This window comes from Prionailurus viverrinus, chromosome B2, assembly GCF_022837055.1.
Source record: "Prionailurus viverrinus isolate Anna chromosome B2, UM_Priviv_1.0, whole genome shotgun sequence".
Taxonomy (NCBI): Eukaryota; Metazoa; Chordata; class Mammalia; order Carnivora; family Felidae; genus Prionailurus; species Prionailurus viverrinus.
In genome coordinates this window covers 35,531,667-35,600,127 of record NC_062565.1, presented here as the reverse complement: position 1 = coordinate 35,600,127, position 68,461 = coordinate 35,531,667, and the positions used below count along the sequence as shown (strand labels likewise).

Below are 68,461 nucleotides of genomic sequence, written 5' to 3'. Positions count from 1 at the left end.
AAGGCTGCCAGTCAGACAGCGCTGACTATGTCCCGGCCACTGAGCTCAGGGCTTCTCCACACCTGTTCCCTTTTTATTCGCACAACTGCTGAACCCACTGATCCACCCTAGCACTTAGCCTCTACACGCCTCTCGAGGACAGCGACAGGCAGCGAGAGTCTTGCATAGCTGAATCTGGTCAGGCCTCTAGGCTCTCTGCCAGTTTACAGGAAATATGGGGGACCGCGGGACACGTTGATGACACCACAGGGGTGCAGTCGGCAAAATCCAGACTGCGCAAAACGCTCCCAGGGAAGGAGCTGGTTTCTTCAATTAACAAAGGAGAGAAAAGAGGAAAGGGATGTGTAATGGATTAGAAGTGATGTAAGAAACATATCACAAACGATTCAAACAGATCGGCTGTGAGAAGACATTTATGAGACAGTCAAGGGAAACCAAAGGATCTTAATATTATTAAATAATTATTATTCATTTGCCAGATGTGATAACAGTACCGTTGTCACCTTTTATGGCAAAAAAAAAAAAAAAAAGACAGTCCTTTCTCTTTCAGACACGTACTGTGCTTATAGGTGAAATGATTATGCATCTGAGATTTGCTCTTAAATAATCCAGTGGAAAGCGGATTAGGAAGGAGACTCCTGAGGAAACAAGGCTGGTTTGGGGTTGACAACTGTGGAAACCGGGTGATGAGCGTACAGGGGTTCATTGTACTACTTTCTTGGCTCAAAAATGCCTGTAATAGGAACTCCCAGAGTCTTACAAGCCACTCCCAGAGTCTTACAAGCACAGACCTCTTCCAAGGCAGTGTGGAGAGAGAGAGTCACAAAGGGAAACTAAGACATAGACAGGAGCCCTAGTGTGGCAGAACTTTGTTGTTCCACTGACACTTGAGACTCTCTGCTGGCTCCCTGCCATGTGGTGACCAGGCTTTTGCCCACTTTCAGGGTGGCCCGCCGCATCCCGGAGAACAGTGACCCTGGGTACATCCTGCCCCACGTTAGGTCTCCTTCACCTTCAGGCCCACAGAATCAGTCTGTTCCCTCTAGGAGGGGCCTGATGTGGTTTGGACTCAAACTCTTGGCAATGGGGAGGCTCCGAGGGTTTATACCTGGAGCAGCGGTTGGAGAGGTGTCGGAGAAAGCCCCTCCCGCAGCTGTGTGCAAGGGGACGAGGGGCCGGCCTACACCTGGGAAGAGAGAACGTTTCTCCCTGGGGGACAATATCGGGAAATCGGGCAAGACTCCATGACTAATGGAGAGAGAGGGGAGAGGGGGAAAAAAAGAGAAATCTAAGGTTTGGGATCCAGAGCTAAAAAGAAATATGATGCTTTTAGTAGAAAAAGGGGAACCGAGGGGAGCTCCTGGCCTGAGACTCCAGGATCCCCTCTGCAGAGGGGCAGGATGGAAGCTTCTGGAAGCCAGTTCCCAGGCTCTGCTGTGTCCAGTGTCAACCACTCCCCAGGTCTGGGCCGGTTCAGGCCCCTGCTAACCCCTACGGTGCCTTTGTGCTAATTAGAAAAAGACACCCCTTCTTCAAAACGCTTTACTGACATCTGTTGGCAAACTGGCATAATGTTGAGGTTTTGTTGGAACAAGTCGCTTGACTGCCATCTGCCGGACAATAAGAATTGTAACTAAAGGGGCACCAGAGTGGCTCGGTCAGTTGAGCCCCAGACTCTCGATTTCGGCTCAGGTTATGATCTTGAGGTTTGTGAGATGGAGCTCTGCGCTGGCAGCGTTTGGCCTGCTTAGGATTTTCTCTCTCTCTCCCTCTATCTCTGTCACCCCCCCCCCCATCTCTCTCTCAAAAATAAATAAATAAAAACTTAGAAGTAAGAACTGTAAATAGACAATCCAGATGAGATTTGCTCATCTTAGGGGAGGCATGCTGGTGCAGTGCCCAACCTGCACAGTTGTACATGGAGACTCTGGGTATGTGTGTGCCTTTATCCCTTCCTTCTCCCCAGGCTGGCCTCGTGCAGGACAGCACAACATTAGGACCAACTCAGACCTTGGGGAGAATCAGCTGGTGAGAACTAGGCCTCCCCAATATCCAGAAGGGAGGAGGCGAGGGGGTCATAGACTGGTGGGAACCATCATGGTGATCAAAGGCCAGAACTGCCTTAGACTTCAGACTCAGAAAATGGTTCCTGCACAGAAGTGGACAGGCGGATAGCTCTGTGCCCGCCCTGCCTGAACCATTCAAGAGAAGGTGCTGTGTGGCCAATGGAACATCAGACACGCTGTGCAGGGAACGTACTCGGTGGGACTGGTAGGCACCAGGAACCCGGCACATACTGACCCCTCAACACATTCTCTAAGGGTCTGATGCTGTCAGTCCTCTCTCCGTGTATATTCTCTTTATGACTCTGTTTTGGCCTCTCTATTTCTTGGCTTTTCTCTCTGTCAATCTCTGCCTCTCTTTTTCTATGCCTGGGTCTCTGCCAGCCCTGAGACAAGGCCGCCTGTCTCCACTTCTGTCTTGTCTGTTATTCTCCTTAAACATGCCTTTCTCAGTCTCCCTCACCAAGGCTCCCAGACATACAAGCCTGCACACACACCCCGGCCTCTGGGACATTCTGAAGACTGAGGAAGGGAAGCTGGATGTCCCAGGGTGAGGGGCTGCATTCATAAAAGACCTCAGTCAACTCAGGCACAGGGAGTGCGCTGGAATGCCCACAGGCTGCCCAGGTCCCTCTACTGGCTTTCATTACCCTCTTAGGCTGTACTCATTTCCAGGCCCCTTGACTGGGCCCCAAATGCCAGGCAAGCCTAGTCGGGAGCAAGGGCAAGGCCCTCCTGCTGAGGGCTCTCTGAGGCCCAGGGGTTCTCCAGAGGACGGAGGGTCCTGGCTCAACTCCTACCTGAACCTCCCTCCTAGGACAGGTCCTGGGAGAGGACAGGGAGGTGGTGATAGGGCTAAGAGATGGAGAAATGGAAGGGTACCAGGACAGGCCGGACCTGACCTCTGCTTCTCCCAGCCCCAGCCCTCAGGGCACTCCGGGACTCAGGAGTGATCAGAGAGGAGTTGTCAAGAAGGTTCCCCCCCACTTACTCCACTATGCCTGCGATTCAGCGTAAGTTTGCCCCTCTGAGTTGAAGCCTTAACAGGAGGCAGTCCAGTACGGTGATTAGGTACAGGGGCTCTGGCCGCGGCTATACCTGGTTTGATCGCTCAGACCAGGATTTGCTGTGTGACCCCCAAGCAAAATATAACCTTTCTGGGCCTTGGTTTTCTTTTCAAAGGCTTTTAATTTTTTTTTAGAGCAGTGGTAGGTTCACAGCAAAATTGAGAGAAAGATACAGAGATTTCCCGTATACCCCCTGCGCCCCCACACACAGAGCCCCTCCATTATCAACACCCCCACCAGAGCGGCACATGTGTTAGAACTGATGAACCTACGTTGACACAGCACTGTCACCCAAAGCCCATAGTTTCCATTAGGATTTACTCTTGGTGTAGTCCCTTCTGTGGGTTTGGACAAATATGTAGTGGCATGTATCATATTGTATCATACAAAGTAGTTTTTCACTGCCCTTAAAATCCTCTGTGCTCCACCTACTTATCCTTTCCTTTCCACCCCTGGAAACCACTGATCTTTTGTCTTTTCCAGAATGTCACGTAGCCTTTTTTTTTTTTTTAATTTTTTTTTTTTTAATTTTTTTTTCAACGTTTTTATTTTATTTTTGGGACAGAGAGAGACAGAGCATGAACGGGCGAGGGGCAGAGAGAGGGGGAGACACAAGAGTCGGAAGCAGGCTCCAGGCTCCGAGCCATCAGCCCAGAGCCCGACGCAGGGCTCGAACTCACTGACCGCGAGATCGTGACCTGGCTGAAGTCGGACGTTTAACCGACTGCGCCACCCAGGCGCCCCTCACGTAGCCTTTTCAAACTGGCTTCTTTCACTTGGCAAAATGCATTTCAGCTTCTTGCACGTCTTTTCATGGCCTGAGAGCTTATTTCTTTTTATCACTGAATAATATTCCATTGTCTAGATGGACCATGGTTTATTCCTTAATTTTTTTTAAATGGGATTAACTACAGATATACTCACATGCAGTCTCGTACGTAGTTAATTCATTGGTAGGGATTCACCGAAAACGATCTAAAGGTCCCTCAGCGGTGGGTTGGCTGAACCAACAAATTCCAGTACTTTCCACACACTGGGATACTCTGTGGCTACACGGAGGGTAGGAAGCTGGTATCTTACTCACGTGCAGCAATCACCAGAGTTAGCAGTTAGTTAAAAAAGCAAAGTACAGGGGATGCCTGGGTGGCTCAGTCGGTTGAGCGTCCGACTTCGGCTCAGGTCAAGATCTCTCGGTCAGTGAGTTCGAGCCCCGCGTCGGGCTCTGTGCCGACAGCTCAGAGCCCGGAGTCTGCTTTGGATTCTGTCTCCCTCTCTCTCTGCCCCTGCCCCTCCCCTGCTCATGCTCCGTTCTCTCTGTCTCTTAAAAATGAACAAATGTTAAAAAAAAAAAAAAAGCGAAGTGCAGGATGGTGTCTATGAAAAACAGTTTCACTGGTTATGCGAAACAAAAGTGAAAAAGCAGTAATAAACATGTTATTAGTTTGTGTAGGTAACAACTGCCTCTGGGAGGCCTCATAAGAAGCAAAGGCTATCTAGGGGCGCCTGGGCGGCTCAGTCGGTTAAGCGTCCGACTCTTGATTTCGGCTCGGGTCATGATCTCACGGTTCCAGAGATAGAGCCCTGTGTCAGGCTGTGTGCTGACAGCATACAGCCTGCTTAGGATTCTCTCTCCCTCTGTCTCCCCCTCCCCCACTCGTGCCCACACACACTCTCCCTCTCCCAATAAATAAACATTAAAACATTTTTATATAAAATTTTTAGATAAAAAAAAGAAGGAAAGACTGTCTCTAGGAAGGGGGACTAGAGGATGGAGTGGGGAGGAGACTTTTCACTGTATATATTTTTTATATTTGATTTTGGAATATGTATTATCTTTTTAAAAAAAATTTTTTTAATGTTTATTTTATTGTTGAGAGAAAGAGACAGCATGAGTAGGGGAGGGGCAGAGAGAGGGAGGCACAGAATCTGAAGCAGGCTCCAGGCTCTGACCTGTCAGCATAGAGCCCGACACGGGGCTCGAACTCACGAGCTGTGAGATCACGACCTGAGCTGAAATCGGACACTCAACTGAGTGAGCCACCCAGATACCCCTGTATTATCTTTAAAAAAAAAAAAATTTTTTAACGATCTTTTTTTTTTTTTTTTTTTTTGAGATGGGGGGAGGAGCAGAGGGAAAGGGAGAGCGAAAAGCTCAAGCAGGCTCCATGCCCAGCGCTGAGCCCGACACGGAGTCCGGCACTTAACCAACTGAGCCACCCGGGGGCCCCTGGAATGTGTGTCATCTATATTTTTAAGTAACAAAAGTGTGATTTTTAAAAGGAAAAATCAAAATTGCAAGGGAAAATAACAGTCCCTACACTGCAGGGATCCCGGGAGAATCTGATGGGATGATGCAGCGCCCAATCCATGGGGCCATGTTATGGGCTGCCCTCCTCGCTCATTTGTGGCCACCTCTGGATGGGGACATGACACGATCCAGCAGCTGAGCTGACAGTGTAGACCCTTACAATTCCAAATCTGGCCTGCGGACGTGCAGCAGAAGCATCACCCGGGGGTGATGCCGAATCTTGGGCTCCGCCCCGGACCTACTAAATCCGGACCTGCATTTTAACAACACTCCCAGGGGACTCATGCATGTATTAAAGTTTTCAAAGCACTGTTGTAGAGGGTAGGGAAAGCAGAGCGAGGCCAGGACGGGGTGGGGGGCACTGCCCCAAAGAGTGGGCCAGGCCTACGGGAGCCCACAGGGGAGACCTCCAACCCCAAACTTTCCCACCTCCACGGTGGCCCAGGACCTACCAGATTAGGGTTCCTGGGTTGAGAACGCAGCGTGGTCCCTCCTGCTACTCCCCATACTCAATCCACCTCTAGGATGAAGCCTGACGGTGGTTGGGGTGCCTCTCACTCACCTTCATCCCGGCCACGTCGATGCGGGTCCTCACCTGGAAGTGGGCGCCCACCTGGATGACCTTGGGCACACAGTACAGCAGCATGTTGTTGAACTGCAGGAGAAACAAACGGTGAGCGCGTGCGCAGTGGCGGGGCAGGAAGGGTGGTAGGGCGGGGCTTCCCTGGCGGTGGGCGGGGCACCACTGTGTCTCCCTCTCCTCTCGCCACACTCTGGGCTACTCACGGGAGTCACAGGTGTGATGATGAAGGGGTGGTCTGGCCCCTAATCCACCTAGGACTGTCACTGAAGGGCCGCCATATCTGTGGGCATCAAACTCACAAGGACTTTCTAATGGGGGCTCAGGGTGGCGAGGGCTCCCTCCTCCAGACCTCCGGGCAGGACCAGTTTCCAGATTTCCAGGAGACCCCCTGGCTTCTTCAGTGCAAATCTGGGCAGTTCTTAACAGTAACCTAATTCCTTCCTGCTATGCATTCCCTAGAGCACAGATTAACACCTCAGAGTTGGGAGCCAAACAGTCTGGGTTCAAAATCTGACTCTGTTGCTTCCCAGGGCCTGTCTGGGAAACCCCTCAGTCAGAAATCCCTGAGGCCTAGAGGCAGCAAGGGACCTGTCCCAAATCACCTGGATGCCAAATCAGGGAAGGACAGAGAGGCGGGCTCTTCCCTGTTTCTCCTGAGGTGCCAGGTAGACACCAGGCAGGCAGGACCTGGGGCAGTGTGGCCCTCGGACTTCCCTCCCCATGCGGGATGGGCCCCCCAGCATCCCCTACCAAGAAAAGGTAGCGCTCCATGGGGTCGCTGCGGCGAAAGGAGATCTTGAGGACAGGGCCTTCACGGAGCAACGTGTTGGAGGGGTCTACTATGTCGTCCTCGAGGCCCAGGCGCTGGTACACTTCCCACAGGTCCTGTAGCCGCTCCTGGGACAGGGGGTGCACCCTCAGCCAAAGCCGGGCAGGGCCCACCTGCTTCTGGAAGGTTTGCCTTGTGTGGACAGGGACGGGATGGGAAGGGGAGGACAGCAGCGGGCCAGGTGTCATGGGGTAGGATCAGGGGATGAGCAGATAGAGACCTGGGTGGGCTGGGGGAGGCTGAGAGCTGCAGGGAGGAGGTACAGGGCCCCCGCGGAGGCCTGCGGTACAGGGCCCCACGCCCACCCCCGCCCAAGAGGGCCGGCAGCTCACCATCTCAGTGATGGCTGAGTTGGAGTGCTGAGCGGCTGAGAAGATCATGTCGAGCGCTTCTGAAGGGGGATGCAGGGCCAGCATTATCTCCTGAAAATCTGGGGCTGGGGGCTGAGGCAGGAAGTCCTTGAGGCTTACCAAAGTGGCCTAGGGGGGCTGCCATGAGTAACCATAGGAGCAGCCTTGACTGTGTAGCCTGGCACATGAGATGTTTGGATCATGGGGGCCATTTCCCACCGAGAGTAGAGAGAGTGGACGCCACTGAAGACAGGGCTTAGGCGTCTGTGACTCTCATTGCTGGCCAAACCAAGCCAGACCCAGAGGGTGCTTTGGAAAGACCATGGGTTTTGGCATAATACAGGCATAGCTTCAGATGCCACCCCCTGGGGGCGCCTGGGTGACTCAGTCGGTTGAGCGTCCAACTTTGGCTCAGGTCATGATCTCACGGTTTGTGGGTTTGGGCCCCGTGTTGGGCTCTGTGCTGATGGCTTGGAGCCTGGAGCCTGCTTTGGATTCTGTGTCTTGCTCTCTCTCTCTGCCCCACCCCTGCTTGTGCTCTTTCTCTCTCTGTCTCAAAAATAAATAAAAAACATTAAAAAATTAAAAAAAAAAATGCCACCCCTGCCCCTTTCTGGCTGTGTGACCTTGGGCAAGTCACTGGATCTCTCTTGGCCTGATGTCTACCAAAAAAAGGTTAGTGGTAGAGATAGTGTCTAAGAAGTGCCTGATAGCTGATAGTCATTCCAAGCATGTTAGCAGGTGTTCAATAAATAAATGGGAGTCGCTCAGGCCTCCCCAGCTCCCTGGATTTCTGGGGGGGAGGGGTGTCCTCACTCTGAGCATCTGCCCGGTCTGGGGCTTGGGCTGGCAGCTTCTGGATGTATTCCTTGAGCAGCAGCTCGTAGCGTGGGATTCTCTGCACAGGTTCCAGCATGTGGTGCTGCAGAGTGAGGCTGCCGGAGGCCTCGCTGCTCTTGGGGAAGAGATGGGGAGAGGAAGATTGGAGGCGAGAACGGAGGAGGGGGGGGGCAGGCTGCCCCAAGGGCCACGGGCATGGGCAGGGCAGGCTGATGCCGGAGCATGTGCACACAGCTGAGCCTGGAGGTGGCCAGAGTCACTCAGGGAGACTGAGCCCGTGCACACTGGGGGTGGCAATGCAGGCTCTGTCCCGCCCCTCACCCAACCTCACCTGGATGCGGGTGATCACCTCCTGGAAGGGTGCAGACTTGTCAGTCCAGGTGGCCAGAAGCTCGGCGGCTCGCTCAAAGTTCTTGACATACTCACTGTACATCTTCAGGAACGGGGCCAGTTTCTGGATCACGTCGCCGATGCGGGGGGTGGCTGTCCTGCAAGAGGGCCACCTAGGTACTGCCTTCAGCCTGAGGACCTCCTCTCTTGACTTCAGGCAGGGTCAGGTTAGGCCAGGCTCTCTGAACTCCCCATAACAGTCTTTCCCCTGCACCTCTGGGTGTAGGCATTCGCCCAAATGTGTACGGTCCAACCTCCCTTAGACCTTGAGCCCTGGAGGGCAGATGCTATTCTCTTCCACCCCAAAGACCCAGCGTAGTGTTGGGCCCACAACACGTATCCAGTAACCACTCAAGGCCCCCAACGTGACAGCAGCGAGGGCCACGTGCTAAGCACTGCTCAAAACATGCCACATGTCTCATCTCATTTAACTCTGCAAGAGATGGTCACTGGTCCATCTTAGAGATGAGGAAATTGAGGCTCAGGAGATAAGAACGGATCCAGGGTCATCCTGTGGTAAGGCCCGAAGGTCAGCCCAGGGACCGTTACAGCAGAGCAGTGAGGGGCCGCGATCTGGAGCTGGCCTCCCTGAGTTTGATTCCTAACCGTTCCATTTACTTTAGCTGTGTGTTCTTGGACAGGCCACCTACCCTCACTGTGCCTTCCTTTTCCCACTGGAAAAAAATGGGAATGATGCTAGGCATAGGGTTGTCTTTAAAAACAAAAAAACCCCACAGGGGCTCCTGGGTGGCTCAGTAGGTTAAGCGTCTGACTTCGGCTCAGGTCATAATCTCGCGGTTTGTGGATTTGGGCCCCGCATCAGGCCCTGTGCTGACAGCTCAGAGCCTGGAGCCTGCTTCGGATTCTAGGTCTCTCTCTCTCTCTCTCTCTCTCTCAAAAATAAAATAAACATTAAAAAAAAATAAAAAAAACCACACACAAACCAACATTTTACTGTGAAAAAAAAAAAAAAAAAAAAAAAAACGTCAAGCAACCATAAACTAAAAAGAACATAATAATGAACCCCTATGTATCCATCACTGGATTTAACAGTTACGGACATTCCTCTCTGTTGAAGAATTTTATTTTTAAAAAAAATTTTTTTTAAACGTTTTATTTATTTTTGAGACAGAGAGAGACAGAGCATGAACGGGGCAGGGGCAGAGAGAGAGGGAGACACAGAATCGGAAGCAGGCTCCAGGCTCTGAGCCATCAGCCCAGAGCCCGACGCGGGGCTCGAACTCGAGGACCGCGAGATCGTGACCTGAGCTGAGGTCGGACGCTTAACCGACTGAGCCACCCAGGTGCCCCTCTGCTGAAGAATTTTAAAAGACATGCCGGACGTCATGGCATTGCTTCGGCAAAATGTATACAGCGAGTAATTTCATCACCAAACGCTACAGTGGTCACCTCTGAAAACGAAGACAGTTTCTTGCGTAACCATGATCACGTAGCGGGCTGATTTGCAAATTAGAGGAGTGATAGTAACATTAATAGGTGTGAAGCCCAGGGCCGGGCATGTAGGAAGCCCTCAGTCAGCGAGGGCTATTTCCACTGCCTCCTAAGTCACTCAGCCTAGCAAGGACCTGATCTATCCCCTTCCCCAGAACACACACACACACACACACATACACACACACACAGCCCCTCAGCACTCATCTGTCCAAGCCCCTTACTCTGAGGACAGACACAGACCGAGCCCAGAGGAGGAGACTGCCATGGCCACGCAGCAAGGCCTCGCAGCAATGCACCCTGACCTGGCTGGGGCAGCGGTCAGGGGGCCTCAGGGCTCCGTGGGGGACCTCACCAGTCGTCCAGCCGCCACTGTAGCTCCGGGAGGAAGAACTGCGCATGGAACTGGTAGATGGAGGAGATGTTGGAGAAGATGAGCCTCACCACGTCCTCGGGGAAGGCCTTGCTGCTGCGGGCCTCCCTCAGCAGCTCCTGGAAGAACACCTGGAACGGCCACTGCGGTCACTGGGCCTGTGGCAGAGAAGAGCCACCCACACAGCAGCCCAGGGGGAGACAAGCACAGCCCAGGGGCTTTAGCCCCCCCCCCCCCCCCCCCCCCCCCGCCTAGGTTACTGAATGCTTTCACCTCTTCAGTCTCCCATCATCCTCGAAACAACCTCAGGAAGAGATAGGGAGGGTTGTATTCTGGCCATTTTACAGATGGGCAAATGAAGGCCTCCAGACTCAGACACACTTGGTCAGAGAGGCTGGCAGCTGGTGAGTGTCAGAGATGGGTCCATCTTGCATCTGTCAAGGTCTTGAACTTCGCCACGCTAAAGATCCTGCTCCTGGGGCGCCTGGGTAGCTCAGTCAGTCAGTCGAGCATCTGACTCTTGACTTCAGCTGAGGTCACGGTCTCACGGTTCGTGAGCTTGAGCCCCACATCCGGCTCTGCGCTGATAGCACGGAGCCTGCCTGGGATCCTTTCTCCTCCCCCCTCTTTCTACCCCTCCCCCCCTTGCCCTCTATCTCTCTCAAAATAAGTTAAAAAAAAAAAAAAAAAGATCCTCCTCCTGATTTCCAAATATTTAACCCTGTTAAGAAAGGGTGAAGGGGGGCGCCTGGGTGGCTCAGTCGGTTAAGCGTCCGACTTCGGCTCAGGTCACGATCTCACAGTTGGTGAGTTCGAGCCCCGCGTCGGGCTCTGTGCTGACCGCTCAGAGCCTGGAGCCTGCTTCACATTCCGTGTCTCCCTCTCTCTCTCTGCCCCTTCCCTGCTCATGCTGTGTCTCTCTCCGTCTCAAAAATAAATAAACATTAAAAAAAAAAAAAAAAAAAAAAAAAGAAAGGGTGAAGGGATAATAACGGTGAGGGTGTCGAGCATTGGGGTGACAGATGAGGCATGGGGACTGGAAGGATGTGTGCACTCTGCTACACGTGAGGCCAGCCCCAGCGCTGGGGGTGAAATGGCAAGTGGCATTAATGCTACTTCCTGACTTCTGCCCTAACTTCGGCCAACGGGGACTGAACGCCCTAGAATCAAATCCCAGGCCCTACCTCTCAGCTCTGGTGAGGTGCACAGAAGGCAGAGCGGGGGCGGGGTGAGGAGACCTGGGTGCTGGAGCTCAGGGCAGGATGAGGTGGTATTCTGGCCACTGACCTGGTCTAGCAGATGGAGGCGTGCCACATAGGCCTTCTCTGTCTCCAGTAGTTCCTGGACGATTCTCTTTTCCTCTGGCATCTGTGGGGGAGGGGAGGCCGGGGGGGGGAGGTTTGAACAGGAGGAGAAGGAGAGACACAGTTCTTGGTTTCCTCTGTTGGGGACCCCAACGTAGTCTCCAAAGATGCCCCAGTGAGCGCCCACCTCCCGACACTCATGGCCTCCCACAATGCATCTGGGCCGGCGCTGGGGTCGCTTTAACAAAGGATGGGGCAGGAGTGAGGTTGTGCCAATTCTGGGTCTAAGGCTTAAGAGGCCTGGAAGCTTCTTGGGAGCCATGAACCACCACTTCTGGAGGTCTGGCTGATAGAGAGGCCACGTTGAGGCCCAGAGACTACATAGAGAGAGCCAAAGGCCCAGCAATGCCAGCACCGCAGCTGAATCCAGCCTTCCACTGTCCCTGCCCAGGCACCAGGCTTGAGAGTTGAGCTACCTTGGGCATTCCAGCCCCGGCCACCATCAGACCACAGCCACGTGAGAGACCCTCTTATGGACTGAATTGTGCTCCCCTCCCTAAATCCATATGTTGAAGCCATAACTGCTAATATGACTGTATTTGGAGATAAGGCCTTTGAGGAGATAATCATGGTTAAATAAAGTCATAAGGGTGAGGTCCTAATCCAATTGGATTAGGTGTCCTTATAAGAGGAGGGACAGACACTAGGAGACTATGTGCATGAGGACACAGTGAGAAGATGGCCATCTATAAGCCAAGGCGAGAGGCTTTGCCAGAAACCAACCCTGCCAGCACCTTGGTTTGGGACTTCCGGTCTCCAGAATCGCAAGGAAATATATTTCTGTTAAGTCACCCAGTCTGTGGTATTTTGTCGGCCCAACCTGACTAAGACAAACCCCAAGTGAGACCAATAGAAAAACCATCCATACGTTCTGGTCAATCCACAAAACTGTGAGAAATAATAAATCGTATTCGGCCACCACATTTTGGGGTGCTTGTTACGCAGCAACTGGTAACCGCAACATACTACTGTGATCGCCATTCCTATTTTATAAAGGAGGAAACAGGCACAAAGAAGCTACAGTGCTTTGCCCAAGGTCACACAGGAAGCAGAAGAGCTGGGGTGTGATCACTGGCAGTCTGGCTCCCGGGGGACACAGTACCACGCAGCCTAGCCCTTGAACTCCACAGACAAGGAAGCTGAAATGCAGAAAAGGGAGGTGACCTGTCCAGGATCAGTCTAAGGGTAGGATCAGCACTAATCTCTATCTCTAGTTTGGGATTATTGCCTCTTGTGGTGGGTAAACTGAGGCCACTCCAGGGAAGGATGCCAGGTTCACAGAAGCTGTGTGGCCTTGGACAAGTCTTTAAGCTGTCTGAGTTTTATGGGGTTATTTGTTTTTTTCTTTTAGAGACAGAGTTGGGGGGGGGGGTAGAGAGAGAGAGAATCTTAAGCAGGTTCTACTATGCTCAGCTTGGAGCCCGATGCAGGGCTCGATCCCACGACGCTGGGACATGACCTGAGCCAAAGTCAAGAATTGGATGCTCATCTGACTGAGCCACCCAGGCACCCCTAAGCCACCTGAGTTTCAATGTCTTTGCCTAAAAAACTCCTACGGTGAAGGGAATGTGAAACAATGGAACAATGGGGTGAACTGTAGGCATGTAATCAAAGGCTGTTAAGGGAGTAGAATCTAGCTTTCAACTGATTTCTGGTGACATAAGACGCCTGCTTGGAGAAGTGCTGGTTTGGGCTGGGAGAGAATTTGCAGGGAGGTCCGTGGAGGGGTCCCCCAGCTCCCCACATCCGCTCCAGCCCTCAGGCACCTGCGTCCCTGGCCCAGGGTGGATCTCGGGCTGGCAAGATTTCCTCCAGGCTCCACTGGACAGCTTGTTCTTCAGGGAGTTCAGGTACCTCCTGCTGACTGTCCTGGGCTCAGACCCCAGGCTCTCCCCAACGTGGGACTCCTTCCATGGTTCTGCAGACGGGGTAAGGCTGTACCCGGGGAGGTGACGTTCAGCCTCCAGTTTGGAGACTTTGATTGCTGCTCCTGGAGTCCTGAAATGAACAGAACAGATCTGAGAGTTTCCTGTCTGCAAAGTAGGAAGAAGACTAGCACTTCCCTGGTCAGGGATTTAGGAGTGATCAATGCACATCACAGGTGTGAAGAGGCCCCTGAGTGCCTGGCACTCAGGAGGAGTTTGCTAAGTAAAACATCCACTTCCTTTCCACCGTCTTCTTGGAGGGAACTCCAGTTTACAAAATGAGTCAGCGTAGACTCGTTTTGTTTTCTGGGAAACTACATACTTCCCTGTTTAAAATGCCAGGAGGAACCCCTCTTTCTGCATATAGTGTTTTTTAGGTGGCCACAGGTCACCCTCACTTGTACACCTCGTGTCTGTTTTAATGTTAAGTCTCTGCAGCAGGAAAGGCCCTAAAATCTTAGGAGAGAAGGAGGGAGCCATGGAACACTCTAAGGGGAGGGCAGGACTGCTAAAGCTGGGACTTTGCAATGGGAGCCGTGCCTTCCACACCTCTAGTGGGTGGGTGGAGGGTGGGGGGAAGCCAGTCTGGCAGCAATTCCCTGTTCCTCCCGGGATGGGCCTTTGAAGGGTATCTTTGAGTGCAGGGTCTACAGGCCAGCTAAAGTATTTAGTAACCTTCACTGAGTTATAGCCCACGGTTTGGGTTGTGCTCATTCCCTTTAGTATGGAAAGGCTTGCGATGAGACAGCTAGTCTGGGCAATGGAGGACCGGACAGGTACAAAATCTCCAAAACTCTGAGACAGGTTTTCATTACTCCAGCTTTGCAGCTAAGGAAACTGAGGTACAGAGAGTAACTTGCAGCACAAGTAACTTGCAGCGAGGGGGTGGCAAAGGTGGAGTTCAGATCAGGCATCTGATCCCTAAACTGCCCCTCCCCATCTGGGTCGAGAAGAAACAGGTCCAGCGGGTCAACATGTCTGCCCCAAGTCACTCAGCTAGCTGGTGGCAGAGAGGATTGGAACCCGGTCCCCAGTGGCTCCTCATGGGCTCCTCCACCCTTCTCTGGCACCTCAGGGCCTGGTTCCTCAAGCGGAAACAGCTGGGCCTCAGGCTTTCTGTTCTACATTTGGTTTCAGCTTTTTCATTTCCCTTGCATTTCAGCACTTGCATTTCCCTCCAAGTGCGCCAGGCCAGCTTCTGTTTCCTCTTCCCCCCCTCAGTTTCAGATCAGCTAAGGGGCTGGAAGACCTCACAAGAAAGCCAAAGCCAAGGCTGCTGGCACAGGGCCTCTCACATGATAAGAGGTGACTCTCACCCTGCAGACAAGGCCTCCTCTGACCCCATTCTGGTCTGAGAGCTGCCTCCTCTTGCCTGGTGTGGCCTGGGCACAACACACCTGCTGAGGGTCTCCACTGAGCGTGCCCGGCATGTTGAGGGAGGTGGTGCTCTCTCCCCACACAGAAGGGAGCAGGGGGTGGGGGTGGGGGTCCAGGAAGGTGGTGCCTGGAGCTGTCCTTGGTGCTGAACAGAACGTGCTTGGCAAAGGACTCTGGGAGAGTCAGGGTAAGGTCCCTGGCTCAGGAAGCTGAATTGCCCTCCTAGGTCCACATCTATGCCACATCCACCTTGAAGGCCACAGAAGTCTTCGTCTGCTCTGAGTGCCGTCAGCACTCAGAATCTAGGCTTCACTCAGGATATCTATTGTCTATGACTTGGCATCATAGTAATTTCATGAGCTTGGCATCCAACGACGAAAATCATCCCAGCAGGGATCAGTCTTTCGGCTCCCGTGTCTGCTACAGTTCCTGTGTGATGCTGTGTTGTACCAACCACAGCCCCTTCAGGACTGAGGAGCTCTTCTCCCCAGTTGTTGGTGGTATGGTGGCCGACTGCGAATTGCCCTCCCTAGAAGACAACTGCCTCATCTCAGGTCAAGTCCACATCCAATGACTAGCCCATGTGGAGGTATAAAGACCCATCCCTTTGCCTCACTTAAAACGACTTGAGGGACATCTCAGCTTCAGAGCAACTTGGAACAGCCTGAGGCCTCTATTTCAAGTGCACACAGTTCAACTTCTCCCTATGCTGTATCCCTCGCCCCAACAGGTGTTGTTCCCAAAACTATCCCCAGAAGCAAATTTCTATCTTAGAGTCTATTTCCAGAGGGACCTAAAACAATCCCTCGCACAGTCCTGGGCTTAAGGATTGCCGGCAGAGTAGACTAATGTCACACACAGACACACTCACAGACACACACACCATCACCACCACCGCTGCCAGGGCCTCCAATGACCTCCACACATCTGGCCCAGTTTTTTTTTTTTTTTTTCCCTTCAAATGGAAGCCCCTACCCACGAACTTAAAGCTTTTTAAGCCCGCTCGCCTCTCTGTGCACCCATTGTCTCATCTATAAGATGGGAATAGAAACAGAACTACTCTCAGGAGGCTGTTAGATAATTAAATGAATTAAGTAACAAAAATCACATAGAAAAATGCCCCAAAGGTAGGCTGATGATACATCCTGGTTTGCCTGATACAGGCTCAGCTTTTCCTATTGCCCTCTCCCTTCTGCCAAAAAAATTGAATGGCATCCACTTTCAGTTTTAATTGTACCCTGAGTTGAATGATAAATTATATGGTTGTCCTACTTATAAGGAGTAAGTGCTTGATAAGTATTAGCTAGTATTTCCAATGGGTGGAGTCCTGCAGCCCAAACACTGTTTGGTCCGCCCACGCTCGCTCATAACTACACACATCTGGACTCTCCCCAACGTATCAATATACGCACTCTTGGGGCGCCTGGGTGGCTCAGTTGGATAAGCACTCGACTCTTGGTTTCGGCTCAGATCATGATCTCACAGTTCGTGAGATCAAGCCCCGGGTCAGTCTTGGTGCTCACAGCACAGAGCCTGCTTGGGATTCTCTCTGTCTCTCTATTTCTGCCCCTACCCCATTTGCATGCACGTGTGCTCTCCCTCTCTCTCTCTGTCTCAAAATAAGTAAATAAACATTAAAAAATATACACACACACTCTCACTGCTGCCCAGTTCCTAGTGCCCAATGACACTGCCTGATGCTGTGACGAACCCAGGCACTGCCCAGACAGGAGGAGGTGTCCAGGAAGGGCCCAGAGAGAGAACTGCTTGCTGTGAGGCCCCACGGCAGTCCTGGCCCTGATCCTCAGCCTGAAGACTGGCAGAACATGTGCTCCAGGGCCTGGTAGTGGGCAGAGGGGGGCCCAGGGTGGGCAGAGGAGCTAAAGGGAGGCCACCAGTCCACCCTGGCGACCCTTCCCACCCCCCTCCACCCCATACCTGCTGTTCTCAAACACAGTCACCAGACTGGACACAGATGCCAGCTTCTCCTTACTCTCTTGCTCCATTCTGCAGACCTCCAGGGTGGTCCTCAACTACCCCTGAAGCAGAGAAGGTGGCCTCCAACGGCACCCTCAGCCACCCCCACCCGGGGTCACAGATGGGCTAAGGCATCCTGGAATGTGCTCCAGAGGGCTCAGGAGGCCTGCTCCCAGCTTCAGAGTAAGAAGGAGGAAGTGGTCCCAGAGCCACAGCCCCAAAGGGGAAAGGCCCTTGCTTCCTCTAGAGGGAGGAGCCCACTCAGGCCCCGCCCACCCACCCAGGGTCTGACCTTTCACTCCTGTAGACCCCATTCCAGAGGCCACCCCCAGGGGGCAGTGGGGTCCAGAGGTAGTTTCTGGAGCCAGCCCTTGGCTGAGCTTGGCCAACCACACTTTCTCATAAGGCCCAATGGATTTTACTTGGGGCTTTCTCAGCAGCTTCTTTTCTGCATCTGACCTGCTCACTGCTGTGAGGAAACAGCTTTTTTTTTTTTTTTTTTTTAAATTAAAAATAGATCACAAACCTGTTAAGGGCTAGCAGGGAGGGGTACAGTGCTGTTCTCACCTCTCTACTGGGTCTCAGTCTTTTAATGACCGCTGTCTCCACCTCCTTGCCCCAGGGGAGCGTGGCTTCCTCCCTGAAACTCAGATAATAACAGCTAACTCAGGCACTCTTTTTAGTGCTGTACAAGTATTTTCTCATTTAATCCCACAATAGCCTTGTGAGGTAGGTCCTATTACTATCCCTATTGTACAGAAAACAAAGACAAAAACAAAAAACAAACCCTGAGGATCAGAGAGATTAAGTAACTTGCCCAAAGTCACCAGTAAGAACGCAAAAGAAGTCAGATTTCCAGAGCAAAGATGAGTGGCCTACAATTCCAGCAAAGATTTGGTTGAGAACCCGGATGATCGCGTTCTTGCCGTGTCCTCCTCAGACTTCCCTGTCTTAGCATGCTGGGTCGTTTCTGCCTGATGCCTCGTCTACCATCTGGGCTCCCAGCCCTTCCACAACAAATGCCCATCGCCTGCATTCCCCTTCTTCAAGCCTTACTGGCCCTCCAAGCCTCTCCCACCGGGTTCTAGTCTCGCTGGTCCCGAACCAGGGCTCTCCATCAAGACTTGTCTTTGTCTTGGAGTGTGGGGACAGAGCCTCACTCATCTTGATATCTGAAGTGACTGGCACACCTTCACGCTCCAGCACCTGTAAACCCCTGGGGCCTCACACACCCAACTGCTTCACTAGCTCAGAGCAATTTCTTCTAGCAATTTCTTTGGCTCCTTCCTAACTTCGATAACTCTCTTCGCTTTTTGTGTTTACTTTTTATTATGGAGAATTTAGAACACATACAAAAGTAGACAAATATAATGCATTCCCAAAACCCATAACCCAGACCCAACAACCATCATCAACTCATGGCTAATACTGCTTCATCTATGGCCACATTCACTACCCCTTATCATTTTGAAACAAATCCCAGAGGTCAGATGATTGCACCCATAAATATTTTGGTGTGCATCTAAAAGGTAAGGAGATTTTATATACGTATATGTGTGTATGTGTGTGTGTGAGTGTGTGTATATTTTATATATATGAATATATATAAAACATTTATATATATAAATTATATACTCACATATGGTAATATTATTCTACATATGCATACATACATATATATGTTATATACATGTACATGTATATATATATATTATATAAAATAATGTTACTTTTATCATACCCCGAGAGATATTTACTAATAATTCTCCAATATAACCAAATACCTAGTCAACATTCAAAGTGCCAATTCTTCATAAATGTCATCTGCTACAGACTGAATTGTGTCCCCCCCTAAAATTCATCTATTAAGCCTTAGCCCAGCATGTGTCTGTATAGGGGATATAGGGCTTTTAGGAAGTAATTAAGCTTAAATGAGGTCAGAAAAGTAAGGTCCTTATAAGGATTGGTCGCCTGGGGCGCCAGGATGGCTCAGTCACTTGAGCCTGCAGCTCTTGATCTCAGCTCAGGTCATGATCCCAGGATTGTGGGATTGAGTCCGGAGTCGGGTTCCATGCTGAGAATGGAGCCTGCTTGGGATTCTCTCTCTCTCTCTCTCTCTCTCTCTCTCTCTCTCCCTCTGCCCCTCTCCCCAGCTCACTTTCTCTTTCTAAAATAAAATTAAAAAAATTAAAAAAAATAAGGGGTGCCTGGGTGGCTCAGTTGGTTAAGCGTCCGACTTCAGCTCAGGTCATGATCTCACGGTCCGTGAGTTCGAGCCCCGCATCGGACTCTGTGCTGACAGCTTGGAGCCTGGAGCCTGCTTCAGATTCTGTGTCTCCCTCTCTCTCTGTCCCTCCCCCATTCTTGCTCTGTCTCTCTGTCAAAAATAAACATTAAAAGGGGTGCCTGGGTGGCTCAGTTGGTTGGGTGTCCGACTTTAGCTCAGGTCATGATCTCGCGGTCTGTGAGTTCGAGCCCCACGTGGGGCTCTGTGCTGACACCTCAGAGCCTGGAGCCTGCTTGGGATTCTGTGTCTCTTTCTCTCTCTGCCCCTTCCCTGATCGCGTGCGCTCTTTCTCTCTTGCTCTCAAAAATAAATAAACATTAAAAAAAAAGATAAAAAAAATAAACATTAAAAAAAAAACTTGACTGTTTAAAAAAAAAAAAAAAAGGATGGGTGGCCTTAGAAGAAGAATAGGAACAATCTCTTCATACCCACCTCTCCCCCCACCCCACATTCCCTCTGAGGGGAGGCCACGTGGAGATAAGTGGCCAGCTGCAAACCAGGAAAAGAGACCTCATTGGAAAAGGAAACCTGCCAGTGCCTTGATCTGGGATTTCCAACCTCCAGAACTGTGAGAAATAAATTTGTATTGTTTTTAAGCCTCTCTGGCTGGCGTATCTTGTTACGGCAGCCTGCGTAGACTGATCCATCAGCATTTTTTTTTAATTAGAATCCAGGGGGCGCCTGGGTGGCTCAGTCGGTTAAGCGTCCGACTTCGGCTCAGGTCACGATCTTGCGGTCCGTGAGTTCGAGCCCCGCGTCGCACTCTGTGCTGACAGCTCAGAGCCTGGAGCCTGCTTCGGATTCTGTGTCTCCCTCTCTCTCTGACCCTCCCTCATTCATGCTCTGTCTCTCTCTGTCTCAAAAATAAGTAAACGTTAAAAAAAAAATTTTTTTAATTAGAATCCAGGGGCACCTGGCTGGCTCAGTCGGTAGAGCATGTGACTTTTGATCTCAGGGGGCATGAGTTTGAGCCCCGTGTTGGGGGTAGAGATTACTTAAAAAAATAAAAAGAAAAATCAGGATCCAAATAACGTCCACACGTTACAATTATTAACTCTCCACCCACAGGTTTGTTCCGTTCTTTTTGTGTTCCCACACAATACAGTTAAGAGGACACTGAGTTGCTGGCCCAACAGGTCCCGTGGTCAGGACTTTGCCAATTGCAGGGCTGATTTCCTGGATTTCCTGTCCATGGTTGTTAGAGCTGGGGACTTGATCAGATTCATCCTTGAATGCCACTTTTCCTGGATGTCCTCCCAGGTCTGGGGAGGCTTCTCTCCTTGATGCTCCTCTCCCCTCAACTGCCCGGTGCCCAGCTTCCTCCCCTGCCTCCCACCAGACTATACACTGGCTCCCTGCAGGCAGGGCCCGGGGACACGCACTGCCTGTCTGGTCTCCAGCCCAGCCGGGTGTCCAGAACATAGTGGGGCCTCAGAAGCCATATGGAATGGACAAATGTTACACCCTGAGCCCAGAGGCTTATCTCAGCCCTCAGCTGCCAGTGCCTTGGGCTTCTAGAGCAGAGTCTAGACCCAAACAGCAAGATGTGCCCCTCACACGGCCAGGAGAGGGCACAGGGGCACCTGCAGGAGGCCACCTAGTAGCTCAACTCTGAACATGGCACAGGTACCCTCAGAGCTGCATCAGCCCAGGAAGGAGAGCCAAGACGCCCACGCCCAAAATAATCTTCCGGGGCCCTGCCTCCTCGGTCCCCCCCACTTCAGCCCCTCACTGTGCTGCCAGCCTTTCTGCCTGACTTGCTTCTCGCCTGCAGGCATCCCCCCGAGGCTCAGCACACACCTCCTCCACCAGTTCAGTGGGCTTGCCACAGACCACCAGCTGGTCTAGCTCCTGGGACAGGTGTGTGGTTGGCTCCGGGACAAAGGGGGCCTGCTGCTTCTGCAGGTCACCTGTGTCATGGAGGTTGGTGGCTTGGAGGTGGCTGCCTGTTCATCCTGCTGAGCCCCAGCCCTTCTTTGCGGATTCAGTCCCTTTTTGTTCCCCCCACATTACACCCATCTTCCCTTCCCCACTGCCTGCTTTGATGATCTTGGACTCAGAAGCATCGATATTTTAAGTAGCTTCCGCGTCATAAAAGGTCAAACCCCACATCCTCCGCCACTCCTGGGGGCTCTGCTTCTTCTTCTTCTTCTTTTTTTTTTTAATGTTTTTATGTTTTTGAGAGAGACAGAGCACAAGTGGGGGAGGGGCAGAGAGAGAAGGAGACACAGAATCCGAAGCAGGTTCCAGGCTCCGAGCCATCAGCACAGAGCCATCAGCACAGAGCCATCAGCACAGAGCCCGATGCGGGGCTCGAACTCGTGAACTGCGAGATCATGACCTGAGCGGAGGTTGGACGCTCAACCCACTGAGCCACCCAGGTGCCCCTCTACTTTTCATCAAATCCAACCTATCTGCTTTGGGCCAGTAACTGAGCTTCACTCTCCTCGTGTGAAATGGGGATCGTTAGAGCGCCACCCTCCCGTGGTGGTTGGAAAGATAAAATGGGACCGTGCCATGTGTAAGGGCTCAGAGTGAGACCTGGGAGAGAGTAGACACTCAGGGAACTTTGGGTACACACATTCTTGATCCTGATGGAAGACCTTTGCTATGGTTACCCCATTGCCTTAACCAATCAGTTCCTTTTGCCTGGAATGTCTCCACAGTTCACTTCCTCCAGGAAGCCTTCCTTGATATCGACCACTGGAATTGCTTTCTCTCCTCAGAGACCTGGTGTTCCTCTCTGCTTACTTTGATCTCTTCTGCCCCATTATTAAGTCATGCATGCAGTTAACAAGTATTTCTTAAGCACTTACTATGTGTCAGCATTAGGATAGAAGCTATAGATTAAACACAGTCCCTTACCCCTTAGCTCGTAGTTTAATGAGGAAGATGGGCCTGTTAACCACTAAACTATGATGTGGGAAATGCTTTGAACAAGGGATCGAGAGAAGGGGCATCAAAGTCTGCAGAGAATAGTAGGTGCTATTAAGGAAGCCTTCCTAGCAGAGGCAACCTGAAGGGTGAAGGATGAGTTAACTCTCCAGGTGGACAAGGTGGAAAAGGCATTCAAAACAGAAGGAACAGCATGTGCAGAGGGGCATTAGGCTTGAGACACCAAGGGTTGACTGGGGAGAAGAGCAGACAGTCCAGCACATCTGGGTGTCCAGGGGCTGGGGAATGATGGGACATAGGCTGAGAAGACTCCAAGGGTCTGGCCCTGGCAGGCTCTGTCTGCCGAGTGGATGTGCTTGTGAGCTAAGGGGAGTGGGTACAGAGTTTTAAGCAGAGGAGCCCCTGATCTGATGGGCATGAACACATCTCCTTCTACGTGGGGAGATCCCTATTTCAGGGCTCTTGGGGTCCTTGGCATGAATAAGTCTCGTGCTTTCTCCCTTCTGCTTTCAAAGCCATAAAGGAAGCTGGAAGAACTCAGTTCCCTGCAGCCCAGAGAGGTGGAAAGAGGGAGGGACAGAGGCTGGGAGGGATGCCTCACCAGGAACCGCAGGGCTGGGTCATGTGGCTGGCTGTCAAGAGAACTCTGCCCTGGGATGCAAAGAGGGCTTTGTGTGCAGACTAGGGGCATCCAAAGGGCCTCTCACTGGTGGGCCTGGGGCAGCAGGGGGCATCTGGGGGCCAGCAGGGAAGAAGTGTCAGAATTTAGGACCTGGATGCTATGGGTGTGTGTGTGTGTGTGTGTGTGTGTGTGCACAGGAAATCTCCAGGGGCTTGTGAGGGCATAGCTTTGTCGAGGGGGAATGAAGATTCCCAAGAGGAGCATTTATCTCTAGTGAGCCAAGGCCCGGGAGGAAACAGGCTGGTGTGTTCTCAGGGCTCCCCCTTGTCCCCAACCCCGCCCCCAGCGTCAGTCAAGCACAGCACCTGCTGAGAGCTTAATGGCCTGTGACAGACATCAAGTGGGATGACGCAGCTCCAGGGAAGGTGCAGGCAGCCAGCTGAAACCTGTTCCTGCCCGCCAGCCCATGCCTGCCACATCGCAGCCCCCTTCCCCCTCCGAGGCCTGAATCCTCTACCCCACTACTGGTCTTTGGGAGGCCCTGGCTGGGAGTTCTGGGTGGTCATGTGAGGGCAGAGGCCACACCACCAGTGCTGACGGGAGGGGTGGGCCCTATGGCCAGTCCCTGACTCGGGGGAGGAAGATGAGCGAGCTAACAACATCCCTCGTAGATTGGGCTCCCCCGTCCTTCTCCAAACAGCCAGACTTTTTCCACTCGTCCCTCTGCCGGAAATCCCACCAAAGCTGTCTTCTAGAAGGACTTGGTCTGGCTCCTGCCCCCTCAGCAGGGGTGGGTGCCAGGCCTCAGGCGCCCGTCTGCCTTCCTGCCGGTCACCTTTCCAGAAAGCCTCCCATATTCGGCTGCTGTACCCCTGCCCCTTTGTGGCCCCGGGGGTCCGAAATTTTTTCCATCTGAGTGGCGTCATTATTCAGAGCCCTTTAGCTCTGGGAGGAACACGGGGAGGCCACACCACACTCCCTCAGTACGTGCCAGCCAAGGGCCGGCTGCCCAGGCGGAGGGTCGGTTCTCAGGGTGCAAAGAGGGCTGAAGTGGACAAGACAGCAAATGTGTGTCAGTCCTGACGTGGGTGGCCGGGAGGACGTCAGTGAAGAACAGAAACAGCTCTTTCTTCTTCAGCGTGCGAACGATCAAGTTTCAAAGTTGGCATTCTCAGGGATTGGGCAACGTTTGTGCCTGCCAGGCCCTGGCACCCACCCTACTATTCAGGAAGGACTCAAGGTCACCAGAGGCAGGCATCAGGTGGGGCCGAGGGAGGTGTCCTGGGAAACCGGGAATGAAGAGGGAAGGGTGGTGTGTGTGAAATCGTAGCCGGGGCTGGGCTGACGGCGACTGTGCAGGAGGCATGAGATATGCCCCTGGGAGGCTGGGAGGGGGCAGAGGGAGGGATTGTGTTTCTGGGGGAGGCGAGGGGGCCCCCACAGAGCTAGGCCCCGGGCCTGGGCAGGGAGGCGCCAGAAGGGAGCCAGCCAGGCAAGGCCACAGCCCAGGAACGGTGCCAGGCCGTGCCTGAGAAGACGCCCAGAGTGCGAGCACACGGCCAGCGTGTGGGGCCTCACGCTCCGGGTCACTCTTTTATATCCAAACAGCTGTGGGCCTTTCTCAGGGACTGCTGGGTCCTCCACAGCAGCCCCGTGCAGAAACATAAGCACCTTGGAGAGAACCGACAGGTTTCCAAGCGGAAAAAGAGAACAAACGGTTCCTGCACAGCCAGCTGCCCTGCCCACTGGCGACCTTTCTTCCACGACCCACTTCCCAGCCTGAGCCACCTCTTCCCATCTTCCCGCACAACAGCGGGGCCTCTTCTCTGCCTGCGAGCCCACACTGACGCACCTGCTCTGTGACTCAGCTCCCCTCTTTCCATGCTTCTGGGAGTGCTGCTCTGTTACCAACCACGCAAAGCCCACTCAGATCCGTCTCTCCCACCAAAGAGCCGCACAATTGCCTCCTCTCTTCCCACCAGCTTTCTCCCTTCCTTCTTTCCTTTCAACAGAGAGCCCCTGTCCCAGGACCTTGGGGAACTATGACAAATGACCCTCTCAAATCTTGCCTGAGGCTTTCCTCCTTACAAAACCCTGAGAGAGAGAGAGAGAGAGCAGGACCCTGGCTTATTTCTCTCTGTGTTCCCAGAAGTGAGCATGGGGCCTGCCATGGAGTAGGCCCTCCCCAAATTTTTCCTGGGAACAGGACATTCTGAGCATGTAGGAAGGGGTCATGGGAGAGTGCAGGGTTCTCCCTCCTCAATCTTCTGCCCTCTCTTGAGTTTGGCTTTTGGTCCCACACCGCCCGCCACCCCCCCCCCCACCCCCCAGCCTCATTGTCTACCTTGACCAGGTTCCTCAAGCCCTAACCCTGTCCTCCCTCCTCCCCCAGGCCTTGTGTACATTTCTCAGTTTTCCACCCAGCTCAGGGCTCAGTGCTCCAGTGTGAGCAAGCTAGCCCCCTCCCCAGTGTCCCCAGAGAAAATGTGAAAGAAACTGCCAGAATGTCCACTACTCTAGCCTCAGTTTTCCAATCTTTTCAAAGGCTACCTTCCACTGGGCTATATTAGGGATATACCTAGCTTATGCCTCACTGCGTGTCATAGTCAAGTCCATAGCCAATGGCCTACAAGGCCCAACTCCCTGCCCTGATTTCCACCCCTGTTCCCTTTCTTGCTCTGCTTGAGCATTTGGCCTCCTCTCTGCCTTCCAACCTGCCACATGCTGACTGACCTCGTGGCCTTTGCACTTGCCATTCCTTCTACCTAGAACTCTCTTCTGCCAGGTAGATACCTGCATGGCTCACCCTCTCACCTCCTTCAAATCTTGCTTTAGGGGCACCTGGGGAGCTCAGTCGGTGAAGCGTCTGACTCTTGATTTTGGCTCAGGTCATGACCTTGTCTGTGGTTTGTGAGATCGAGTTCCGTGTCGGGCTCCGTTGATGACAGTGCAGAGGCAGCCTGGGATTCTCCCCCTCTCGGCCCTTTCTCCACTTGTGCTTTCCTTCTCCCTCCCTCAAATTAAATAAACTTCAAAAAAAGATCTTTGCTTTAACATCACCTTCTCACCAGGGCCTTTCCTCTTTCCCACAAACTCCCCAAATTGCACCACTACTGCACATTCCCAGTCCTCCTTCCCTGCTTTATGTTTCTCACTTCTCACTTGCTGATACACTAACTTTGGGGGGTTATGTTTAGTGTCTATCTCCATCACTGGAATGTCAGTGCAGGAAGGCAGGTGTTTATGTCTATTTTGCTTACTGCTATATCCCCAGCATCTACAACAGTAGATAGTAGGTGCTCAATAAATATTGGTCGAAGGCATCAAGGGGGATTTTTACTTTCTGTCCCTCCTAAGCTCTCGCAGGGCAGAAACTCCAGGGTACGCAGCTGCACTCACTGTGAGCCAAAGCTCATTCTGCCTCTGGTGCCTGATGGCACCCCAGCACTCCCGCCCCCTAACTGCCCCCCCCCCCCCCAGTCTTCTGGACAAAATGCAGCTTGCACCCGTCTCCAGCAGGGGGCGGGGTGAGTAAACCTCACCTCCTTCACTGCCCCACCCCTTTATTACAAGCTGGAATGGGAATTACAACCTGAGGAGGGAAGAGATCGCTGGCCTCTGCATGTGACCTTTCCCTTAGTGCAAGGAAAAGGCACCCTAAATAGCACTTCCTGAAAAAAAAAAGGAAAGGCGCACAGAGGAATCGCCCGTACTGCTTTTTCAAAACAGTTTCTTTTTTTTTTTTTTAATTTTTTTTAACGTTTATTTATTTTTGAGACAGAGAGAGACAGAGCATGAACAGGGGAGGGTCAGAGAGAGGGAGACACAGAATCTGAAACAGGTTCCAGGCTTTGAGCTGTCAGCACAGAGCCCAACGCGGGGCTCGAACTCACGGACCGCAAGATCATGACCTGAGCCGAAGTCGGCCGCTTAACCGACTGAGCCACCCAGGCGCCCCCAAAACAGTTTCATTTCCAGACTCCATCCCCGGAGATTCTTAGTCATTTGTTTGGGCTGAGAACTGGTTTTTTTTTTTTTTTCCTCCCCAACTCTTCTAGTGATTCTAATGTTGAACCAGGGTAGGGAATCAGGGCAATTGCCTGGGAAGCCAGGCAATACCCTGGCTGGGTTCTGGTATCCCCTGATGTCCCAAGTCTTGCCGAGCACCCAGAGTGAGCACAGGTGCCCAAGATGCCAAATCTTGGCAATTCACTGGGGGAATGGTGGGTGTGAATGGATATTCCTCAGCTCATCTCACAGGTAGCTGTTCGTGAGCGCACACACGCACACACACACACACACACACACACACACACACGCTGTGCTACCAAAGACCAAACAAATTCTCAGTCAGGGCACAGCCTCAACTAGGATTTACAAACTCCAATGCCCACTAGAACCACGCAGGGAACACAACTGGCTGTGGCAAGTGTGTGGTTGAGATTTGGAGAGCCACGGACTTCTCGTGAGGGCAGCTTTTGTTTTACTCTGTTATGGCCTGTTGTCAGGAGTGGATGCAGGCCTCGTGGTGCCAGATTTTGTTCTTTGTCTTCCTCAAGAGAAATTAAAATTCAGGAATTAAAAAAAATTTTTTTCTTAGTGTTTTTATTTATTTTTGAGAGGGAGAGAGAGAGCCAGAGTGCGAGCAGGGGAGGGGCAGAGAGAGACGGAGACACAGAATCTGCAGCAGGCTCCAGGCTCTGAGCTGTCGGCACGAACCCCATGTGGGACTCGAGCTCGTGAACCAAGAGATTATGACCTTTAACTGACTGACCCTTAACTGACTGAGCCACCCAGGCACCCCTAAAATTCAGGAATTTAAAATGAAATAGCCCATACTATCATGTAAAAATCCCGAGGCTGCCAAATGCGTTGCTAACCCCAGTTATGAGGTTGTTGGAAGTCCATTATTTTGCAAGGCTGACCCCTCTTACAACAGGCTTGGGATTTCACGTGATTGCTTTGGGGCAGGGTCCACCCTCCTTCACATTCAAGCTGGCAGGAGATGGCTGCTGGCTCCCGAACCACAAGACACACGACACATGACGACGCTTAACGGCTGCTCCCTCAGCTCTGCCAGGACTCCCCTGGAGTTTTATAATGAAGGCTTGTAGCGGCAGTGTGCTGGGGTCAGTTCCCACCGGCTCGCCAAAGTCAATTGTGCCCATCTCTCTCTTTTTTTTTTAATGTTTATTTATTTTTGACAGAGAGAGAGAGGCAGAGAATGAGCAGGGGAGGGGAGGAGAGAGAGAGAGGGAGACACAGAATCTGAAGCGGGCTCCAGGCTCTGAGCTGTCAGCACAGAGCCCGACATGGGGCTCGAACTCACAGACCGCGAGATCATGACCTGAGCCCAAGTCGGACGCTCAACCGACTGAGCCACCCAGGCGCCCCCAATTGTGCCCATCTCTTCCCAACTCCACGCCCAGTGACATGTCACATTAGCAGCTTAAAATCAGTCACAGTGAGAGTATTTCCACCTCATGCATTCGGCAAGTGCTACAAAACAGAATGTTTTTCTTCCTAGAGGACCAGTTATTAAACTTACCAGCACAGGATTACACACGAGGATTCAGATTCTGCCAAGGGCTGGTAGGGAACAGTGGAGAAGGGAGTCGTTTTGTTTTCTACTTACACAAGAATTTGTGTGAGTATGTGCAGTAGACATTTTGACGTCACCTTCCCCTGGATACCTACTACGAGGAAACAACAATCTGAGTCCTGAATATGTTTTCCTCAATTAAGAAATAATGGTCACACAATAAAATGCCCGGGTTTTAAGAGTACAGCTTGTGAGATTTTCCTAGCGTAGCCACGTGTGTGATCGCCATCCCAACAAAGATAATGCATTCCTACGCCCCCAGAAAATTCTTCATGCCTCTGTCCAGCCATTCCTCCCCCAAAGGTAATCACTGTTCTGATTTTTATCTCCAGAGATTGATTTTGCCTGCTTAAGGACTTTATATAAATGGAACCATACAGCAGGTGCTCCTTTTTTTTTTTAATGTTTATTATTATTATTTTTTTTGAGAGAGACAGAGAGTAAGCAGGGAAGGGGCAGAGAGAGAGGGAGATACAGAATCAGAAGCAGGCTCCAGGCTCCGAGCTGTCAGCACAGAGCCCGATGTGGGGCTTAAAGTCATGAACCATGAGATCATGACCTAAGCCAAAGTCAGACACCCAACCGACTGAGCCACCCGGGTGCCCCAATGCTTATTTATTTTTGAGAGAGAGAGAAAGTGCGCATGTGAGTGATGGGGGGAGGGGCACAGGGAGAGGGAGACAGAATCAGAGGCAGGCTCCATGCTGTCAGCACAAAGCCCGAAGTGGGGCTGGCCTGACATGGGGCTTGAACCCATAAACCGTGTGATCATGACCTGAGCGGAAGTCAGATGCTTAACCGACTGAGCCACCCAGGCGCCCCTCCTTACTGCCAGTTCTTATTGCGGACCTGGGGAAGCCGAGGTTCAGAGAGGCCATCAGGGCCACACAGCTGTAAGCGACAATGACAGGATTCAGAGCCAGACATTTGACTCCAGACTGCATGCTTCCTATACCAGGTAGGCTCTTTCTAGAGAAGTCAGCAACTGTGGAGCTCCAAGGCTGGAGATGGCCCGCAGAGAGGGCAATCCCAGGGGTAGAGTGATGACCCTTTAAGGAGGGGCTGTCTCTACACCAGGCATGAATAAATAAAGAAGGAGGACAGGAGTGAGGCTGGCACCAGCCTGTGAACCCCTCTGGTTCACATGGGCATGGTGACTACCTCGGTGTCGTTAGGAGCTGTGAGCTGCCAGCGTGTGTGTGGCGAGTGCTGAATGCTTGCTCTCTCCTCGGACCATGGATCCGGAAGGCCTTCACGCCAGCAACACCCTTGAAGTGACCGGCCTGCCGGGGGCAGCCTCTGGAGGCCCAGGGTCATCACTCTGGACACCTGTCCATTTTCTGCGTTTGACCTCTGTTTAAGAGCGTGTGGTAGCAGACTTAGGCAGATTCCGATCTGAATCCTGGCCCCGCTTCTTATTAGCTGTGTGACCCTGGGCAAGTTAACCTCTGCGTCTGTTTCCTCATCTGTGGAAATAATCATCTGAGGGTAATTATCATAGCCCTGGCCTCATATCGTAAAAACAAATGGAGTTGATACTTGGAAGCCAGGAGCAACAGTGTCTGGTGGGACCTTTGGAGGTACGGCTCACTTCCCTTTGCAGGAGTCCCTGAAAAGGACAGCTGCTTGAATTTAGCTCTTGAAACTGCTCAGTAGAATCCTACGTGTTTTGGGGCAGGGTGGGTTGGGGTGCCAGAACTTAAATTGGGCTCCTTTTGTAGCTTGGAGCTTGGCCTCTGGGTGGGGTTGATGTCTGGGTACGGATCCCCAGGGATCCATGACAGAAAAGAGGCCGGGGCTCCCCACTCCCACCCAGAGTGAAGAGAGTGAACAGAGACAGTGGCCAGAATGTTCTCACCCAGAACTAGTAAACCAGCCTGCATCCAGAGCAAGCCCATCTTCTTTACAGGCTGCATAAATTCTCCAATATCTGGTGTGCCTTGCCCCTTGGATGTGAGCCCTGAACTCTCATGCTGACCTCGGCATGATCACCTCCAGTTCCCTCCTAGCCTGTTTACTGTGATGTCAACCTAGTTACAACTAATGGCTACTTACTATTTCGTATTCTCTTTTCATTGTAACATTAGTTCCCCACAGGACTCCAGGGATTGGTGGTTTATATACTTGGCAATTCTCAAGGTCTACAAGTCTTCTTTCTTATTCATTTTCTGCTGTTTGATCCTTCTTTGGGGCATATGGGTCTTCCTAAAGTTTTCATTCTGTACGCGGCGCTACTGTAAATAACCACAATTTTTTAAAAGTACTTTTGCTTATTCATTCATTTTCTAGAAAATATTTAGTCGGTGTCTACCATGTGCCAGGCACTATGCCAACATGAACAGAACGGTCCTGCCCTCAAGGAATTTACAATCTGAGTGGCTCAGTCGGTTGAGCATTGGACTCTCGATTTCATCTCAGGTCATGATCCCAGAGTTGTGGGATTGAGCCCCGTGCCAGGCTCCACACTGGTCATGCAGCCTGCTTGGGATTTTCTCTCTTTCTCTGCTCCTCTCCCTGGCTCACTCTCTCTCTAAAATAAAACAAACCAAAAACAGAATTTACAATCTAACAAGGGAGACTGACCAGAAAGCAGGCAGCCACAGTACAATGTGGTAAGTGCAGATGGTAATGAGACCACAGGGGGGCCACTAACCCAGCCCAGAGTTAACTGAAGTACTATTAAGTAGAAGTACTTAAGTATAGTTCTAAGTACTACTGCTAGGTTGCTCAGTAGAGGGAATGCTGAGCAAGATTTTCTGTCATTCAATCATTTCAACGAGTATACTTCTCATTTCTAAACGATTTGTTTGATTTCTGTTCAAATATACCTGTATTTTTCACACTGTCCTTTTTTCCAGTACTTTCCATTCTTTATTTTGGCCACCACGTGAAAACTACATTTCCCCCCTTAAAGTTTCTTTCAGATTGCCTTATTACATCAAGTTCTCAGGAGTATTAACCCTCCTCTTTTGCCCATTCACTTTCACGATGGAATGTGGTTTTGAGTGGTTCATGATTTTTTCTGTGTGATTTTCCCCCCTCTGAGTGTCCCTATGAGCCATGGGTTGTGGAAATATGGCTTTGGTGCAGTTTACATTTGTGGCTCCTCGTTGTCCTCGAGTTATAATCGCTTTAGTTGATCTATTTTTACTTTAATTTCCTCGCTTAGGGAAATTGTTCAGTCACTTATAACCAATTTACTGAACACTTACTGTACGTACATCCCCATATTTGGTGCAAGATAACAATGTAGCTGCCTTATGGAACCACAGACTCAAAGGACCAAATACACACAAAAAGTTAGGTGATCATGTAAATGAGACAGAGTAAAAGGCCTAGTGGTGAACACCCAGTCAAGTTCAGCAGGGAAACCAGGTGGAGAAAGATGATGAGGAAAAACCCAGAAAAGAAGAAGGTTTGTGCGAAGAAGTTTCAGAAGTAAAGTGAAGTAAACTGCCCCCAGCCCCCACCCTGTCCCCCAGAGCCCTGACTTCTTCTGGGTGGAGAGTTAATGTACTGCAGTTATCAGACGCTGTGGGTGAACTTGACTTTAAAGCTTCCCTTAAGAAAGCGAAATCAGAATCCAGGCAAAAGGAGGTCCTTTAAAGTGCTCCTGGGGGCTAGAGGTAGGCTTGATGAAGGTTATGTTTCAACGGGGGAAGCACATAACTTGAAAGGGCTAGAAAGCTTTGTATTGACTGAGACCACAACAAGCCTGGGTTAGCCAGCCCAAGGAAGGAAGAGAGGAAGGGAGGGAAGCAGACAGGCAGGATTTCAACGTGGGCAGCGTATGGAGTATTTATCGTCAGGAGTGGCAAGGGGAGAGTTGACTATTTAGGGGGCAAGGCAGGAAGGGAGTCAGGAAGGGCAGACTGCAGGAAACCTGGTCTAAGTGGTCAGAAGGCATGTGTCTATTCTAAAGAACTTTCTCACAGTGAACACAGGAGAAGTACAGGCAAAGGGATAGGTGCCCCACTGCTGTGTCCCTGCAGACCCCGGGATACTCGATTCTTTTCCATATAAACAGAAACGTTTATTGAGCACCTCCACAGCCAGCAGGGCACTGTTCTAGGTGTTGCTGGGGGTGACGGTGGGCACGTTTACAAACAGGGACAAGGCAATTGCTGTAGTAAGTACCTTCCTCGCAGGGTTGTCATGAGGATTGTTCTTAACACGTCGTCGCAAAGCACTTGACCATGTCTGGCACATAGTAAGTGTGACTGAAGGGCCAGTTATCACTACCCATTTAACTATAAGACTTTCGGAGCCTAGCCCAGGACCTGCGTATGCTCCCAAGGAAAGACAGATTAAAACCCTCTCCATCCAGTGAGGGAGATACGCAAATACTTTAGGGCCACTTTCCTAACCGTGGGCTCTAAGGGACGTTCGCGAAGGCTCAGTTGCAAAGGAGGATGGCCACAGCCGTTAAGGGGCGCCTGGATTTGGTCTAGTGAGGAGGGCAAAGGGATAAGACACGACTGGAGACCGCGGAGGGGCTCAAGCTGGGGGAGGAGGTCTCGCAGGCCACAGTGTCTGTGCTCTGGGCCGCAAGGAGGCGGGCCCAGGACTGCGGAGAAAACTCCCGAAGCCGGGGAGGGGGCTTGGAAGCGTCTAAGACCATATTGGGGGCGTCTGGCTGGCAGAGCCGCCGAGCCCCGCCCCCGCCGCCTTCCAGGGGGCTTCGGGGGGGAGCGCCCCGGCTGGCGGCAACCTTCACACTCCCCGAACCCACGGCTCGGGCCGCTCGCGACCACTGACCCCCGGCCTGCAACCCAGCGACGGTCCAGTCCCCAATCCCGCCCCAGGCCCACATCCGGCGCGTACCACCTGCGGCGCCACACAGTCGCGCTCCCCCGCAGCCGCGAGTGGTGTGGCCCGGCCCCGCCCCCTTACGCCACTAGGGGGCGGGGCGTCCCCGTCACGTGACGGGGAGTGACCTCGCCGCCCGGCGCCATGGGGGCTTCGGACCCGGAAGTGGCGCCCTGGGCTCGCGGCGGTGCCGCGGGGATGGCGGGAGCCGGAGCAGGAGCGGGAGCTCGCGGCGGAGCGGCGGCGGGGGTCGAGGCTCGGGCTCGCGATCCGCCGCCCGCGCACCGTGCACACCCGCGCCACCCTCGACCCGCGGCGCAGCCTTCCGCCCGCAGGATGGACGGCGCGTCCGGGGGCCTGGGCTCCGGGGACAACGCCCCGACCACCGAGGCTCTTTTCGTGGCGCTGGGCGCTGGTGTGACGGCGCTCAGCCACCCGCTACTCTATGTGAAGCTGCTCATCCAGGTGGGGGCCAGGGCGCCGTCGGGAGATGGGGGCTGCTGTGAAGGTGACAGGCCGGGATCTGGAGGAGGATGGGGGCAGGGAGCCTATGGTGACGGGTTTGGGAAGAGGGGCGGAAGACGGCAGGTTTGGTGAGCTGAAGGAATGGGACAGAACGGAAGCGTTGATGGGTCTGGGGGTGAAGGGATAGAAGCGACAGATTTGGGAAAGGATGAAAGGAACAAGGCATTTGGCGGGTGCAGGGGAGGGGTCGAAGGGATGAAGGAGAGGATTTGGAGGTTGAAGGAGAGGATTTGGAGGTTGAAGGAAGGGAGGTGATGAACCTGGAATTGGAGGAAAGGAGCAGCATTTGGGGGCGAGTAGAGAAGCAACAGAATGGGGGAGAGGCGGGAAGTTTTGGCGAATGGGCGGGGAGGAGGACTGGGGGGCCGAAGCAAAGTATTTAGATGAAGAGCACATATTTAGAGTAGAAGGGAGCAAGAGCTCTGGATTTGACAGACATGGATTTAAAGCTGTTTGAGGGGACAAAGGACTGGAGGCCAAGGCCAAAAATTTAGGAGAGAAGAAAGAGCATCAGCCTCGGGGGAGGGAGGTGGAGAGGAGACGGTGGCATTGGATTTAATGGTGAGGGAATTTGGTGGGACAGGGCGAAGGCAGAGGATTTAGCAAGGGAACGCTATGAGTTTGATGGCGACGACAGATTTGGTGGGAGGAGGGGACAGGGTGACGCGTTTTGAGGGAGGGGAACAGATAGGGCGACGCAGTGGGGGAGGGGTGTGATGGCGATTCTTATGGAGAGGGGAGCCAGAAGCAGGCTTTTAGGGAGAAAGGGATGACGCACTTGGAAGAGAAAATGAAAGTCACAGTTGGGGTCGGGAGGTGGGACTCAACAGTCCTTGTATGGGGGGGATGGGTTATGGAAGTATTGGAATTAGGCAGGAGGGGCGGTTGGGACTTAAGGTGGCAAGATTGGTAGAGGCTGGCAGAAACTGAGGCCAAGGTGGGGATGACTCTGGAATGGAGCCATGCAGGGGCACTTGGTATACGGTGGTGGCCAGCAAGACCTTGCAGATGAAGTGGACTGCTTGAGAAAGAGAGAGATTGAGCTGGAAGGAGGCGGGGTGGAGGGGGTGCACTTGGCAGAATTAGGTGGGTGGCTAAGATAGGCACTGTTTAGATGGGGGTGATTCCGGCCTGGACTGGAACTGAAGATTTAGCCTAGAATTTTCCAGTTAGGGGAACGGCGGCAGGGCGGGGGTGTGAAAATTGAGACGGAGACCAACCAAGATTTGAGGTTTGAGTTGAGGCGAATGGGTGTTAGATTTACTATCTCTTTAACTGGGCTGAGAGATTGGTGGGGGGGAGGGGGGGACGTTCGTTTGGAATGGGAGCAGTTGGAATCTGGGATCTGAGGAATGGGGCAAGGGGTTTTTAGGTGTGACCGGGAGTATGACAAGGAATGAGGAGATTCGGTCGGGGACATCAGGGTGCCTGACTAGCGTCTAATTGTGACTGAGATTTGGAAATGGCTGGTGGGGGGAGATTGGGACTGGCCTTTGGTTGTGTTTTGGGAGTGAGGGCTGCTTGATTTGGGGGATTAGGATTGTATTTTCAGCAATAGAGATTACAGGTTTGGGAGAGAGAGTGGGGCTCTGGAACTGATTGTTACCCGAGATGAGAAGTAAGGGTCCCAAGAGCTGAGTTTTTCCTCTGACGGAGTGAGATTGGGTGAGGGTTGTGTTTTTAGGGTGGGAGATAGGAGAGTCTGTAGAGTGGAGGGGGCTGAAATGCATAAGGAATGGGGGCGGGGAGGGTTCATCGTTTGGACCTTGGTAGATGTGGTTTACCGGTTTGAGGAGAAAATTGAAATACAAGCGATTCGAAGAGGGAATTGGGAATGAGGAACACCAAAGCACTGGGTGGGGGAGGATGGGTGAGCCCACTTGGGTGGTCTATCTGATTTGAACCCAGCTGGTGCTGAGTGTAACGTGTTTCAGGGTGAAACCTTAGTAGGTAGAGCTCGGGAGTCAGCAGCAGTTTGCAGAAAAGGCAGAACCTGTTTGAGGGGGCAGGTGGCAAGATTGGAGTGGCAGGTCTGGGGGTTGACTAGATCAGGTGACTAAGAACGCAGGGCCTCATATCAGGGTTCGTCTGTGTTAAGTTTCGGGAGTTGGGGACTTGAGGGTGATGAACTGGCCCCACCAGTGCCTGATACAGAGTTACAGCTTTGGCTGTGGTTAGGACTGGGGAAACAGATTTGGGGATGGAATAGGGTGAATAGGACTTGGGCACAAATAATGAAAACTTGAGAATGAGGGGACTAGGGCTGCGATGTGTGCCTTTCATCATCTCAGGTACAAGTGCAAGAAATAGACTCAACCAACTGGGGGACTATGGGGTGAGGGGACACAGCAGACTTAAAGGTGCGCTTGGAATTACTCGGACTCCCAAGTTGTGACTAGACGGAGACAGCAACAGAACAGTAGCTCACACTTGGAGTTGAAGGTGTGAAGGGAATACTGCCTATCGAAGAGAACAAAATCAAAACTTAAGTCAGAACCTTCGAACGTTTATCCAAGAAGGAGAAAGGTCTAGCAGGCGAGGGCTCACTGCACGGGTCAGCCGGCTCATGTCTTTCCTTCAACTCCCCTGGGCTGGAATTTGTTTTTTAAAGAAGGTCACCGTCGTGGAGGGTTTTTCATCTATAGTCCGTGATCTCTCCGGTAGCTCAAAATCACATCGACAGGGGACAGCCAGAACTTTCAAAAACACTTGACTAAGGTGAAGAAGGGAGGAAATTAGCCTAGGAAAACCCTGGAAGCATACCTAGTCCAGTTTTTAAGACAGAACATCCCAACTCTGCCATTCTTGCTCCCTGCCTCATCCTAAGGGAGCTGCTGTGGTGCAGGGGCTTGGCTGGCCTCCTTTGAGGGACCTTCTCCTATTCCACTCAGGTGCTGGTCTCCCAGACACCTTGCTTTCTCCCTGCCAGCAGAGTCTCTCTCCTCATCAGTTGGCAGCATAATAAATGGCCTCACCCTTCAGGAGAGACCCCGCCTCCTCAAAGGTGTGTGGGTGGCTATGTCCTTCCCTCCCCCCGGCACCCCCCATCGTGCCATGAGTTTGATGGCTACTGTCATCATAACCTGCATCTCTACAGCAAGAATTATGATAGCCCTACAGAAATGAGGGGGGGGGGGGTCATTCTGTCACAGGGATATGAAGTGATCAAGATTAGAATACAGATGAGGAATTGTTTGAGGAACAGCCGAGTTTGGAGGTAACAGTTTGCTCGGCCTGGGAGCGAGAGCGACTGATTTGTCAGCGTCTGCGTTGGGTGCAGAAAGGAACCTGAGTGTGGGCCGCACTCTGGGGTGGAGCTGAGCTGTCCTGAAGTTCAGGACCGAGGTGGGGGTGGGATGTGTTTCGGAGCTGGCACACTGGGGATTGAGGTTGGACTGAAGTTTTAGCCCAGAGATGGGACTTAACTGAGATTTATTCTGAGGTGAGTGCAGGGTTTGAAGTACACAAAAACACTGGAAATGTCTGGCATTTGAAGGTGAGAATGTTGGGGGATGGGGTGACTTGGATTATGGTAGGGGGTAGGGATCTGGGACTGTACACTTCCCCTTCATTGGGAGCTTACGTGATGCTGACGGTTCTAGATTCTGATGACGTTTCTGGTATGTTTTGCGGGGGGAACCAGCAAGAGCAGCATTGGAATTTGTAGGAGAAGAGGCAGAGGCCTGGGGTATGAGAAGCGCTGAGCCAGACCAGCCATAGAATCTGACCTTGCTTTTGTATTTGTTGATTCTGAAGGTGGGTCATGAGCCGATGCCCCCCACCATCGGGACCAATGTGCTGGGGAGGAAGGTCCTCTATCTGCCCAGCTTCTTCACCTATGGTGAGTGTGCTTTCCAGGCAGGAGGGCCCGCGCCGACAAAAAAAGCACGTCACACGTCACAGGGGGAGCAGGCCCAGCTGGCCCCCGGGAACACACAGGACAGCGCGGCACCCAGGCTCAGAACTGGCAGGGAGGAGGGGATCAAAGAGTGACCAGAGGCAGCAGGGTTGCTGGGGCGGGAGCAGGTGAACAATGCAGCTTTGGGCCAGTTCCTCTGCCAGCAGCTGCCTGCCGTCAGCCCAGGCAGCAGGAGGGGCCGGGCCAGGACACTGGTCCTTGTCATCCCTGCCGCCCCACGTTGTGCCTGGAAGTGGCCGGGGCGGGGGGTGGGGGGGGTGGGGTCCGGGGAGGTTTCCTTTTGATTTCTGAGCAGTCTGGGCTGTTACCAGTTTTCCTGCTTTCCTTTTAGTCCAGCAGGAGGCCTGTCGGGGGCTTCCTGGGTTCTTTTCCTTCTTCCTCCTCTTTCCCCTGCGTCCCCCAGGCAGTGGACCCCACTCAGGCACCTCCACACAGGGGGCACAGGGCGGCCAGCACACGCTGCGTTGTGCTTCACGTCTGGCATGCCCCGACCCGCTGCACGAGCTCGGGCAGATCGCTTCACTGCTCTGGCCTTGCGCTTCTAGTCTGCAAAGCTGTGTCTGCTTCTTCATCCGGGCCCCTCAGGCAAGCAGCCCCCAGCCCCCTCCGCGGCTCTGCTGCCTGGGAGGTCTGTCCACCAGCGGCCCGCCACACTGGAGCTTGTCCAATGCCACCTGAGCCCACCTGGCTGCCTCCACTGCTCGTCCCCAGACCCCCAGGCGCCAGCTGGCCAAAAGCCTTTCAAACCCATTATCGCTGCCTCTCTCCCAGTCCCTACCCTCCTTGGACTTCTTTAAATGTGCCCTTGCTTCTCCATGTTCCCAGTCAGCTGATACCCTCAGGCTCCCTCCACTTCGGCTCTTCTTTCTTGTTTGGTTAGTCTAGAATGTTCTCTGAAAATCTTTTTCTAATTAATTAATTAATTATATATTTTTGAGCATGTATTTATTTTTGAGAGACAGACACAGCGCGTGAGCAGGGGAGGGGCAGAGAGAGAGGGAGACATAGAATCCGAAGCAGGCTCCAGGCTCTGAGCTGTCAGCATAGAGCCCGACGAGGGGCTTGAACTCACAGATGGCGAGATCATGACCTGAGCTGAAGTCAGACGCTTAACTGACTGAGCCACCCAGGCACCCCACCTTTTTTTGTGTGTGTTTTGAGAGAGAGAGACAGCTTGAGTGTGCATGCGTGTGTGAACGGGAAGGGGCAGAGAAAGAGGGGAACAGAGGATCCGAAGCAGGGCCTGCGCTGACAGCAGAGAGCCAGATGTGGGGCTCGAACTCAATGTGAGAGTACGACCTGAGCCGAAGTCAGATGCTCAACCGACTGAGCCACCCAGGTGCCCCTGAAAATCTTGCTGCTGAATAACCTGTGGTTTTGCCTCCTGTCACCTTTTTTAAATTTCACACACTCTTGGCAGAATCTGATGTCCTGTTTCTCTTCCATTTTTGCCACCACGACATTGAGTAGTCTAGGGCTAGGCAGAACATATCATTTTGTGGGGAGGTGTGTCCGTATTTGTTTTTATTTAAAAACCGTCAGTGAAGGGGGGAGGGAGAAGGCCCAGAAGTAGGCACAGGAAAGCCAGTGTACAAAGCTAACACTGGGTTCGTGGGAAGCCGGCGTGGCCGGCTGCCAGCCCCTCCATTGTGGCCTCTACGCACGCTCTAGCCGAATGAGGGACCCCAGGTCAGAGCCCAGACTGTCTCTACTTGTGTCACACAGTCATTCCCGGAAGGTCTCACGGTAGAGGGGTCTTGACCCACATTTTGCCTCTTGCAGACATGAGCGGAGCTCTGAGGTGCCCCTGCTCACGCCGTGTGTGTAAATGTTGTTTCAGTCCAGATGTTGTAAACAGATGCCCGTTAGGCCGCTTTAGACACCCTGCCTGCTCTCCCGTCAGGGAGGAGGCTCAGCTGTCTGCATGTCTAGATACTGTCTGGACAACATCTACTCCTCCCCATGTCATGTTGAAAAGTGCCCTAGTGGGGCGCCTGGGTGGTGCAGTCGGTTGAGCGTCCGACTTCAGCCAGGTCACGATCTCGCGGTCCGTGAGTTCGAGCCCCGCGTCGGGCTCTGGGCTGATGGCTCGGAGCCTGGAGCCTGCTTCCGATTCTGTGTCTCCCTCTCTCTCTGCCCCTCCCCCGTTCATGCTCTGTCTCTCTCTGTCCCAAAAATAAATAAACGTTGAAAAAAAAAATTAAAAAAAAAAAAAAAGAAAGAAAAGTGCCCTAGCTGTCGTGACATTCTTTGGTGTAACAATGAAATTCCTGGAGAGAAACCCTGGCCAGCTGTGGGACCTTCTGGGCCCACGAAGGCCCCTGGAGGAATTTTTGCCTGCCTTCCTCTGCTCTGAGAAACAGGAGTTCCTGCTCCTTTTTTACTGGTGGGCAGATCAGCTAGAAAGAGGTTAAGTGACTCACTCATGATCCCTCTAAGACTTTTTCCTACCTGGCTCTCTCTTGCTGGCTGGAGCTCCCCTCCCCCAGAATAAACCTTTCTTCCCCTGGTTCACTCTGTGAAGCAGGGCACCCTGCCGTGTCACCCAGTGTCCTGTCCCCTCCTACTCTTCTCTTTCCAGTCCCACCCCCATCTCAGGAAGCTAAATATGCAGGGAACAGGTGCTCCCGGCCCCAGCACGAGCCCCAGCGCGAGCCCGTTCTAGCAGCGACATTGAAATGCTGGGTTGGCAGACATGTTGCGGAGAGAAAGGCGCATTTGCCGGCTCCTGCCACCGCGTGGTGCTAAGGAGCTGAAGTCAGGTCTGGAAGGGGAGCACAGTGTCTGAGAGAAAGTTCTGCTAGCTTCTAGGTATGCAGGTTTAAAAAAAAAAAATGATGGGGCGCCTGGGTGGCGCAGTCGGTTGAGCGTCCGACTTCAGCCAGGTCACGATCTCGCGGTCCGTGAGTTCGAGCCCCGCGTCAGGCTCTGGGCTGATGGCTCGGAGCCTGGAGCCTGTTCCCGATTCTGTGTCTCCCTCTCTCTCTGCCCCTCCCCCGTTCATGCTCTGTCTCTCTCTGTCCCAAAATAAATAAAAAACGTTGAAAAAAAAAATTAAAAAAAAAAAAATGATCATAGTTTAAAAGTTGATACTAAAATAATGACACATTGGAGCCCCTGGCTGGCTCAGTCGGTAGAGCATGCGACTCTTGATCTTGAGGTTGTAAGTTCGAGTCCCACGTTGGGTATAGAGATTACTTAAAAACATAAAATCCCGGGGCACCTGGGTGGCTCAGTAGGTTAAGCCTCTAGCTCTTGGTTTCAGCTCAGGTCATGATCTCACAGTTTGTGAGTTCAAGCCCCGTGGCCGGCTTCATGCTGACAGTGTGGAACCTGCTTGGATTCTCTCTCTCCCTCTCTCTGCCCCTCCCCTGTTCGTGCTCGCTCGCTCTCTTTCAAAGTAAATAAATAAACTTAAAAAAAATAATGAAACATTAAGAGAGGTATCCTTTTAGAGATCCTAATGAAAAAACACTGATTCATACAGGTAGGGTCTACCTTCCCTGACTGCTTAAGTTTTTTCTCTAGAATAGTTCATTGGTGCCTGTTACTTCTCCACTAGCTATGTTGTTTCCCCCACCTCATCCCCTGCTGTGAGTCATAAATGCTAACAGGTACTAGGTGGGGCCTGGGTGCAGCACAGGGTAAGGGTGGTCCTCTTCCTGGTATGCTCAGGGGACATTCTTGAGCCTTTCTTCTGGGAGTTTTTCCTTTTTCCTCCCTTAGATTGCAAACTTCATCATTGCCTGCGGGCACTCTGCCTTTTTCCTTTTTTTCTCTCCCCCAAGAAAAACTGTTTTTTAATGAACAATTTAGTCCTCCCTACACCCAATGTGGGGCTCGAACTCACAACCCCTAGATCAGAAGTCACGTGTGCCTCCAACCGAGCCAGCCAGGCGCCCCAAGAGAAACATTTTCTGTCATAAGCAACAGAATTGGTTTGTGGGTTGTAGCAGTTAAGTTGCTGAGTTGAAACACTAGCTGAGTTTGCCAAGTCGATTTTGCAAACTTAAAAAAAATTTTGTGACTTTGGCAAAAATACATTTTGAAGGTTTTACAAAAAGAAATGGGCTAGAGAAGACTCTGGGGTTGGGGCCTGATTGCTTGTGGGCTTTGGACAGCTGCCCCCTTCCGTGACCGAAGTCAGCATGTGCTGAGGGACAGGCTGCATCTGGTCTGGGTGTGACTGTGACCGGGGGTGGGTCTGTCGGGGCGGGGGGCGGGGAGGAGGGTGACACTGCCACCTCTGCTTTCTTGTAGCCAAGTACATCGTGCAGGTGGATGGGAAGATAGGGCTGTTCCGAGGCCTGAGCCCCCGACTGATGTCCAATGCCCTCTCCACTGTGACCCGGGGCAGTATGAAGAAGGTGAGCCTGGGGGGGCGAAGCCAGGATCGGTTGCCTGAGGTTCTCCCCAAGCTCCCTGGTGGCCCCAGAGGCAGCCATGTGCACTGGTCCGGTTTCTCCTTTCCCAGGGGACACCCAGGCGCCATAGCCAGGCTCCAGACCCTGGTGCGTCAACACCTCCTTGATTGGGAAGTTTCCCGTCCCTAGTCCTCCCGCTTTCCCCCAGCTGTGACAAGCTGTGACCGCGGGTGGGGGGAGAGGGGTCCCCTCCCCCACCCCCCGCCAAGCTCCAGCCCTGGGGTTACCAGAGGTGAACCTAGCTGCAGGGAAAATAGTAGGAGCTGATTCCTGCCATTCCTGTCCCTTAAGAGTTACATTGAGGAGGCACAGCTGAACTTTGCTTTTGGCAAAGTTTTTTGGGTTTTGGGGGTTTTGTTCTTGTTTTTAATTAAGTAAGCTTTATGCCCAACCGTGGACTAGAACCCACGACCCTGAGATCAAGAGTCACATGCTCCACCGACTGCGTCAACCGGGCGCCCCACTCCTTTGTTTTTGTACCTCAGGTTTTCCCTCCGGATGAGATCGAGCAGGTCTCCAACAAGGACGACATGAAGACTTCCCTGAAGAAAGTGGTGAAGGAGGTGGGCATCTGGGGTCGGAGAGGGACAGGCCCCGGAGGGGAGTCTGATTGTTTCTCACTGCCGAGTTGGACAGGTCACTGAAGAGACGGGGTTGGCTCTTCACTCCGCATGGGTAGGGTGGGACATGGAAGGAGCCCCGGCATGGCCACTGCAAGGAATCCCAGAAAGCCTGTCAGCCATCATGGGGCCTGGCCTGAGACCCAGCCGCACCCCTGGGCGGAGGAAATGGGGGGTGGGTGACAGGTGGGGCTGTCCGAGGTAGACTGGCCCCATCGGGGGCTGTGGGATCCCAGTTTGTCCACTGTAAGAGCTTGTGTTCCCCTTGAGGGCCCATTCGAGAGAGAGGCCAGACCAAGTCCCTGCCCTCTGCTCTCTTCCAGACCTCCTACGAGATGATGATGCAGTGCGTGTCCCGCATGCTGGCCCACCCCCTGCACGGTGAGCCACCCCTTTGGAGACTGCCTCTCACCTGTGGGATGAGCCCTTGTGGGTTGAAGCTGGCGGCGGTAGAGCCCTGGGAAGTGTAGTGGGGTGGGGTGTTCCCCCGGAACCGCACTGAGGAGAGATTGGCAGGGAGTCCTGGCCAGAGGGAGCAGGGGCCCTTCCCGGGCAAGAAGAAGTGGGATGCTGTGCTCACGGGGTACGACGGGGAAATCCCAGAGGCCCTCCTCCCCTGCTGCGCTCTGGCACAGGCCTTGGGCAGCGGCCGCTGCACCGGGCGCCCCGCAGCTGGGTGCCCTGGGTTTTGGCCACGACATCACCTGCGTGTGTTTCTTTTTCCTCAGTCATCTCAATGCGCTGCATGGTCCAGTTTGTGGGACGGGAGGCCAAGTACAGGTGGGTAATTCTTCCAGGACTGGCAGGAGTGGTCCTGTCACCCTTCAGAGTCTGCCAGGACAGGCCGTGCTGGGGTCAGTTGCTGTCCCTTCTCGACTCTCGTTCTAACGTGCTAGCTTCAGAGGAACGTGGCAGTGGGCGGCCATCAACAGTGTCCAGGGGCGTTTTCTCCCCTCCATCCCATGTCCGGGGCTGCCCTGCAGAGGGGTGAGTGGGAGTGGAGTTGACTTGGACCGTGCCACCTGGGACTGCACTAGGGTTCCGTCCTGGACCCCCTAGTTCTGCCCTAACCATTTCTCCAGCTCTCACAGAGCTGACTTGTAGGTCGTTTCATCTTCTGCTAAGAGGCGGTTCCACCCCGTGGGCGGGGGCCCACTCCATTGCTTGCTTACCGAATACCTCCCGGCATCTGCCGGGCCGGCAGTGAGCTCAGTGCCGTGGGGGCAGAGCTGTGTGGACAGAGCTCTTCCCCGGGACGGTTATGCCCTCCTGTCCTCCTTGCCCCACGAAACCCTGTGGAGGACAGGAGGCAGATCCTAGAGGCACGTGGCAGGAGGACACATCTCCGTTACCCTTCCCAAGACTCTTATCTCCTGGCTTCAGTTGTTTTCGGCAGCTGTCCTGTGGGGCCGCTGCCCCAGGCAACTCGGCTACCGTGGCCTCATTTGAGGTTCACTAATGGGAGGTTGGCCCATTCTCCCGAAATGAAACCGCGAGGTTGGTAGACACGACCAGGAGGGGATGGTCTGGCTCAGAGCCCCAGTGGCCAAGAAGAAGGGCTGGGGGGCCTGGCAGGGCTGGGTGCCTTGGGAGCAACCTCGGCTCCCATCGTCTCTCTGTTAAACTTCCCCTGCCACCTAGGCTTTGTAGGGCCTCTGCTCAGGATAGGCCACTTGGCATTGCGAGCCACAAGTCGTAGAGATTGCTCTTAAGCCTGCTTTGCGTTTCATACCTGACGGCAGCCTGTCCTTTGATCTCCAAGCGCCTGCAGGGGAGGGCCAGGTGGCTTTTCCCAGGCTGCACCGGGGCCTTCTGCTACAGGACCTTCTGCCTCAGGTTCCTTTTCTGCCCTCTGGGCAGGTGGTTCCCGGCTCGCCACCCCTCCTGCTCTCATGCTGTCGGGCATGCAGTCTTCTCTGCTGGAAGGCTGCTGAGCCAGGGATAGGCACTAGGGCCAGGGAGGAGAAGGTCCCGTTACCTTTGCAGCAGCCCAGACTGGAGGCCAATTCCCAAATTCCAGATCCACAGCAGGCAGTAGTAGAGAACCGTTAGGCTCCTATCCTGGGGTGAGTGGGTTTCCCATCCCCGTGAACTGTGTCAGTGCCCCTCACTCCTAGACGAGAGCTCTCTCTAATCTTCTCCACTTGGTTTCTGCCTGGTAACACAGAATCTCCTCTCTGCATCCCAGCCCGGACTGGATGGCTTTGAGCAGGGATGGTGGGCTCTCCTCTCCTCTCCCCACCCCCCCCCCCACCCCCCAGGGGTGGTCTTCTCCACAGTGACTGGGTGACCTCGTACCCCTGTCTTGCCTTCTTCACAGCGGCGTGCTGAGCTCCATCGGGAAGATTTTCAAAGAGGAGGGGCTGCTGGGATTCTTTGTGTACGTGAGTTTCTGTACCCCATAGCTGGCCACGTGGCGTGGCTCTACTAACAGACACGTTCTCAACCTCCCAGGCTGTAGCTGCCAGGCTCAGACTAACCACTGGGCTCCGTCCTGCCTGCATAGCTGCATTCTGGCTCCGTGCAGCCCTGGGGCTCGCGTGAGCCAAGGATTGTCAGGACCGATGCCGTCCCGCCCTTTGCAGATCACGGCTCACAAAGAAATGGTACTGCGTGTCCCACACACTGGGGAGACGGACTGACGGGCCCCTTCCCCAGACCCCGTCCATTTGCCCTGAGGCCGATCTTCAGGAGCCAGGGCACTCTATCTAGGGCATTCCACATGACAATCCATACTTCTGGCTTCTCCTGAAAAGTCGGGAAACCTGGCTCTGCTGAGCCTGTGTTTGTGCGGAGCGGCCAGAGGCAGGGCACGTGATCTCCCGAGGACCGCGGATCCCTGCCCTCCTCGCTGTCTTGCATCCGCCTTAGTTCACGTGTAAAAGAGAAAGACCAAAAAGACTGTGTCCAGACAGAATAAACCACAAGCAGACCCAAGAGCCAAGCCTGACATACGGCTTTTGTTTGGCCTTGTTAAGACCTTGGCAGTGACATACGTGCTATTACATACGTAATATTCTAAGCACGGAGTCCTCTGTTCATTGTGGCTTTATAGTTGGTCAGGAGTTTTTATTCAGGATCTCTCATGTAACCAAGAGACGACCATGTAGGTGCGTGTGTGTGTGTGTGTGTGTGCGCATATGTAATATATAATAAATCGTTCTCACCAGGGGGTGATTTTTGCCTCCAGGGGACATTGGTCATGTCTGGAGACATCTTTTGCTTGTCACAGTTGGCATCTAGTGGGTAGAGGCCAGGGATGCTGCTAAAATAAACATCCTGCAATGCAGAGGTTGGCCCCCCAAAACAAAGGATTATTTGTCCCTAAGTGTCAATACTGCCAGGATTGAAAAACCTTGATCTATACACACACTCACACACTCCTATATTCAGGGGTGTGTGTGTGTGTGTGTGTGTGTGTGTGTGTGTGTAAGTAAAATGAATATTTGATTGTGTGACTGGTACATCAGACCATAAAACTACATGGCGTCACCTCTGGCTGTTTCCATACTCACTCTGTGGTCCTCTTCTGGTGTGTGAATAGATTCTGACGCAACACATGCTTGCTCATTGAGTTCTTCTGTTTATCACGTATTTGCAGACCAGGTGATACATATGTGTTACAGGACTGAGGAGGCACCAAAGTTTATGTGAGTGGTTAGTCTGAGCACAGGTCGGGGCAGCAAGATTGCAGATGGCATTCTTGAAGTTCATTTTAGTCACGTCCCTTTATAACATAGATGTGTCTATGTTATAACATTTTTTTGAGCTTTGCAAATATTTTTTGAAACATTAAAAGCATTTTTTTAGTGTTTATTTTTGAGAGAGAGACAGACAGACCGTGAGCAGAGGTGGGGCAGAGAGAGAGGAAGACACAAAATCCGAAGCAGGCTCCAGGCTCCCAGCTGTCAGCACTGAGCCTGATATGGGGCTCGAACCCACGGACCGTGAGATCATGACCTGAGCCAAAACCGAGTCAGATGCTTAACTGACTGAGCCACCTAGGTGTCCCTGTTTGTTTTTTTTTTTAACTTGTGTTTTTGTTTTTTTTTTTTTTAACATGTTTGCATGTTTAGATATGCGTGTTTAGATATTAAGGACATTATTTCAAAATATTTGAAAAGCTTGGATTCGAGCCCCACGTCAGGCTCTGCGCTGATATCACGGAGCCTGCTTGGGATTCTCTCTCTTTCCTTTTCTCTCTGCTTCTCTCCTCACATTCGCATGTGCATGCACTCTCTCTCTCAAAGTAAATAAATAAACATTAAAAAAAAAAAAACCACGAATAACACACAGGACCTATTGATCTCAATCTGGCTTTTTGCCCTCTGCACCGTATTTTAGGGACCTTCCATCACATTTTGTAGAGCTGTTTAATTCTAAAGGCCATCATTTTAACTGTCAGTCCTCTTCGCAAAAGCTTGTGTGGAATGGCTTCAATGGAACATTCTAGGGGTGAAGACAACAGATGCATGGAGCAGAGTGTTTTGTGAGAGTTGATTAGGTAAAGAGGCCAGGAGAAAACTGTCAATGTGTAGACCCTGTTTCATAATCTGCACTTGAAAATCCCAGATTTAGCAACATTCACATCTTGAGGCCGGGCCTCTGTAGTTTGAAAACCACTTGTGAGACCGCAGACTTACTGGCATCAGATGTGGTTGGTGTGTGACCCCCCCACGGAGAAAAGCACACTGCCTTCCTGGCGTGGGTATAGCCACTGGCCCACAAGGCCCCTGCAGGCTGTTGTCCTGAGGCGGTACTTTTGGATATGCTGAAGTTTTCAGCTTGGAACATCCCTGCCTCCGTCCTGGGCGTGGAGCCCCCAAGAAATGTTCCCCTCCCCTCCCCTGCTCATCTTTGCTCACCTTGTTTTTTAGCGGCTTAATCCCTCACCTCCTTGGAGATGTGGTTTTCTTGTGGGGCTGTAACCTGCTGGCCCACTTCATCAATGCCTACCTGGTGGATGACAGCGTGAGTGACACCCCAGGGGGGCTGGGAAACGACCAGAATCCAGGTTCCCAGGTTGGTTGGAACAAGGACTTGTCAATCTTTCCGTGTACCGCCGATGCCCAGGGTCAGGGGCAGACTCGAGGACTCTGGGATCTGAGCACCAAGGTCCTGAGGGCTAGGGAGTCTCTGGGGAGTGGCCTAAGAGGGCCTCTCATTGTCCCGGGGGCAGCTTTGCTTCTGGGGAGAGTGGGCTCCAGAGAGGAGATTCAAGATCCGCAACCAGACCTGGAGGAGTTCGTGGAATGCATGTCCTTGGGCAGTTTTCGAAATAAAACGGATCCCAGCTTATCCGAGGAAATGATCCAAGTAGGAATCAGGAAATCGGGACGCAGACCAGCTAATAACCCTCTAACTTTTGCTTCATGCTTCATGCTTAACGTTCACTCTTTTGTGAACATTATGGTATTTGATGCCAACAGCACCCCATTTGTGAAAGGAACAGGGCAGGTGTAATGTCCCATTTTACTGGTAGAGAAGTTGAGACCCAAAGATTGAGAGGCTCTCCAGAGGCACTCGGCTAGGACTCAGCAGGGCTGGGACTGGGTCTTTCCCTGTGCTGGGCTGAGGGTGCTTCCTCCCGCCTCGAGGTTTTTTTACTTCGGCTAGGAAGTATACCTTATAGGCACACCCCACTCTTTTGTTAGCAGTGGTCCGTACAGCCTGGTCTGCACAGACTTCAGCAGGCTAGGTCAGGCATGAGGAGGCTTTGATCCTTGTAAAAGGCGCTTGTTTCAGAAAGGTGTCTGGGGACCTGGTGGGTTGACAGGTTCTGCCTGAACCAGGTTGAGCTGGGGAGCAGTGATGGGCAGGTAGCCAGACATGCTAAGAGCAGGGATTGCCAGCCCCAGGAGGATAGGCGGGCTGGGGGCCTGTCTGTCAGAACCACCTCGTGGTGGGGGTGGGGGTTCATAGTGTGCATATGTCTGTGTCTGGGCATGTGTCGTGTGGTGAAGAATGTCCCGCCCCAGCTGAGAGCCTCTGCTCAGGGAAACCAGGGCTGGCCTTGGGTAGGGAGTCTCGCTGGCCTTTCAGCGTAAGCAGGTTCCTAAAGCTCCCTGGAGGCCAGCTCCCACTTGCAGTCAGAGTGGCACACACCCAGGGCCCTGCCCTTTCTCAGGGCCTTGGGGAGGGGGCGGGCGGCGTGTTGCTGCTGTCACGTGCAGAGCAAGGCGGGGACAGCCGGGGCATCTTAGTGGGGGGAGGGGTGGCCCACAGCTGGAGGGTTTCCCCCGAGTCCAGGCGGGCGGGTGTTTGACCAGGGGCTGCCGCACTTACCACCAGCACCGGCAGTCACCACCGTCACAGAAAGGGCTTTGCGAGCGCTCTTCTGCGTGTGGCTTAAAGGCCAAGGCGAGGTTGCCTGTGAGGCAGCCGCGCAAGCCTCCGTCTGGGGTTACTGGGCATCTGCCTGGCAGGATGGCCACGCCCCAGGAAGCCGAGGGACAGATAGTCATCCTTCCTAGCGAGGGGCCGTCCCCTGGGCAAAGAATTCAGATGTTGGGGTTCGGAAGGGGGTGAGACTTTGCTAAGGTGGGAGGGTAGCAGTAGGCTTCAAGTTCCCCCTCGCCTTTTGCTGCAGGACCAGGATTCTGTGTCTGGGGAGTTCGGGGGGGTGTCTGTCTTTTCATCCACCTGCTGACCACCGACTGTGTGCCAAGCCCTGGACACTGATCGAGGCAGACCCAGGCCACGCCCTTGGAACTCACTGGCCAGTGGCCAGTGATCCCGTTTACGTGGCCTGCACCTGTGCTCCTCACCATCCCTGGTGGGCTCTCCAAAGCCTTGTCAGTCCACTTACCCCACTTCCGTCTCTCAGAGCTGCCCTTGGCTCTGACTACAAGGCCATAGAAGCCACCGGCGGGCCTAAAAGGGAACTCTGTGCAGCAGTGTGCAAGGAACCGAGCCCAGAGGGTGTGTGAGGCCGGTGTGCGGGGTGAGGTGGGGGGGGCCGCAGACCAGGTAGCATGGGGCGAGGGTGCTTGTCTGAAGTCTGCATCCCGAGGTGCCTGTAGCAAACCGGTCTCCCTTTCTTGTCCCTCCAGTTCAGCCAGGCCCTGGCCATCCGGAGCTATACCAAATTTGTGATGGGGGTAAGTCGAGCCAGCTGCTCAGCCCGCTGCCCTTTCCGCTGCCCTGTGGGCCTGGGTTGGGCTTAGGAAGCCAGCTCTAATGGTGGCTGGAGGCAGGCCTAGGTGTAGGGTGTGGGGACAGCGTGTCCTCGCTCCCTGGGCTGGGTACGGGCTGGTGGTGGTGGTGGGGCCACTGCCATTCATGTCTCCCCGGATCTCAGATTGCGGTGAGCATGCTGACCTACCCCTTCCTGCTGGTCGGTGACCTCATGGCTGTGAACAACTGCGGGTAGGTGTGCACCCCTCCCCCAGGCACCCTGCCAGGGCCGTGGGGGGTGGCGGTCCAGCTGAGGCTGTCCAGTGCTCTGCTTTCTCCCGACTGCTCTGTGTGTAGGCTGGGCCCCCGGTATCCTGGCGTCCTCTGGGATTCACTGCCCCCCTTGGGGATGAATCTGGGATTCAGGAGGTGGGTGGTGGCAGCTCCGGGCCACCCCTTGAGATCTCCTGTCCCTTGGCTGATCCGTCTCCCGTTGTTCACTGGGGCTGACGTGCTCTCCTTCCTGGGCAGGCTGCAGGCCGGGCTCCCCCCGTATTCCCCCGTGTTCAAATCTTGGATCCACTGCTGGAAATACCTGAGTGTGCAGGTAGGCAAAGCTCCTAACAGAGGAGGTTCCCCCCACTCTTCCCCCACGTCAATCAGGTGAGACGGTTTTGTGGACTCGATGCTGCGTGGGAAGACAAGGGATCGTCCTGGGGTCCAGTGTTGTCAGTAGGGAGGATAAAGAACGGAGACCTTTGGTGTAAGGCATCTTCGTTAAATTTTCACTTTATTTTAGAAAAGATGTGAGGTCATTAGATCTGAATTTGCTTATAGATCTTACATTAGACACCGTCTCCTTTTCTTCCTCAACTTTTAAAGACTCATACTGTGAGGGAGCCCATGGGGTAGGTCCTGAAGCCCAGGACCTTAGACCTCGAGTAACACGGCTGACAACGCAGCGGCCCGGAGCACTTCTGATGAGCAGCCGCTGTGTCCGAGGCTGACCCCTCCCTTCTGTGGGTCATCCCTGGTGTCCAGGAGAACCCGAGGCTTGAACTGGGCCATGCGGCGAGGGTGCCCGTCTTGGGATTTCGTGTTCTCTGCCCAGGCACCCTCTTGCTGGGCTGCAGCCCTTGGGCCCAGAGGTCAAGGATCCAGGTGTCTGGCTCAGGGCAGATCCTTGCCTTTTCCTAGCCTTGGTTTGCCTCAAAGCAAAGTGGGGCAGCGGTCTGGGGAGGAGCCGGCATGCTGACAGGCCTCAGGGTCGAGAAGAGGACAGGTGGGAGGAAGCAAGGGAGCAGGAGACACAGTTCTTCCCAGTGGCTCCCGTCAGGGCTACGTCACATCCCATGGGCATTAGGGAGTCCCCGAAGTGTCTGAAGCCAGAAGGGCAGCGAGTCTCCTCTTTGGGGGTTTCCTGCTGAGTAGCCCCAGCGACATTGGACACCCTGTGACGTGAGGCAGTCCGCTCCCTTGTGCCTCAGCACGTGGCATATTCTGACACTGCCCTCTAGGATTGCAAGCCTGCGCCCTCCACCCCTGCCTGACCCTGGGGTCTCTGAGCTGCTGGACCCTCTCTTGTCCCCTGCTGGCCTTGCTCAGGGTCAGGATGAGAAGCTTGGTGGCCCCTTTCACTGACCTGACTGTTGCTTCCAATCCAGGGCCAGCTTTTCCGTGGCTCCAGCTTGCTTTTCCGCCGGGTGTCCTCAGGATCGTGCTTTGCCCTGGAGTAACCTGAATCGCCTGAAAAAACATGCTGCGTCAGCCTGGCCACCGGGGGTGGGGCCTGACCGTGTCGGGCACCTGTCAGATGAGTCCAACCCAACGACACCTAGATGTGCTCCAGCCAGCTGGGCTTCGGTTTCCGTATTTACCGTGCGTCTGTCCAGAAGTGGGGGTTGGGTGGGGGTGAGGCTGCACCCAGTGGATTGGTTACCTGTTAGGTCCGGGGAGGGTGGGGCAGGCCTAGGGCATTCGGGCACAGTCCCCTTCCTTCGCTCACATGCCAAGTCTGCCTTGTGAAGGGGGCCAGAGAATGGCTAGTGGAGGCCCAGGTAGGATGGGAAAGGCTCACGGGGTCAGCTCCCACCCCCCCCTCATACCCACGTCCGCCCCAGCCTCATCCTGCGCCTCAGCTGGGAGCGTTGCCCCCCCTGCTTTGTAAATACGGCGGGATCCGCTTTCATGAGGCCGCCATCATGTCTAGGCCTGTGCGAGAAAGCCCTTGCCACGTTCTGCCTTCGTTCTTCTCAACACTACTTTTCTGATGCCAAGGCGGGCACCTTCTGAATGGGAAATCGTGTGACTGCTCAGAATGTGTCTCCCTCATCAAATGCTCGTCGGTTTAATGGTGATGCCTCACATGCAGGATCTGGTTACCTGTGCAGTTGTGAACACCCAGAAGTTAGGCAGGTCAGTGTCTCTCGTACTATTCGGTTTAAAAGTTCCCGATAAGATTTGACCTTTTCTCCCTCAAATAAATGTATCGGTGGTGATTTGGAGTTTTGTGGAGAGTCCGTTCTTTTTAATTTTTTTAATTTTTATTTATTTTTGAGAGAGAGAGTGTGAGCAGGGGAGGGGCAGAGAGAGAGCGGGACACAGAATCCGAAGCAGGCTCCAGGCTCTGAGCTGTCAGCACAGAGCCTGACGTGGGACCCTAACTCACGAACCGTGAGATCCTGACCTGAGCCGAAGTTGGACATTTAACCGCCTGGAGAGGCCCTCCCAGCTTCAGAAAATGTTCCACCCAAACCCCTGTTGCCTCAGCATGGTTTGCGGATGACATTCTTGGGTTTTGTCAAGAGTCATTTGGCGTGGTTACAGCAGAAGGGGCAGACATGGGCCCAGCTAAAGCGCCGAGCTCTGTCTTCTCTGGCAAAGGCAGATCTCCCTTCAGTTTGTCTGCCCGGTGCTGGGGTTTATAAACCCCCCAAACTTACAAATGGAACCTGCTGGCCTCTGGGGACCATGGGCTTCCATCTGATGGGGCTTGAATACCAGCTGAGTTCCCCGAGTGTTTCTCTGCCCTTGTTCTAGAGGACTGGCTTCAGAGAGTTGGGGTCTGGTGACCGTGGTCCTGCTTCTCACAGGGACGGGAGGGCCCCTGGGATGTTTTTGCAGAACTGGTTTTCCCCAGTGGTCTGGTAACAGTTGTCTTGCGGGCAGTTTGCTTTATGTATCCCTGTTCCCCAGGAATTCAGGAGCATGCCCGTGTGGGTGTCCTGTAAATGTCCGGTGGCTGAGGCCACTGAGGTCTCTTAACTCCCTTCAGACTGCTGAAGCGGCAGGGAAGGGGAGCACAGCGGGCCAGGCCTTGCTGGCACCATTTCCTTCCAGAGAAGGAAGGCCCTTCAGAGGCACGTCTGCCTTGTGGCACGTCACCTCTCTCCAGCCCGGTGTGGTTTCCCCCCATGGCACTGACCACCGTCGCGGGGTGACTTTTCTTCCTGTTGCTTCACCTTCAGATCCTGTGTTTGCATTGATTACCTCCTAAGGCCCCTGTGGATTTTGGGGCGCTTGGACTTGGGCATTTCAGGGCCCGGACTACATTTCCCAGGCTGTCTTCTGCACCCAGAAACAGCAAGAAAATCCCCCTTGGATGCTCGGTCTCAGGTTTTAGGTGAGCAAAGTACAGGTTCTGCCCCTCCTGTTTTTCAGGTCAGTATTCAGATGTGGGTGTTGTGTACGTTAACTTTGTTTACTCTCTTCCGTGTTTGAAGGCTAACGTCTCACCCACCGTCCGAGCCCCTGGTATTTCCCTGTCCGTCCTGGAAACTAAAGTGCGACCAGGTTTTTAGCTGAGAAAGGAGACTGGGTTGAATTGGGGCACAGCTGAGCTGTCAGCAAGAGGAGGGGTGACAGGGAGTTAGTCTCCATCCTCTCCTCCTGGGGAACCTAATTCTGAAGGACAAAACCGGGAAGTCCTCTGCTAGGCCTCCCGAAAGGCCTGAGTTGGTGGTGGTGGCCTGTGCTGGGTCCTACCAGAGCCCTTGTTGCTTTACCGGTCCCCAGATGCCTGGGGCCGTGCAGCATAGTGCTGGAGCAGAGTACTCCCCACTCCGCAGAGGCCTGGAGGCCGCAGAGTGCCGGTCAAACTTCCTGTCATGACAAAAACATTCAAAAACCTTAGAACTTCCTCACCCTGATAAATGGCATCTATGAAAAACCCATAATTAACATTAGACTGAATGATGAGAAACCTAACGTCTTCCCTCGACGCTCAGGAAAGACAAGGATGTCTGCTCTTGCCATTACTCAACATTGTACTGGAGGGTCCAGCCAGGGCAAGCAGGAAAGTGAATTAAAAGTTATCTGGGGGGCACCTGGGTGGTTCAGTGTCCAACTCTTGGTTTCAGCTCAGGCCATGATCTCACAATTCATGAGCCCTGTGTCGGGCTCTGTGCTGACAACACGGAGCCTGCTTGGGATTCTTGCTCTCCCTCTCTCTGCCCCTCTCAAGCTCAAGTGCTCTTTCCCTCCCTCTCTCTCTCTCTCTCAAAATAGACTTTAAAAAATAAAGTTATTTGGGTTAGAAAGAAAGAAGTAAAACTATGTCTGTAGACAACATGATCTGGTACATAGAAAATCCTAAAGAATCCACCAAAAATACATATAAACACTTAAGTGTTTAAACACATAGAAATAACATAATTCAGCAAGGGTACAGGTTATAAAATTGATACACAAAAATCACTCATACTCCTTTACACACACAGTTGAAGAAAGTGAGAATGAAATTAATAAATAATTTCATTTATAATAGCATCAAAAATAATAAAATGCTTATGAATAAGTTTTACCAAAAAACCATACAATTTATACTTTGAAAATTACAGAACATTGTTGAACAAAAGACCTTAAGTGGAAAGACAGCCCATGTTCATGGATTGGAAAACTTTAGATGGCAGATTACACAATCCCTATCAAAATCTCAGACGACTTCTTTGCAGAAATTTGACAAGCCGAAACTAAAATTCATGTGGAAATTCAAGGGATCCAGAAAAGCCTAAGCAATCTGAAAAAGAACAAAATTGGAGGGCTCATTTTGCAGTTTCAAAACTTACTACAAAGCTATGGTAACCAAGATAGTGTGGTACTGGCATAAGATAGACATATAGATCAATGGAATAGAATCGAGGGTCCAGAAATAAACATTTACATTTAAGGTCAGTTGGTTTTGGACAAAGGCAACAAGACAATTAAACGGAAGAAGAATCGTCTTCCACGAAAAGTGCTTGGACAACCGGATGTTCACATGCATGAGAACGAAGTTGGACTCCCACCTCACACCACATAGAAAAATTAACTCAAAATGGATCAAAGGCTTAAACATAAGAATTGAAACTATAGGGACGCCTGGGTGGCTCAGTCGGTTGAGCGTCCGACTTCGGCTCAGGTCATGATCTCATGGTCTGTGAGTTCGAGCCCCGCGTCAGGCTCTGTGCCGACAGCTCGGAGCCTGGAGGCTGTTTCGGATTCTGTGTCTCCCTCTCTTTCTGACCCTCCCCCGTTTATGCTCTGTCTCTGTCTCAAAAAAATAAATACATGTTGAAAAAAAAATTAAAAAAAAAAAAGAATTTCTACAACTCAATAATAAAGACTTGAATAGACCTCTCTCCAGAGATAAATGGCCAATAAGCACCTGGAAAGATGCTTGGCATTATTAGCCATCAGGGAAATGAAAATCAAAACCACAATAAGATACTGCTTCACACTCACTAGGATTGCTATAATTTTAAAAAGATAACAACTGTTGGCAAAGATGTGGAGAAATGGAAACCCTTGTTGCTGATGCAAATGTGAAATGGCGTGGCCGCTTGGGAAAGCTATCCGGCAGTTCCTAAAAAAAGAGTGACCACGTGACCCGCAGTTACCTACCATATGATACTGCTCCTAGATAGATACCCGAGAGAAATGAGAACATACATCCACACAAAAACTTCTACACGCATGTTGATAGCAACATCAAAATAGCCCCAAACTGGAAACAACCCAAATGTCCACCAATTGACAAATGGATAAATGAAAGGTGTTCTATACTAGGGGATATCACTTGGTGATAAAAAGGAATGAAGTAACTGCTTCATGCCATCACATGGATAAATCTTGAAAATGTGTTACGTGAAAGAAGCCAGACCAAAAAAAGGCCACCTGTGTGTGATTCCAGTTACACAAAATGTCAGAACAGACCAATCCATAGACAGTGGATTAGTGGTGGCTTAGGGCCTGGGGTGTGGGGCTTCTTTTTGGGGTGATGAGAACATTCTAAAATGTTCTGATGGTTGCACCACCCTGTGAGTAAAAACCACTGAGTGGTCACTTTAAATGGGTGAATTTTATATGAGTTATATATAGTTATTTTAGAACACACGCGACGGAGAGGGACGGGGGAGAGAGAATCCCAAGCAGGCTCCACACTCAGCACGGAGCCTGACGCGGGACTTGATCCCCCGACCCTGGGATCATGACCTGAGCCGAAATCAAGAGTCAAGACGCTCAGCTGACGGAGTCACCCAGGTGCCCCTATATGAGTTATGTCTTAATTTATATCTTTAAGATATCTTAATATATTGTATCATATATACATGTACACATACACATAAATACAACTATGTAATATATATTTACGGTCACCACACAGCCTGACTTGTATGCTTCCTGTTTTAACTGCTCACACTCCAGGCAGGCGCTCTCCCCCTCCCCACCAGCCCCTGCTGGATCCCAAGCTGCCCTGTCACTTGCTGCTAGCCGCACCCCCCCACCCCCCACCCCCCCCACATCTGTGCTTTCCTGCCGGACAGCGCTCTGCACAGTCCTGCCGTTGTCCCCTGGGGGAATGTGGCTGAGACTCCAGAACCCTTTCTCGGGATTCCTCCAGGCACCGACGGCTGGCAAAGCCTTCCAATCTTGTGTGCCCGACGGGCCTGGGCGACAGCACCCTGCAAAGAGGTTGTATGCCACTCCTTGCTTCTGGGTCTAAAACCCAACTAGCCTCCACTGGTGACTCCTGGAGCTGGGGGATCCAGCCCCTTGGCCCTTTCTCCTTCCCGCAGGCTGCCTGAAGATGTGAGTTGTGGAGGGGGACGGTTTTTAGGAAGGAAAAGAAAGACGCCCCGAAGGACTGGATGGCGTGTGTGTGGGGGACAGGAGGTGTGGGAGAAGGAACCGTTGCCAGTGGTTGGGAGGGGAACCTCCTCAGGGCCTCTCAGAGAGCCCTCCTTTTGCCCTGCACCCCTCACAAGCACAGACACTCGGTATTCTTACACAGGCTTTTATTCAGGAGTCAGGGGCTGCTTCCCTTCCCTGGTCCCTGCCTGCCCACCCCCTCCCCCCATAGAACCCCATTCAGGTGGGGCTTGTCCTTCATCTGCCCCTCACAAACCCCCCCTCCGGGGCTACACCAGCAAGTAGGGGGAGGGGGAGCTCAGGAAGAACCCCCTACCTGCAGAGGCAGACAGTTCTGGCAGGGCCGGTGGGCAGGGATCTCTCTTGAACCCCCACCCAGACCCAGGATTGAGGTGGGAGGGGCAGGAGGGGTCCAGGCAGGGGGTGCAGTCATAGGTGGCAACCTGAACTCATAGCCAACCAGGCCTCGCACCCCAAAGGCATCTGTGGATGAGGCATGCCCTGCAGCCTTTCCCTTCCAGAAGGCCTTCAGCCAAGAAGCATCTTGTTTGGGGGCGGGGGACAGGGTGGGGAGATGGCAGGAGGACAGCTGATCTCTTCACCCTGGGAAGGCAGAAGGTCTTCCTGGAAACAGTCTCAGACTCAGATGGCTTAGAGAAGAAGCCAGGGGACTAGGAGGGGTCAAGGGGTCTCTGGGAAGCACCGATATCTTCTGTCCCTGGAAGAACAGAAACGTGACCACAGGACAACGGGAGAATGGGCACAAGTGGCCGCAGGAACACTGCCCAGCACGGTCTGCAGCTAGCTAAGGGGAGACCCCCACAGAGGCAGAGGCACTCCTGGGGCAGAGCCAGGAGTTGGCCTTAGGCCTCCCGAGAGCACAAGGTTACTGGCTTGGCGTCTGGCCAGAAGCTGGGGTCAAGGCTGGGGGGCCGGGGGCGGGGGGCAGCTACTGGGCCACAGAGCAGGACCTTCCCAGGAAACTGTGGCCTCTTGCTTGGAGAAAGACCATCTGGAGCGGGCACGAGGCCAGGGTCCCCCCACCAGGCCTTGCCTTTGAGTGATGACCCCTTCAGAAGATTCCAGCCAGCACCAGCAGAGGCAGGAGCAGCAGCCCCAGAAGGGGGCCCCAGATGTGACCAGGGCCCGACTTCAGCCCTGACTTGATGCTAGGCTTTTCAGGGCCCTCTGCGCCTGTGGGGAGGGAGAGGGCCTCAGCCTGGAGACAGCTCTGCCCGACCTCCCACCCTCCCTGCCAGGCATGCAAGCGGGGGCCCAGCAGCCAGGGAGGAAGCTCTGACTCAGAGGGTGCATGCCCCGCTATGGCCATAACACCTATGCTGGGGGCAGGGCGCCGACATTCTAGAGGAAGACGGGGAAGTGGGACGAACACTACAGGTCTTACCTGGCAAAGATGACTGCAGGGCCAGGGTTCGCCCACCCACGGCATTAGAGGTGGCAGAGGTATTGGGGGAGTTAGACAGGGACTTGGAGGAGGTGTGCCCCACGTGGTCCAATGTGGCCGGCAGCCCACCTGTCTTGTCCTGGACTGGAGAAACTGAGGCCAAGACCTCACTGGAAGGAGACAACTCGGCCTCGGCCTTGCCTGCTTTCTGGGAGTGGGGTCGTGGCTCCCGTGTCCCTGTCAAGAACATCTTGGGGTGCAGAGAACTCTCTGGGGTCTTGGGGGGCATTCTTGTCCTGCTGGCCTCTTTGTCTGCCAATTGGGAGATGGGATCACTGGTCGATTTGGAGAAGGTTGCTGGCCCCTCATCCAAGGCAAAGGGGCTGTGAGTTGCCAAAAAGGAAGGGACCTCAGTTGTTAAGGAAGGTGGAGCCTCTGTTGCCATGGAGGGGGAATCTTCCGTTGCTAAGGGAGACGGGGCCTTGGTTTCTACAGCCGGAAGAGCCTTGGTTGCCAGGGGGCCCGAGACCTCTGTTACCAAGGAGGACGGAGTTTCCATTGCCACGGAAGAAGGGATACCGCTTTTCTTAGAACTTGAAGCTTCCGTTGCCAGGGAAGATGGGGCCTCAGTTACCAGGTAAGGCAAATCCTGAGCCTCCTCCGGGTCTCTGATGAGTTCTGATAAGAAACAAGGCTTTGGCATTAGTGCTGTGGCAGGACCCCGTGTCCGGAGCCCCCCGGCAATCAAGATGAGGCGACCAAATGTCTGACGATGACACACAAACACATCCTCTCCAGTGACTATGTCCTTCATTCATAATAAATGATACTTATTTTAAAAATATTTTTAAATTTTTTTAAGGTTTATTCATTTTTCAGAGACAGACAGAGCGTGAGCGGGGGAGGGGCAGAGAGAGAGAGGGAGACACAGAATCCTAAGCAGGCTCCAGGCTCTGAGCTGTCAGCTCAGAACCCTACACAGGGCTCGATCTCACAAACTGAGAGATCATGACCTGAGCCGAAGTCGGACGCTTAACCGACGGAGCCACCCAGGCCCCTAAATGATACTTTTTTATAACCTTGTTGTTTTATTATAACGTTGTAACAGTGGCTTCTCCACCCTCCTCGTGCAAATCCTCTCTCCGCGCTCACACAATCACTTTTTCAGGGGACTCTCCAGCTAGGTGCCTGTGCCCGACGCAGGCCGGGTCCCTTCAAGTCCACGCCCACCGCCAGGCTCCGCCCACATGGGGGAACATTTCCCTCCGGTCACGCCCACCTCGCCCGGTGCTCGGGAGCCGCCGGACTCTCCTCTACCCTCCACTTGGGGGGTTGAAAACCGGTCACTTTGAATGACAGGGGGCCAAAGTGGCTGAGCAAGGAAGGCGAATTGGGCTTGGGAACCCGCATAGGGTGGGCCCGCCAAGGGCCCCCGGAGGTCGCATCCCGCCAGGCCCCTCCCCCTGCCCGTGCACCTCTTGGAAGTCCCGGGAGGCTCTAGGACCGTCCTGGTGGCATCCCTTCCCTCCCCTTCTTTCTCCTCCCCACTCCACCCCCAACTCACCACAGAGGGAGTTCTCGCAGCGGTAGCCGGAGGGACACAGGGAGCATGGAGTCCCTTCCTGGTAGGGCCTCTTTCCCTTCACGTTCCCCCTGCGGGAGGCGAGGACTGTGCTGGGCGCGGGGGGCGGTCCCTACAAACCCCTGTCCTTATCCCTCATACACACACCTAGGCCGGTAGTACCCCTGGGTCTTACTTGCTCCCAACTAACTTGCTGGGTCAATGAGAGCAGACTCCCATCGGTGCCCTCACAGCTCCCCCAAGGGCCCCAGATTGGCCCCCTCCCACTTTCTTAGACTGCCAACTCAACCCTCCCCTTGGCCCTGCTCATCCCCTACCCCCAGGACTCCCTGGGCACTCACGGAGGCTCATAGTTGCAAACCAGCAAATGGATATTGGTCTCCTCAACACCCTGGAGCTTCTCACAGAAGTGGGAGCCACAGCCAATCCTCTCTGTCTTGGCCCAGACCACCTGAAGGAGGGCAAACTCAACAGTTTAGTCTGGGTGGGATTGTCCCTAGCTAGTGTCTCTACACCAGTCTTCTATGGGTGGGGAGAAGAGGATCCCTACAACCTGTGAGATCCAAGTCTGAGGACATGCAGCTTCAGGACAAAACTCTAAACAGGGATTTTGCTGGGGGGGGGGGGGGGCGGTGGTGTGGAATTTGTCCTGAGCAATCTAGTTCCCCCTGCCAACCACACACATTGTTTGGACAGGCCTCTCTGAAAACCTTCCCTTTGTATATACCCTCATAAATTCTTCTTGTGCATTTTTTTTTTTTTTTGCAATTTCCTGTGCATTTTAAACAGGGTACATCCAAAGGAATGAATCTCAAATGGGAGAATCTTGGATACCAGTAACAAGCAAAATCCAAGAAACAGAAGAAGCCATTTTGGAAGCAGAGCTTCCCCCAAATCACAAGTAAGCAGGGATCTGCTCTGCTGTTTCTAAGTCTGGGCCCCCTACCTGCTAGAAGGAATTCTGTCTTAAGTATAAAATTTTTAAATTCAAAACTTTCGGGCACTGCCATGGGCTGAGACCAGCAGCCTCCCCTTGTTTCTAGGCCCACTCTGCTAGGGAGTCGCTCAAATGGAGGCCAGTTTTTGCTCTGAGATCTAGCTCTGGCTATTATCCTACACACAACCCCAGGATTGGGGTTTTTCTACTTAAGTCAGCTGAAGGTACCAGTATGGAGCATCTCCCAGGCAGAAATGACCCCAGAGTTCATGTGCACTCAGCCCTGAAGAACATGGGGCTGGAGGTGGAGCAGCCCCACTCCCGCTGGGCACTGATGGTAATCCTTGCAGGAAGATCCCGCGCTCATGCTGGGGTTAAGGGAAGTGTGAGAAATTGCAGGGCACAGAGGGAAGGGAACCAGGGAGGGTTGCTGGGCACTTACAACCTCTCCATCTGGGTGGATGATACTAGGATTCCCTTCCCTAAAGAGTAGCACTAAAAATACCACTCAAAAGCCCTGGAAAGTGGAATTCGTGGATATGGGTGGGAAGATGTTTATTTAAAAAAAAAAAATTGTCATGGTATTGTTTGAACAATGAGCATTGGGTGGAGAAAATAAGAATTCAAGAACACTAATGTTAATTCCTCTACACACCCATACACACACCCCTACAGTACCCCCACCCAACACCTCTTATCTGCAAACTCCAACTTTCAAAGTGCAGTGAGAACCCTGACGTAAGCAAAATGTGACTGTGAGGAGCAGGAAATGCTCTCGGAGTCTCCCTGGAACCTTCGCTCAGTGACGATTTGCTCTCATTTACACATAGTTTTTAAAAGCAGAAGAACACAATAGTCTATTTGCTTTATCGGTCCCTGGCAGAGTAGAAGCAGCAACTTAGACGCTATGAGAAATGACAGAAGAGGGACAATGAGACAGAAGACCGCGGGCACAAACAGCCCTGACTAACTTAGGTCGGACAGGACCGCTTAGACGTCGATCAGGATTGCCTAGAATAATTACCGTCCACGAAACTGGCTCTGCGACACCTAACTTAGGTCCCCTCAGTCCGAGGAGGACCGGAGGGGCCACATAGATTTTCAAACGACTAGTGGGTTTTGTAGTGAACTGAAAATGGTTTAGGCAGTTTAAGAAGCGGACTCCCAGGCGGTGAAGGGACAGGTGGCCTCTGCCCCGCCCCGCCCCGCCCAGCCCCGCCCCGCCCGCTGCTCGTGCGGCCCCGCCCACTAGTCATGTAGCCCCGCCCAGTGCTCTTGTGGCCCCTCCCCGCCCACCCGCCCGGCGGCTTCGCACCTGCGTGTAGTGGCCGCACATCTGGCCCTGGTCGCAGGTGGCTGCGCTGAGGTTGTAGTGCTCGCGCTCGTGGTGCCACTCCTCCATGGCCAGCGGCACGTCCAAGCCCTCGTCCGTGATGGCAAACAGGTTCTCCCCGCGCCGCCCGCGCTCCTTGTTGTGGCCCCACACGCACTTCTGCGCGTAGGCCTTGGCGAAGGCGGCCAGCTCCTCGTCCCACCTCTGCGGGGCAGGTCGGAGAGGGAGGTGAGGAACGCCTTGGGCTCGGTGGAGGTGGGAGAGGGTTGCGGGAGAGAGAGGTGAGGATACCCACAATTCTGGGGATCAGAGAAGAAGGTTGAAGGTGTCCTGGGGGCCTCTTGGGGGCGGGAGACCCTCCCCTCCTTCGGGGTGACTCTTGGCCAAGATCAGGAACAGGTCTGTGCTCCTGGCGGGCTTCTGTGGGGGTGGGGGTGGGGGATGGGAGGGTGCCACCCCAGGCCATGGAATGAGCTAAGCTTGGGACCATTTACCAGCTGTGTGATTTTAGACAGAGTGCCTGACCTTTCTGAAGTCTCGCGGTGCTTTGGGAGGAATAAATGAGATGGTGTTTGTGACACTGTTGTTATTAATTAATATTAATATCCTCCTGTGTGAAAGGTGGTGGCTGTACCCTGCCTACCTCCCAGGACTGTCTGCCTGCTCTGAAGACCACAGAACGTCCAGTGAGAGGTTCAAGGGCTGCACTGTTGATCCAGCCCCTCCCAACCCCTCACCCTCCCACCATAAATATGATACTCCCCTCTCAGGTCCCACTCTCCCCTTGGGGTCGCCCAGCCTTCATGGCTTTACCAGCTCCAGGCTTCCCTCCCAAGTGCCATTCCCAGGTGCTCTCAACTCTTGTCAACTGACAACCCCTTTCCCCAAGAAAATTAAGTGTCCCTGTGTGACCCTTACGGAGAGGCCTGGTTTCAGAGCCTTGGTGTCTCAAGGAGCTGTCAGATCCCAACGTCCCGTCCTTCAGGCGGGACTTCAGGTGAGGCAGCAGGAGGGGGCATTTTAGGTTAAGGGACCTCTGAGTTCTCTGGGTCCCCAGCCAGGAGGACAGGCCCAGTGTGGGTGGGAAGACGGATTAACAAAGGATTGAGGAGGAAGGCCTGGATCCCATTAAACTTTGTCCTTGGCCTCTCCTAGAAATGGATGGCCTGGCGGCAACTCCTGTTCCACCCTCTGGGGGCCCAGCCAGCTGTGGGAGCCAGACGGCCTGTAAAGTGTCAAGAGCTTGGGCGACCCTGAGAGGAGGGGGGGGGGGATGGGGCTCCTCACCCACATAAGGTTCTCAGGAGCAGCTGCCTGCGAAGGCGGGGGGAGGGGCGGTCACACTGGACTGGGACCCCCCCCCCCACTTTGTGACTATGGGTGAATCCCTTTCCCTCCCTGGGTGTTTTTGTCCCAAATCACTGGTCCCGGAGCGTCTTCAGACTCTGGGAGTAAGTAAGGGCGGGTCCGGAGAGGGAAAGGGCAAGGTACGGGGAACCTGGATCTGGGTGTCTGGGATGATGTGCGGGGCTCCAGACTAAACTGCGACCTCCTTCAGGGTATGTCACCCCAGTGTCTGGCACAGTGCTGGCTCATAGCAGGTGCTCGATACGCATGTGTCAACTGTTGATGACTGAGACAGACCCTGCTTAAAAGCGGTCTCCCTACTGAGCCCGGCTGTGATTCCTGTTCGGGCTGGCTGCGTGGAGTTCTGCCAGTAGAGTTGTTCCTGTGGGTCTCAGGTCTTCTCAGTCTTCCAGAGACCCCCGTGGGTATTTGAGAGTCACGGCACCCACCCACACTGGCCACATGGTCACCATCTGAAAGCAAGTCCGTTCATTCATCCACTCATTCAACACACAGTCTTGGGCACTGTACCAGCCTGGAGGTGAGAGCAAGGACCTAGAAGCCCAAGTTCACATTGTCATAAACTGGTGATTGGGCCACCGTGTGCTAAATGACACATATGCAGTGGATACTATAGAGGCACCAAAGAGGGCCATTTAGAGGAGACACTAAGCTAAGTGCTAAAACTGAGGCATTGGTCAGGTGGACGGGGAAAGACATCTGAACCGGGGCACAGCACGAGCAAAGGCATAGAGGTGAGATACAACGTTCTGGCTGGGGAAGGAGAAGCTGTTGAGGTTACTGAGGGAAAAACTGAGCAGGAGAGGAGGCTGGAGGTGTAAGCAGGGGTCAGACACACAGAGAGAGCCTTCTCAGGAGCTGGAGGTCTATCCCGAGGCGGTCAGGAGCCAGTGGGAGCCATTGAAGGGTTCTGAGCAAGGTCAGGCCCATGCGCTGGATTGTTCATTCTGGAAGCAGAGGCCAGAGGCTGGGGGAGCAGGCCGAGACCGTTTTAGGAGTCCTTGGGAGAAGTAATGAAACACTGGATCAGGGTTGTAGGAAGGAATGAGGATGGGGAAGTAGGGTTCAAGGAAAATTGAACCCTCTGGGAGGTAAAAGCGGTGATGATTAGATGTGGACGCTCAGGGAGAGAAAGGCGTCCATGATAACTGCCACCTGCGTCATCCTGGATTCATTCCCTCTTTGGTTAATCCAACACTTATGAGCCCTTACCGTGCGCCACACGCCGTTCTAAGTGCTTTATAAATATTCACTCATTTGATCCTGGCAACTGTCTTACAAGGGACTTGCTATGTAGTCATCATCTTCAATTTACAGATGAGGAAGCTGAGACACAGAGAGGTTAAGGCACTTGGCCAAGGTCTCACAGCTAATACATGGCAGAATCAAGGTTTGAACCAGGCCATCTGTCTCCAGAGTGTCTGTATATACCGTGTGCTGAGGTCGAGCCTGAGCCTTGTCCCAAATTTATCCCGGTGTCCCAGGCCATCCCCTCCTCCCATCACTTCGCACCAGACAGCACCGTATCCCCTGAATATCCAAACTGCTTCCCAGAATGTGGCCCCACCCCAAGGTCCACCTCTGTCTGCAAAGCAGCTCCTGGCTTGGGTAGCCAACAAGACTGTAGGGCATCAGGGATCTACAGACGGAGAAACTGAGGCTCAACAATGAGTTCCAGGCCTCAATCAGGGAGGTACTGGCAGAGCAGGTGCCAGCCTCCCGTGCTCCTCATCTATCGTCTACAGTTCCTGGTCGCCGGTGTTGAATGGTCCTGCTGTGTGCATTTCTAGAGGCCTTCCTTGACCTCTGTCATACATCATCCCATCTGACCCTCAGGGTAGGAATTGCCAGTCCCAAGTGATAGATCAGGAAATGGAAGCCTTTGAAGGTAGAGGGACCGGTCCAGAATCACTTCGCCAGATTGAATGGAGCAATTAGAACTCCAGTCTCAGACCCTCAGGCTCACTGCTCTTTTCCCCAGGTGTGACCTTGCTCTGGGGCACTAACTGTGGCGTCCCTGGACACTGCTCAGGAATCCTCCAGGTTGGCCCAGAGGACGGCCAGTTCAGCCCTCAGGGAGGGCAGGAAGGGGGTGAATTTCTGATTTTACCTTTTTTCATCTTGAGCATAAACACCCTGCCTCCTGACCCTACCATCAAATAACTCTCCCTCTCGACAGAGGTTACTGCCACCCAAAATCTGGCTTCCATCATCTATAGGAACGTCCCTGTATGCTGACAATATTTGCACGTGTCCCCACCAATATACAATAGTATTTTTTACATGTTTAAAACCTTCTGGGGGCGCCTGGGTGGCTCAGTCGGTTGAGCGTCCGACTTCAGCTCAGGTCACGATCTCGCGGTCCGCGAGTTCGAGCCCCGCGTCGGGCTCTGGGCTGATGGCTCAGAGCCTGGACCCTGCTTCCGATTCTGTGTCTCCCTCTCTCTCTGCCCCTCCCCCGTTCATGCCGGGTCTCTCTCTGTCTCAAAAATGAATAAACGTTTAAAAAAAATTTTAAAAAGAAAAACCTTCTGTAAGTATGTCCTACTGTACGTATATATATTTTTTAGATTTCATCCCCCCCCAGTGTTATATCTGTGAGATTCACTCCATGTTGATGTATATGTAGCTCTAATTAGGATCTCATTTTACAGATGAAAAACTGAGGGTCCCTACCAGTTTAAGGGACTCCCCCAAATCGCGGGTCTTGTTGTGTGACCGAGACAGGATTTGAACTGTGTGATCCGGCCCGCTTCTGGCTCCTGTTCTCACCCACCTCCATAGACCATCCCTCCTTCCTAGGTGCTGGGGCCCTTCCTGCTGCCCTTGTTCCTCCTCTCATTGTATTAGGAACTTCCTGTGTTCCCCTCAATCAGGGGCACCTGCATTTTAGGAAGTGCTGGGAAGGAGTCACTGGAGTGGGAAGCTGGGGCTCCCAGGTCTGGCTCTACCGGCTGTGGGACCCGCAAGCCCCGCCGAGCCTCAGTTTCCTGATCTGTATAATGGGGCTGCCTCTGGGGATCTGTGAATTACATAATATCAGGAATTCTGTCACTGACCAGAGAGATGAGTCTCTGAGGGAGCTTCAACCCGGGGGTGGGAGGGATTGGGGGGGTCCTGGCTCAGCGTCCCTTCGGTCTGGGCAGGCGAGCGCCCCCCCCCGCCCCCAGGCGCACTCACCATTTGCAGCATGTCAGCGGCGGGTGGGGACGCCTGGGACCGGTAGAGGTTGTGCAGCTCCACCATCACGCGTTTCTCATCATCACTGAGGGCGCCGGCGGGGCCCGTGGTGGCCGCCAGCAGCAGCAGCAGCAGCAGACTGTCGGAGCTGTGCATGGTGGCCAGTCCTCTCCGCCTCTCCCGGCCAGGGGTCTGGCGGCCAGATTTAAAGTCCTCCCCAGGCAAGCACCACCCTGGCTGGGGCGGCGGGAGGGGCTGTCTGCAGGGCCGGCCCGGCTCACACAGTGTCTCTGGGAGGGCTGGGTGCTTGGGTCCTGACCAGAGTTGAGTCCACTCCCGGCATTTATCTCCCCTCGGAGTCCTTGGCAACAGCCTCCTTTCTCCCGTAACGGGGGCTCAGGCCAAGAGCTCTGTGCGGTCCACAGTCCCTCCTGAGTTGTGGAAAGGTCCCCCCGGGGGGGCAAAATCGAGCAACCCAAGTCACACCCACTGGGCGCCCGAGGACAAGCAAGAGGAAGAAAACCACACGGACCCCGTCCCTGAGGATTGGGGAAGATGAGGAAACTCTATTTGACTTACGAGAGAACGGAGGAAGCCAAGATGTGTTCGGTAAAAGGCACGGGCCAACCGAAGCCTAAATCTTGACTCTGCTCCTCTGCCAGCTGAACTGTTGGCAGTTTTGTCAATTAAATCAGTGGCCGTAATAGTACCTACCTCATCGGGCTGGAAGGAGGATTAAATGAGATCAAATGTATGTGAAGCATCCAGTAGAGTATCTGGCACACAGTAGCCCCCAGTAACCGTAGCCAACGATTACTCATATGGCACGGCCTTGGCCAGCCCCCAGCCCCATGGCGGGGTGGGGGTGGGGGGTGGGGTGGGCAGGACTCCTGCCCACGAGAGAAGAGACTGAGGTGTTCCCCCTCTAGCCGTATCCTGGAATTGCGCTTTTCACTAGGGAGCAATGTTGGCTTCTCTGTGCCTGTTGAATGCATGTGCTTGAGGTGCTCATTTGGAAGTGGGATGTTGGGACCTTTCCTGCTCTGAATATCGAGAAAATAGAATGTGTCTGTTTTTGAAATCAAGAGAGAGCAGAAAAGCAGAGGCATGACTGAGCTGATGCAGCAGGAGTTGGGGGAGTGGGGGGGGGGATGGGGGGCGGGGAATTGGAGGGGAAATGGGCCCGGTGGCCAAGCACTTTGATGGTAATGACCATGCAGGGGCAGGGACCAAGGTCTTGGCCTTCCTGAGGCAGGAATCTGGAACCAGTACTCTTGAGTTCAGCTGGGATTCTTTTTTTTTTTTTTTTTTAATGTTTTTAATGTTTATTTATTTTTGAGAGACAGAGTGTGAGTGGCAGAGGGGCAGAGAGAGAGGGAGACACAGAACTCAAAGTGGGCTCCAGGCTCCACGCTGTCAGCACAGAGCCGGGTGCGGGGCTGGAACTCACAAGCCGTGAGATCATGACATGAGCCGAAATTGGACGCTTAACTGACTGGGCCACCCAGGTGCCCCTCAGCTGGGATTCTTAAAGGCTGCCTTCTCAGGGAATGGGACCTAGAAAAAGTCTACTCTCTGGCGTTGGAAGATGTCAAGAAAACCTGTTACTGCTCAGGTCTCTGGGTAAAAACAAAAGCAAACACAAACACAACTTGGATCACACACACAGACACACATACCTGTTAGAACTAACTTAGGAACTCAGCAAAGCTGTAAGATACAAAAACAACACACAAAACAAGTGGTATTTCTATACACTAACAATGAATAACCCAAAAGGAAATTAAGAAAACAATTCCATTCATAATAAC

General features: G+C 53.1%; 3 protein-coding genes across 7 annotated transcripts in view; 1 reads left to right on the top strand and 2 right to left on the bottom strand.

The window, feature by feature from the left end:
- FGD2 (FYVE, RhoGEF and PH domain containing 2) overlaps positions 1–17,105 on the bottom strand; it is a 24,266-nt gene extending 7,161 nt beyond the window's left edge. The window contains exons 1-9 of one of the 2 annotated variants that reach the window (XM_047859734.1): positions 16,860–17,105; positions 13,386–13,617; positions 11,543–11,623; positions 10,238–10,386; positions 8,372–8,528; positions 8,017–8,155; positions 7,183–7,241; positions 6,772–6,918; positions 6,001–6,093 (exon numbers count right to left, since the gene is read on the bottom strand). In XM_047859734.1, the coding sequence (XP_047715690.1) occupies positions 6,001–6,093; positions 6,772–6,918; positions 7,183–7,241; positions 8,017–8,155; positions 8,372–8,528; positions 10,238–10,386; positions 11,543–11,623; positions 13,386–13,617; positions 16,860–16,927 (1,125 nt within the window). In that variant the 5' untranslated portion in view covers positions 16,928–17,105. Of the gene's footprint in view, positions 1–6,000; positions 6,094–6,771; positions 6,919–7,182; positions 7,242–8,016; positions 8,156–8,371; positions 8,529–10,237; positions 10,387–11,542; positions 11,624–13,385; positions 13,618–14,860; positions 15,299–16,859 lie in introns of those variants that run through there. The other variant, XM_047859735.1, reaches the window with a different exon arrangement.
- Positions 17,106–33,231: 16,126 nt separating this feature from the next.
- On the top strand, positions 33,232–52,221 carry MTCH1 (mitochondrial carrier 1). Of its 2 annotated transcripts, none has more exons than XM_047858489.1 (12): positions 33,232–33,578; positions 37,395–37,479; positions 41,818–41,924; positions 42,467–42,544; positions 42,925–42,982; positions 43,330–43,381; positions 44,922–44,981; positions 47,479–47,572; positions 49,654–49,701; positions 49,902–49,969; positions 50,249–50,324; positions 51,382–52,221. In XM_047858489.1, the coding sequence occupies exons 1-12, from the start codon at positions 33,258–33,260 to the stop codon at positions 51,451–51,453; spliced, it is 1,119 nt and encodes a 372-aa protein (XP_047714445.1). In that variant the 5' UTR covers positions 33,232–33,257; the 3' UTR covers positions 51,454–52,221. The 2 variants fall into 2 exon arrangements, with proteins under 2 accessions (XP_047714445.1, XP_047714444.1); XM_047858488.1 differs by having other exon boundaries at positions 47,479–47,623.
- A 2,235-nt stretch (positions 52,222–54,456) lies between these two features.
- PI16 (peptidase inhibitor 16) lies at positions 54,457–66,959 on the bottom strand. Of its 3 annotated transcripts, none has more exons than XM_047858487.1 (7): positions 66,651–66,959; positions 62,085–62,306; positions 60,174–60,283; positions 59,815–59,903; positions 58,251–58,928; positions 57,900–58,039; positions 54,457–54,734 (listed from the first exon to the last, which is right to left on the bottom strand). In XM_047858487.1, the coding sequence occupies exons 1-6, from the start codon at positions 66,804–66,806 to the stop codon at positions 57,918–57,920; spliced, it is 1,377 nt and encodes a 458-aa protein (XP_047714443.1). In that variant the 5' UTR covers positions 66,807–66,959; the 3' UTR covers positions 54,457–54,734; positions 57,900–57,917. The 3 variants fall into 3 exon arrangements, with proteins under 3 accessions (XP_047714443.1, XP_047714441.1, XP_047714440.1); XM_047858485.1 differs by lacking the exon at positions 54,457–54,734 and adding an exon at positions 56,977–57,563; XM_047858484.1 differs by lacking the exon at positions 54,457–54,734 and having other exon boundaries at positions 56,977–58,039; positions 66,651–66,958.
- Positions 66,960–68,461: the final 1,502 nt, after the last annotated feature.

Coding starts and splice junctions, on each gene's coding strand:
- MTCH1 (XM_047858488.1), top strand. CDS start 33,258: ATGGGGGCTTCGGACCCGGAAGTGGCGCCCTGGGCTCGCGGCGGTGCC. Junction 43,382..44,921: donor GGACGGGAGGCCAAGTACAG/GTGGGTAATTCT, acceptor CCTTCTTCACAG/CGGCGTGCTGAGCTCCATCG. Junction 49,702..49,901: donor ATACCAAATTTGTGATGGGG/GTAAGTCGAGCC, acceptor CCCGGATCTCAG/ATTGCGGTGAGCATGCTGAC.
- PI16 (XM_047858487.1), bottom strand. CDS start 66,806: ATGCACAGCTCCGACAGTCTGCTGCTGCTGCTGCTGCTGGCGGCCACC. Junction 60,284..62,084: donor TGTGCGGCCACTACACGCAG/GTGCGAAGCCGC, acceptor GCCCTCCTTCAG/GTGGTCTGGGCCAAGACAGA. Junction 58,929..59,814: donor CTGCGAGAACTCCCTCTGTG/GTGAGTTGGGGG, acceptor GTTTCTTATCAG/AACTCATCAGAGACCCGGAG.